At 39.1% G+C, this 72,089-nt stretch overlaps 1 long non-coding RNA gene across 1 annotated transcript; it reads right to left on the reverse strand.

The window, feature by feature from the left end:
* Window positions 1-25,183: 25,183 nt before the first annotated feature.
* Window positions 25,184-30,745, reverse strand: Gm28703 (predicted gene 28703). Its single transcript, NR_166895.1, has 3 exons — window positions 30,642-30,745; window positions 29,346-29,582; window positions 25,184-28,004 (listed from the first exon to the last, which is right to left on the reverse strand). It is a non-coding gene; the product is annotated as a predicted gene 28703 (long non-coding RNA).
* Window positions 30,746-72,089: the final 41,344 nt, after the last annotated feature.

Here is a 72,089-nt window from a genome sequence, read left to right on the forward strand (position 1 = left end):
CTAGAAAAGGAAGCATGGATTACTAGTAGCAGTGAGAATGAGAGAGGGAGGTAGATACCATTGTAAATTTATTCCTAATACCACCAATGATCGATAACCTATAAAAGAACATGAAAATAAAACATTAAAAAAAATATACTGTCCCCCTCCTCCTCTAGTCACCTGCTGCAGGAGGAAAAGCTGGCCCCAAGGTTATGAGAGAGAAAGAACTGTCCCTCCCTCTCACCCGCTGCAGCTCTATGAAGAGCAGGCTCTGCACCTCACCTGCGCGGTACATAAAGACTGGCCCTGGTGGCAGGAGTGCATTGTGGATGAACTGGCTCCTGAGGGCATGAGAGCCAAGATCTGGCCCTGTGACATTAGGTGAGCTAGCCTGGGCAGTACTGGCCTTGGTGATATGGGTACAGGAGAGATGGTGGGCTAACCAGGCCCAGATCAGGACTTTGAATTGGTCCATCTACCTAATCTATGAACTTCTTGAGCTTGTGAAAAGGTTGTTCCTGGTGATCCAAAGCTGTAGGATCTCCATGACATAGGGCAAGAGTAGAACACATGAGAGGAGGCCCAGGGATTATTCAGTATTGATAGTGCAGCAGAAGCCAGAGGCCTCATATCATACAAATGACTCATCGTAATAAACATTTGCAAGTAAAGATGTGTGGACAAAGGGGCATACTGTAGAACACATTGTGATACAAATATATATGTGTGTATACACACACATACATACATATATATATATATATATACATATACATATATGTATATGTATATATATATATACATATACATATATGTATATGTATATATATATATATATATATATATATATACTTCCAAAAGATTTTTTTATATTTTCTTATGCTTATTTATTTTTTATTTATTAGGTTTTTGGGGGAGGTTGCTATAGAAAGAGGGCAGATATGAAGGGATGGGGTGATGAGTGGGATTGTGGTACATAATGTGAAAGTCAGGAAGAATCAATAAAAAGTAAAAAAAAAATTAAGAAAAACATACATTCAAAAATATGCACAAGATGGTATTTGCCTATCAGAAAATAAATTCAAAATACTTAAGATAATTTAAAAATAAATACTACAAAATAGAAAAATAATACGTTGATATAATCAGTAACAAACAGCTGAGTGAGGTGGGAAGCTACACATCTGTAATTGAATATAATTGTAAACTCTGGGAGATTGAGGGAAGAGGATCACAAGTTTCAGGCTAGCCTGGGTTATATAGTAGCATGTTCTCCTTAACACACACACACACACACACACACACACACACACACACACACACACACACACACACAGAAACACACACACACACACACACACACACACAGAAACACACAAACACACACACACACAGACAGAGAGACAAAGAAAGACAGAGAGAGACAGAGATACAGAGAGACAGACACAGAGACAAAAAGAGACACACACACAAGGATAGAGACAGAGACAGACAGAAAGACACACACATACAGAGAGAGACAGAGGCAGAGAAAGAGAGAGAGGAGAGAGAGAGAGGGGGGGAGAATTTGAAAAAGAAAAAAGAAAAGCATGTAGTTCATTGCAAAAGTTGCTAAAGAGACCAAAGATCATGGCAATTAGTGAATCAGGGCAACTAATGTCTTACTCTCTCTCACAGTCATGTTGATGCCCAACACACAATGCACACATCCATAAATGCTACATAAATTCACACATACAGACACATAGGCACACATACATACAAACGCACACATGTAGAATCAAGAGGTACATTTATCTGGTTGTTCCAGTCCAGAGAGCTATTAATTCACACACACAAACACACACACACACACACACACATGCATATGTATGTATGTATGTGTGTGTATATATATATATATTTAATATTTAATATTTTTTATTACATATTTTCCTTAATTACATTTCCAATGCTATCCCAAAAGTCCCCCATACCCTCCCCCATCTTCCCTACCCACCCATTCCCTTTTTTTTTTTTTTTTTGGCCCTGGCATTCCCCTGTACTGGTGCATATACAGTTTGCATATCCAATGGGCCTCTCTTTCCAGTGATGGCCGACTAGGCCATCTTTTGATACATATGCAGCTAGAGTCAAGAGCTCCAGGGTACTGATTAGTTCATAATGTTGTTCCACCTATAGGGTTGCAGATCCCTTTAGCTCCTTGGGTACTTTCTCTAGCTCCTCCATTGGGAGCCCTGTGATCCATCCAATAGCTGACTGTGAGCATCCACTTCTGTGTTTGCTAGGCCCCGGCATAGTCTCACAAGAGACAGCTACATCTGGGTCCTTTCGACAAAATCTTGCTAGTGTATGCAATGGTGTCAGTGATTGGAAGCTGATTATGGGGTGGATTCCTGGATATAGCAGTCTCTAGATGGTCCATCATTTCGTCTCAGCTCCAAACTTTGTCTCTGTAACTCCTTCCATGGGTGTTTTGTTCCCAATTTTAAGGAGGGGCATAGTGTCCACACTTCAGTCTTCATTCTTCTTGAGTTTCATGTGTTTAGCAAATTGTATCTTATATCTTGGGTATCCTAGGATTTGGGCTAATATCCACTTATCAGTGAGTATATATTGTGTGAGTTCCTTTGTGAATATGTTACTTCACTCACGATTGATGCCCTCCAGGTCAATCTATTTGGCTAGGAATTTCATAAATTCATTCTTTTTAAGAGCTGAGTAGTACTCCATTGTGTAAATGTACCACATTTTCTGTATCCATTCCTCTGTTGAGGGGCATCTGGGTTCTTTCCAGCTTCTGGCTATTATAAATAAGGCTGCTATGAACATAGTGGAGCATGTGTTCTTCTTACCAGTTGGGACATCTTCTGGATATATGCCCAGGAGAGGTATTGCTCGATCCTCCGGTAGTACTATGTCCAATTTTCTGAGGAAGTGCCAGACTGACTTCCAAAGTGGTTGTACAAGCCTGCAATCCCACCAACAATGGAGGAGTGTTCCCCTTTCTGCACATCCTCGCCAGCATCCGCTGTCACCTGAATTTTAGATCTTAGCCATTCTTACTGGTGTGAGGTAGAATCTCAGGGTTGTTTTGATTTGCATTTCACTGATGATTAAGGATGTTGAACATTTTTTCAGGTGCTTCTCTGCCATTCGGTATTCCTCAGGTGAGAAGTCTTTGTTCAGTTCTGAGCCCCATTTTTAATGGGGTTATTTGATTTTCTGAAGTCCACCTTCTTGAGTTCTTTATATATGTTGGATATTAGTCCCCCATCTGATTTAGGATAGGTAAAGATCCTTTCCAATCTGTTGGTGGTCTTTTTGTCTTATTGACAGTGTCTTTTGCCTTGCAGAAGCTTTGGAGTTTCATGAGGTCCCATTTGTCGATTCTCGATCTTACAGCACAAGCCATTGCTGTTCTATTCAGGAATTTTTCCCCTGTGCCCATATCTTCAAGGCTTTTCCCCACTTTCTCCTCTATAAGTTTCAGTGTCTCTGGTTTTATGTGAAGTTCCTTGATCCACTTAGATTTGACCTTAGTACAAGGAGATAGATATGGATGGATTCGCATTCTTCTACATGATAACAACCAGTTGTGCCAGCACCATTTGTTGAAAATGCTGTCTTTCAAGATAAGTTGATTAAACTCTCTGAACTCATTTACTCACTGGTAAAACAGTGGAGCATGATAGTTACAGATCTATTTAATAAAAAAATAAAAGAATAAAAAAAAAGAAAAAGAAAATGCTGTCTTTCTTCCACTGGAAGGTTTTAGCTCCCTTGTCGAAGATCAAGTGACCATAGGTGTGTGGGTTCATTTCTGGGTCTTCAATTCTATTCCATTGTTCTACTTGTCTGTCACTATACCAGTACCATGCAGTTTTTATCACAATTGCTCTGTAGTAAAGCTTTAAGCCAGGCATGGTGATTCCACCAGAGGTTCTTTTATCCTTGAGAAGAGTTTTTGCTATCCTAGGTTTTTTGTTATTCCAGATGAATTTGCAGATTGCTCTTTCTAATTCGTTGAAGAATTGAGTTTGGATTTTGATGGGGATTGCATTGAATCTGTAGATTGCTTTTGGCAAGATAGCCATTTTTACAATGTTTATCCTGCCAATCCATGAGCATGGGAGAATTTTCCATCTTCTGAGATCTTCTTTAATTTCTTTCTTCAGAGACTTGAAGTTTTTATCATACAGATCTTTCACTTCCTTAGTTAGAGTCACACCAAGATATTTTATATTATTTGTGACTATTGAGAAGGGTGTTGTTTCCCTAATTTCTTTCTCAGCCTGTTTATTCTTTGTGTATAGAAAGGTCATTGACTTGTTTGAGTTAATTTTATATCCAACTACTTCACCGAAGCTGCTTATCAGGTTTAGGAGTTCTCTGGTGGAATTTTTAGGGTCACTTATATATACTATCATATCATCTGCAAAAAGTGATATTTTGACTTCCTCTTTTCCAATTTGTATCCCCTTGATCTCCTTTTGTTGTTGAGTTGCTCTGGCTAATACTTCAAGTACTATGTTGAAAAGGTAGGGAGAAAGTGGGCAGCCTTGTCTAGTCCCTGATTTTAGTGGGATTGCTTCCAGCTTCTCTCCATTTACTTTGATGTTGGCTACTGGTTTGCTGTAGATTGCTTTTATCATGTTTAGGTATGGGCCTTGAATTCCTGATCTTTCCAAGACTTTTATCATGAATGGGTGTTGGATCTTGTCAAATGCTTTTTTTGCATCTAATTAGATGATCATGTGGTTTTTGTCTTTGAGTTTGTTTATATAATGGACTACATTGATGGATTTTGATATATTAAACCATCCCTGCATCCCTGGAATAAAACCTACTTGGTCAGGATGGATGATTGCTTTAATGTGTTCTTGGATTCTGTTAGCGACAATTTTATTGAGTATTTTTGTATCGATATTCATAAGGAAATTGGTCTGAAGTTCTCTATCTTTGTTGGATCTTTCTGTGGTTTAGGTATCAGAGTAATTGTGGCTTCATAAAATGAGTTGGGTAGAATACGTGCTACTTATATTTTGTGAAATAGTTTGTGCAGAACTGGAATTAGGTCTTCTTTGAAGGTCTGATAGAACTCTGCATTAAATCCGTCTGGTCCTGGGCTTTTTTTGGCTGGGAGACTATTAATAACTGCTTCTATTTCTTTAGGTGATATGGGACTGTTTAGATGGTTAACTTGATCCTGATTTAACTTTGGTACCTGGTATCTGTCCAGAAATTTGTCCATTTAGTCAAGGTTTTCCAGTTTTGTTGAGTATAGCCTTTTGTAGAAGGATCTGATGGTGTTTTGGATTTCTTCAGGATCTGTTGTTATGTCTCCCTTTTCATTTCTGGTTTTGTTAATTAGGATTTTGTCCCTGTGCCCTCTAGTGAGTCTAGCTAAGGGTTTATCTATCTTGTTGAGTTTCTCAAAGAACCAACTCCTCATTTGGTTAATTCTTTGAATAGTTCTTCTTGTTTCCACTTGGTTGATTTCACCCCTGAGTTTGATTATTTCCTGCCGTCTACTCCTCTTGGGTGAATTTTCTTCCTTTTTTCTAGAGCTTTTAGATGTGTTGTCAAGCTGCTAGTATGTGCTCTCTCCAGTTTCTTCTTGGAGGCACTCAGAGCTATGAGTTTCCCTCTTAGAAATGCTTTCATTGTGTCCCATAGGTTTGGGTATGTTGTGGCTTCATTTTCATTAAACTCTAAAAAGTCTTTAATTTCTTTCTTTATTCCATCCTTGACCAAGATATCATTGAGAAGAATGTTATTCAGTTTCCACGTGAAAGTTGGCTTTCCATTATTTATGTTGTTATTGAAGATCAGCCTTAGTCCATGGTGGTCTGATAGGATGCATGGGACAATTTCAATATTTTTGTATCTGCTAAGGCCTGTTTTATGACCAATTATATGGTCAATTTTGGAGAAGGTCCCGTGAGGTGCTGAGAAGAAGGTATATCCTTTTGCTTTAGGATAAAATGTTCTGTAGATATCTGTTAAATCCATTTGTTTCATAACTTCTGCTATTTTCACTGTGTCCCTGTTTAGTTTCTGTTTCAAGATCTGTCCATTGATAAAAGTGGTGTGTTGAATTCTCCCACTATTATTGTGTGAGGTGCAATGTGTGCTTTGAGCTTTACTAAGGTGTCTTTAATGAATGTGGCTTCCCTTGCATTTGGGGCATAGATATTCAGAATTGAGAGTTCTTCTTGGAGGATTTTACCTTTGATGAGTATGAAGTGTCCCTCCTTGCCTTTTTTGATAACTTTGGTTGGAAGTCGATTTTATTCGATATCAGAATGGCTACTCCAGCTTGTTTCTTCAGGCCGTTTGCTTGGAAAATTTTTTTCCAGCCTTTCACTCTTAAGTAGTGTCTGTCTTTTTCCCTGAGATGGGTTTCCTGTAAGCAGCAGAATGTTGGGTCCTGTTTGTGTAGCCAGTCTATTAGTCTATGTCTTTTTATTGGGGAATTGAGTCCATTGATATTAAGAGATACTAAGGAAAAGTAATTGTTGCTTCCCTTTATTTTTGTTGTTAGAGTTGGCATTCTTTTCTTGTGGCAGTCTTCTTTTTGGTTCGTTGAGGGATTACTTTCTTGCTTTTTCTAGGGTGTGATTTCTGTCCTTGTATTGTTTTGTTTTTTTTTTTTTTTTCTGTTATTATCCTTTGAAGGGCTGGATTCTTGGAAAGATAATGTGTGAATTTGGTCTTGTCGTGGAATACTTTTGTTTCTCCATCTATGGTTATTGAGAGTTTGGCTGGGTATAGTAGTCTGGGCTGGCATATGTGATCTCTTAGTGTCTGTATAACATCTGTCCAGGCTCTTCTGGCTTTCATAGTCTCTGGTAAAAAGTCTGGTGTAATTCTGATAGGCCTGCCTTTATATGTTACTTGACCTTTCTCCCTTACTGCTTTTAACATTCTATCTTTATTTAGTGCATTTGTTGTTCTGATTATTATGTGTCTGGAGGAATTTCTTTTCTGGTCCAGTTTATTTGGAGTTCTGTAGGCTTCTTGTATGATCATGGGCATCTCTTTCTTTATGTTTGGGAAGTTTTCTTCTATTATTTTGTTGAAGATATTTGCTGGCCCTTTAAGTTGAAAATCTTCATTCTCATCAACTCCTATTATCTGTAGTTTTGGTCTTCTCATTGTGTCCTGGATTTCCTGGATGTTTTGAGTTAGGATGCTTTTGCATTTTGTATTTTCTTTGACTGTTGTGCCGATGTTCTCTATGGAATCTTCTGCACCTGTGCTTCTCTCTTCTATCTCTTGTATTCTGTTGCTGATGCTCGCATCAATGTTTCCAGATCTCTTTCCTAGGGTTTCTATCTCCAGCGTTGCCTCGCTTTGGTTTTTCTTTATTGTGTCTACTTCCCTTTTTAGTTCTAGTATTGTTTTGTTCATTTCCATAACCTGTTTGGTTGTGTTTTCCTGTTTTTCTTTAAGGACCTGTAACTCTTTAGCAGTGCTCTCCTTTATTTCTTTAAGTGAGTTATGAAAGTCCTTCTTGATGTCCTCTACCATCATCATGAGAAATGTTTTTAAATCTGGGTCTAGATTTTCGGTTGTGTTGGGGTGCCCAGGACTAGGTGGGGTGGGATTGCTACGTTCTGATGATGGTGAGTGGTCTTGATTTCTTTTAGTAGGATTCTTACGTTTGTCTTTCGCCATCTTGTAATCTCTGAAGCTAGCTGTTATAGTTGTCTCTGGTTAGAGCTTGTTCCTCAGGTGACTCTGTTAGCCTCTATAAGCAGACCTGGGAGGCTAGCTCTCTCCTTAGTTTCAGTATTCTCTGCAGGCAAGCTCTCTTCTTGCAGGGAAGGTGCCCAGATATCTGGTGTTCGAACCTGCCTCCTGGCAGAAGTTGTGTTCCACTCACCAGAGGTCTTAGGATCCCGTGTGGAATCCTGTGTGGGCCCTTGCGGGTGTCAGGAGACTCCACTGGCAAGGCACCCTGGTGCTCGAGTGGACCAGAAGGGATTTGTCGTGTGTGTGTTTGTATGTGTGTGTGTGTGTGTGTGTGTGTGTGTGTGTGTGTGTATGCATGTGAAGTTGATATTTCTAGGTTAAATGCTTAAGAAAACAATTATTAAGTTTCACTGTTAAGTACACGTTCAATTTTTTTATTTAAAATTTTGTGGATATATGTAAGGGGGGAGGTACACATGAACACAGGTATCTGGGGAGGTCAGAAAATGGCATCAGACCCTCAGGAGTCAGAATTACAGGAACCTGTGAGGCACCTAATAAGGAGAGTAGAAGCAAACTCAGGTCCTCTTTATAAAAGCAGTCCAGGCTCTTAGTTATCTCTGCAGTGCCCAGCTTGTTTGTTTACTTAACATGTTAAATTAGTGTTTGTAGACAATCTCAAAGTTTCACCTAAAGATTGTGGAGACTGTTTGATGAAGAAAAACTATTGCCTAATACTTTTTGACAGGATTTATTTAGCTTATAAATATAAAAATCCATTTACAAATCATCTAGATATAAGGCTTTTAAATTTATTTTTCTAAGATGAATGCTGTCTTGAGAAAAGGGATTTAAGAATGTGCATATGCAGCACCTGAACTACACATTTAGCTTAAGAAGGAATGAAATGAAAGAAGGACAACTATTTATATATACAAATAACGCCCCCAAATCCATTAAAAGATTTTCTTTTAATATAGATTTACTTATATATATTCATTTTGTGGAGAGAGGGGAGGGAGAGACAGGAAAAAGAGAGGGACAGAAACAGAGAGAGCAATAGGGAGGGAGGGAAGAAGGGAGGAAGGATGGGTGCACATGAACACTGAACCACAGAAAACATGGTGATCTGAGTATAATTGCTGGAGTCTATTCATACAGTGTATCATGTGGGATCTGCATACTGACGTTGGAGTATAAGGCTCAGTGGCAAGTGCCTTAACCCACCAAGCCTTATCATCTGCTCTGAAAAGATTTTCAACAAGTTCACTACACATGAAATGCTTGATCATCTAACCATCTTTATAAAATAAATGTAGTCATTTCATCTTTATGTGCTTTGCTCTTTTGCATGCCTCTGTACCTGTGCATGCGCGCTTGTATACCAGTTGCAAGCTTCGTGTCCATGAAAGCCAGAAGAGGAAACTGAGTCCCCTAGAACTGTAGTTACGAATGGCTGTGAGCAGCCTTGTGCATGCTGAGGGTCTTGTGGAAAAGCAGCCAGGATTTTAACCACTTTCCATCCTAATTTTCTTTCCATCCCTAATTTTCTTTCGTAGAATGATTCTTATCCCTATGCACGTACATTGAGTTCATTTATGAGGCAACCAATTGGTAAACCAACTACTTTTCTGACACTGGATATCTTTAACACAAATGCTGTTGTTTTTATAAAAATTATCTATCACAGACAATAAATCTTTACGATGTTATTGAGGATATGCACACAGTGGAAGTCATTAGGAAAATAATAAATGCTTGCAAGCTTTTGTACAAAAGAGAACATTTTTACACACTGCTAGTTGGAGTATAAACAACTCCAGCAATGATACAAGTCAATATGGAGGGCCCTCAAAATTCTGAAATGGATTTTCCATATGATTCAGCTATACCACTCCAGGGAATTTACCCAAAAGATTCAGAGGAGACACATGACATCGAAACGTGTATATCAATATTTATTGCAGCACTATTGACAGGAGCTAAATTATGGCATCAAACTGGGTTTTCAACAACAGATGACTGCATAAGGAAATGTGCTACAAACTTACAATGGAGGGTTTTCTTTTGTTTTGCCAGAAAGAATAACAGAATAAGAATAACAGAATTAGAAAATCAATGTAGCTGGAGATAATGTATTTAGTGAGTTATGGCAGTCTCAGAAATACAAATATCATGTTTTCTTTCATTTGTATAGTTCTTAGAATTATGAAGATACAGAAGTAGTAGTGAGCATGGGGTGGAGGAGGGATACTGGGGTTAAGGCACCCTCTCTGAAGGGGGAAGAACATCTGCGAGTGGGGACTGAGAGGGAGGCAACATCTGGGATGTTAATTAATTGATTAGCTAATTGTATTAGTCAGGGTTCTCTAGAGTCACAGAACTTATGGATAGTCTCTAGATAGTAAAGGAATTTATTGATGACTTACAGTCGGCAGCCCAATTCCCAACAATTGTTCAGTCGCAGCTGTGAATGGAAGTCCAAGGATCTAGCAGTTACTCAGTCTCACACGGCAAGCAGGCGAAGGAGCAGGAGCAAGAGCTAGACTCCCTTCTTCCAATGTCCTTATATTGTCTCCAGCAGAAGGTGGAGCCCAGATTAAAGGTGTGTTCCACCACACCTTTAATCCCAGATGAAAGGCGTAGCCCAGATTAAAGGTGTGTTCCTTAAACTCGGAGATTCAATCTTCTGGAATCCATAGCCACCATGGCTCAAGATCTTCAAACCAAGATCCAGATAAAGATCTCCAAGCCTCCAGATAAGGGTCACTGGTGAGCCTTCCAATTCCGGATTGTAGTTCATTCCAAATATTGTCAAGTTGACAACCAGGAATAGCCACTACAATCCACCCCTTGTCAACTTGACACAAATAATATCTCATGTTCACATGAAACAATAACAAGGTTGTAAATACGCCTAACATGATATAACTATCCCTCGTACAATCGCAAACGCATTAGTAAATTTACAATGGGCATTCATATTACTTTATAATCCTCGTTTCTGCAACTGGTTACGTGGCCTTAATTGGTATTTATAACTACCTTCCTCTACTACCCATTCTGTATTTCCTTCTCCTTCAGCCAGCACCTCAGCAGGTCTTGGCTCTTTTCCTGGAGGATTGACCCATACCTTCATTCCTGATGGGTCTGTGTCCTTTGTCATCCTGCTTGGATTAGGCTGTTGTAGTTTCCCATTGACTTTAATCACAGGACATGGTAGTACTAAGAGACGCCCTAAGGGATCTCCTACACTCCAGACATAATCTTGCTTACCACCATTGTGAAGAGGTAATCCAATTTCTCCATGGTAATCTGGATCTATCACCCCTCCTAACACTGTTATTCCTTTCTTAGCCTGTTGGTTTAAGGGCATTAGAAGCCCAAAATGACCAGGGGGAAGTCTGAGCTTCCAGTTCAATGGAATGTTTGTTGTAGCTCCTGGTAGAAGCACTCCCCTCTCTGGAGCCAAAACTTCTAGGCCAGCAGAACCTAGAGTTATGGGGACAGGAAGCAAAAATTTTCCTAGAGGGTCACTAGGAGTGATAGTAAGTGGAACTATTCCTTTTTCCACCCCTTGATTCCTGGACCCATGAATCCTGGCTATGGGTGAAACTGTACCATATATCGAGCGCTGATTCAAAGCATATACTGCCTTCTGAAGAACTCTGCCCCAGCCTTCCAAGCTGTTACCACATAATTGGCGCTGTAACTGCGTCTTCAAAAGGCCATTCCATCTTTCTATCAGCCCAGCTGCTTCAGGATGATGGGGAATGTGGTAAGACCAGTGTATTCCATGATCGTGGGCCCACTGTCGTACTTCTCTGGCTGTGAAATGAGTTCCTTGGTCAGAAGCAATACTGTGTGGAATACCATGACGATAGATGAGGCATTCTGTCAGTCCCTGAATGGTGGTTTTAGCAGAGGCTTTACGTGCAGGAAAGGCAAATCCATAACCAGAATAAGTATCTACTCCAGTAAGAACAAAACGCTGTCCTTTCCATGAAGGAAGTGGTCCAATGTAGTCAACCTGCCACCAGGTTGCTGGCTGGTCACCTCGAGGAATGGTGCCATATCTGGGGCTCAGTGTTGGTTTCTGCTGTTGGCAGATCTGGCAATCAGCAGCAGCAGTAGCCAGGTCAGCTTTGGTGAGTGGAAGCCCGTGTTGCTGAGCCCAAGCATAACCTCCATCTCGACCACCATGACCACTTTGTTCATGTGCCCATTGAGCAATGACAGGGATGGCTGGGGAGAGAGGCTGACTGTCCACAGAACGGGTCATCTTATCCACTTGATTATTGAACTCCTCCTCGGCTGAAGTCACCTTTTGGTGAGCATTTACATGGGACACAAATATCTTCACATCCTTTGCCCATTTGGAGAGATCTATCCACATACTTCTTCCCCAGATGTCTTTCTCACCAATTTTCCAATTGTGATCTTTCCAAGTCCCTGACCATCCAGCCAATCCATTGGCTACAGCCCATGAGTCAGTGTATAATCGTACATCTGGCCATTTCTTCTTGCAAACAAACTGTAATACCATGTGTACTGCCCGAAGTTCTGCCCACTGTGAAGATTTCCCTTCACCTGTGTCTTTCAAGGTTGTCCCAGAAAGGGGTTGTAATGCTGCAGCTGTCCACTTCTGGGTGGTGCCTGCATAACGTGCAGAGCCATCAGTAAACCAGGCTCTAGTCTTCTCCTCTTCGGTCAGTTGATCATAGGGAACACCCCATGAGGCTATAGGTGCATGCTTGGCAGCAGATGGCATTGTAACAGGAGTAGAAACCATAGGCATTTGAGCAACTTCTTCATGTAACTTGCTTGTGCCTTCAGGACCTGCTCTGGCCCGATCACGTATATACCACTTCCATTTGATAATAGACTGCTGCTGTGCACGTCCCACTTTATGACTTGCAGGGTCTGATAGTACCCAGCTCATGATGGGTAGTTCAGGTCGCATAGTGACTTGGTGTCCGATTGTCAGACGTTCAGTTTCCACTAAGGCCCAATAGCAGGCCAAGAGCTGTTTTTCAAAGGGAGAATAGTTGTCTGCAGATGATGGTAGAGCTTTGCTCCAAAATCCCAAAGGCCTTTTCTGTGATTCACCTACAGGGGCCTGCCAGAGGCTCCAAACAGCATCTCTATCAGCCACAGACACCTCAAGTACCATCGGATCTGCTGGGTCATATGGTCCAAGTGGTAGAGCAGCCTGCACAGCAGCCTGGACCTGTTGAAGGGCCTTCTCCTGTTCCAGGCCCCACACAAAGCTAGCAGCTTTCCGAGTCACTTGGTAAATAGGCCTAAGTAACACACCCAAGTGAGGGATGTGTTGTCTCCAGAATCCAAATAGACCCACTAAACGTTGTGCTTCTTTCTTGGTTGTAGGAGGGGCCAGGTGCAATAACTTATCTTTCACCTTAGAAGGAATATCTCTGCATGCCCCACACCACTGGACTCCTAAGAATTTCACTGAGGTAGATGGTCCTTGAATTTTGGTTGGATTTATTTCCCATCCTCTGATACGCATATGTGTTACCAATGAGTCCAAAGTGGTTGCTACTTCCTGCTCACTTGGTCCAATCAGCATAATGTCATCAATATAGTGCACCAATGTGATATTTTGTGGAAGATCCAAACGATCAAGATCCCTTCTAACTAAATTATGACACAGGGCAGGAGAGTTAATATATCCTTGAGGCAAAACTGTGAAGGTATACTGTTGGCCTTGCCAACTGAAAGCAAATTGCTTCTGGTGGTCCTTATGGACAGGTACTGAGAAGAAGGCATTTGCCAGATCAATAGCCGCATACCAGGTGCCCGGAGATGTGTTAATTTGCTCAAGTAACGAAACTACATCTGGTACAGCAGCTGCAATTGGAGTTACTACCTGATTTAGTTTTCGATAATCAACTGTCATTCTCCATGATCCATCTGTTTTCTGCACTGGCCAGATAGGAGAGTTAAACGGAGATGTGGTGGGAACCACCACCCCTGCGTCTTTCAAGTCCTTGATAGTGGCAGTAATTTCTGCAATTCCTCCAGGAATACGATACTGTTTTTGATTCACTATTTTCTTTGGCAGAGGCAACTCTAAAGGCTTCCATTTGGCCTTTCCAACCATAATAGCCCTCACTCTACAGTTCAGGGAACCAATATGAGAATTCTGCCAATTTCTGAGTATATCTATCCCAATTATACATTCTGGAACTGGGGAAATCACCACAGGATGTGTCCGGGGACCTACTGGACCTACTGTGAGTCGGACATCAGTCAAAACTCCATTAATCACCTGCCCTCCATAAGCCCCTACTTTAACTGGAGGGCCACAATGTTTCTTGGGATCCCCTGGGATCAGTGTCAACTCAGAACCAGTATCCAGCAGACCCCGAAAAGTCTGATTATTTCCTTTTCCCCAGTGTACAGTTACCCTTGTAAAAGGCCGTAGGTCCCTCTGGGGAAGAACTGGAGAAAGGGTAACAGCAAAACCTTTGGGTGTCTTATCAAGATCCTTCCTCAGCGGAACCTGGCCACCCCTTCATTCAAGGGGTTCTGGATCTGCAAACTGTCTCAAGTCTGGAAATTGATTCACTGGCCGAGATTGCTGTTTACCACGATCTAATGTAGCCTTTCTTTCATTTGTTTGAGAATTTTTCTGCTTATACAGATCAAACAAATATGCAGTAGGCTTCCTATGTATTTCATTCCTGGAAACACCATGATTGGTTAGCCAGTACCAAAGGTCCAACCGAGTCATGCCATTATAAATTTCACCTCTCCTGTGCTGACCATTACTGGGTATGTTATTATAAACATTCTTTTGTCTACGCTGTCCATTATAATAACTAGAATCACCTTGTCTCTGGCGATGCAATGCTGCCACCTGGCCCTTGTTACCTCGGAATCCAACTAAACCCAGTGAATTTAATTCATCTAATTGAGCAGAAGCATCTCCAATGCTAAGATCTGGCACAAGGAAAAGGGAAAGAACAAAACCCTTCAAATGTGCTGGTGCCCCTCTCACCAATTTGCGTCTTATAGAGCTGGTGAAAGGCATATCTTCTGGACCTTCCCATTGTGGACAATTATGCTTTACACAATATATCCACTCTAGCATTGCAATTTCCCTAAGTCTTAAAATCCCTTCATCAACACTAAGCCACAGAATATCAGGCATCTCCAAGTCATTTCCAGTAGGCCATCTTTTGATAAACACCTCAGCCAACCATTCAAACAAACTTTTGACACCTTTTTTAACTATGCGAGCTTCCGTATTAAACCTAGAATCTCTACTCAGAGGACCCATGTCAATAAACTCAGCCTGCTCTAGTTTTATGTTCCTTCCACCCTTATCCCACACCCTTAAAATCCATTCCCACACATATTCACCAGGTTTCTGCTTGAATGAATTAGCAAACTCATTAAGCTCCTTCGTAGTGTAGCGAATTTCCTCATGGACTACACTTTCTACCTCTCCTCTAGGAGCCTGTTTTGCTTTGAGTCTGGTTACAGGTCTAGAAGAAACTATTGGTGGGCCTTGAGAAACATCAGTAGTGAAAGTCATTGCTGGTTTATCAGACTCTGCAAAATTAATATCCTCATGTGGGGAAGGCATTATTTCAAGGGGTGGGGCTGTGGGTACTACTTCCTCAGGTGGGGCAAACCCTTGAGAATCTGAGGATTCAAAATTCTCAGCTTCAACATGGTCTTCCCACACATCCCCATCCCATGTTGTAGGATCCCATTCTTTGCCAATTAGAGCCCTTACTTTAACTGTCGACACACTCTGAGGCTGAGACTTGAATTTTCGCTGTAGTTCAGCCAACCTTACAATGAGAGTTTCTGTTTGATTTTCTGCAACTTGAGCTCTATTGCTACAAGAGAGAAGATTCTCCTCAAGGACACACTTAGCAACTTTTAGATCGTTTACTTGTGTCTGGAGACTTTCGATTTTATCACACAACTCCTTCCTTTCATTCATCATTCTTTCCACAGATACTAAGAGCAGCCAGCCAGTAAAATCATTTTCCGATTTTTTCCCCATCTTGTAGAAAGCTTTGTGCACTGAATCACCTAATTCATTAAGAAAATCAAGGGCATTAGCTTCTTTAAGTTCGGAATATAGTTTCAACCATGGGTCTTCAAAATTCTCTGAGCTCCCAGGAGGGAGAGAATCTGGAGAGGTTTCAATAGTTGAAAGTGCTGGTGGATCAACAAGCCAATTCCAGTATTTTAAAAGATTCATCCTTGTACTTCTGTTACTCTAGAACCACTCCTGGTACCAACTTCTGTATTAGTCAGGGTTCTCTAGAGTCACAGAACTTATGGATAGTCTCTAGATAGTAAAGGAATTTATTGATGACTTACAGTCGGCAGCCCAATTCCCAACAATTGTTCAGTCGCAGCTGTGAATGGAAGTCCAAGGATCTAGCAGTTACTCAGTCTCACACGGCAAGCAGGCGAAGGAGCAGGAGCAAGAGCTAGACTCCCTTCTTCCAATGTCCTTATATTGTCTCCAGCAGAAGGTGGAGCCCAGATTAAAGGTGTGTTCCACCACACCTTTAATCCCAGATGAAAGGCGTAGCCCAGATTAAAGGTGTGTTCCTTAAACTCGGAGATTCAATCTTCTGGAATCCATAGCCACCATGGCTCAAGATCTTCAAACCAAGATCCAGATAAAGATCTCCAAGCCTCCAGATAAGGGTCACTGGTGAGCCTTCCAATTCCGGATTGTAGTTCATTCCAAATATTGTCAAGTTGACAACCAGGAATAGCCACTACACTAATCAATTAGTTAATAAAAATAAAATGCATAAAAAGTAGTAGTGAAATGGCCTAGGTGAACATAGGGCATAATGAGGTGGGGAAGGTCTGAGAACGGGGAAACATTCAACATGTAATATATATGTATATGAAAGTTTAAAATATAATAAGCTATATTTTGGTAAAATACTGGTGATCTGAAGGGGAAGTGAGGGATAATGGGGGGAGGGAGGTTTCAGTGGGGATAGGAACTTGAGTATAGAGGCCGAAGAGGGTGGTGGTGGTGGGGGATAACTAACTCTAAAAATGTTTGAAGCCCCCAGTGGTGGTATATGCCTTTAATTCCAGCACTCAGGAAGCAGAGGCAGGCAGATCTCTGTGACTTTGGTGCCTGGTTTACACAGCAAATTCCAGGACAGCCAATGCTACACAGTTAAACTCGAGCTCACAGAAACAAAACAGCAACTAAAAAGTTTGAAAACCTGTATGGAAAACTACTATTTTACAAGCTTCCAGTTGTTGATAAGATGTTTCCTAGGGCCCTGAAAACAATACAAGCTATTGCAATTTCTCTTACTTGATCCATCAGAACTTGATAGTAAGCCCTTATGGCTGAAGACACCATCCATATTGGTCACAGGACATGAAAAATCAAGTCTTTTGCCTGCCTTTTCCTGGCAGACTTTTTCCCTGCTGATCAGCTTTCAGAGACCTAGTAAGTACTATGTAGGCTGCTGGGGGTGGGAAAGCATCAGCAGTCTTTTCCTGGCGACACCATTGTGAGCTGCAATAATGACCATCATGGAAAATATGCCTATAGTGGCAACTGATGTTGGAACAGTAACAACTGCTGCCTTCTCACTGATTTTAATGTTACAGCATGAAAGAAAAAAAATGGACCTGATATTACAGTTCTTGTCAAGATCCCATGCTTGGGGTGCTGCCAGTTTCCAGGAGTAAACCTGCTATTGTTATTTTGCAAATGGACAGCATACCAAAATGTTCTCTAAATTTGTATCTCTGTAATTGTACATTAGCGTAGTTCTCAGACCTCGTCAGAGAAGTTTCTTCCTATAGCGGATGGTGGTTTTGCAGAAACTCACAACAGAGGAAACTACAGACAATAATCGAATGTGGAGGGCTCGTTCCACAAGTAAGACACCTGTTTCAAACACTCCCTCTCAAAGCTCAGGGACCACTGCAGAAAAGGGCATGAGAAGACTGTAAGGGCCATAGGTTGGAAAGAACGAGAGCCAAACGGTCTCCTCTCGGTGACAGGACTGCTGCACTCATGAATATGAACACACAGCAGCTGTGTCTTCCTGGACAAGACTGCCACGTGATCAACCCGGGAAACATTGTAGTGTGGAGTAGAAGGAGACTCATGAGCCCTCACCCTGAGCCGAGGAGCTACGAGGGTGGCTTCTGGGGAAAGGAAAGTCAGTTTTCTTTAAGTGTGTGGATCCCGGTAGGATGATCACGCTTCTTTAGTGAGTGGATCCCGGTAGGTTGAGCATGCTTCTTCAGTGGCTAAGTTACATCGAGAAGTGTGTGGGCAATACAGAATGAAGTCAATGGTCCATTAAACAAATAAGAAAAACAATAGAGAACATTTAAGTTGTGACAATAGGGAGCTGAGGGTGGGTCTGAGAGGAGTTAATGGGAGAAACAGAGGGTTAACCTGATCAATATACATTGTAGAAAAACCTAAAAGGCATAATTAAAATATTTTAAGAAAATAACAAAAAAGAAAATATTGCAGAGTTAATTTAGTGTCAAAAGTTGGAAATAAGCTGAATCTCAAGAAGAAAATGAATTTTTAAAAATAAAAATATACATAGTTTATTTATATAAGTCTATATTATATAAGTATAATTAAAACAGAGATTTGTGGAAAATACTACAAGTCATAATTTTGAATATAGAAGCAAGCCTCAAATGTTATTATTCTTTATATATTAACATTAGAGAAGCATTATTTAATAGTGCTCTTTTGTGTTAACTTAGGAATGGATGACAAAGAATATATCACACAATAGAAATAAGCAAAAAATATTCTAAGCGATTAAATTTTAATTTTATTATTTACATTAAGTTATAAACACAAAGTAATTGTTATTTATCAAGCCCTCAAGAGAATAAATCTATTGAACAAATGTGGTTCAACTCAATATTTAGAATTTAGAATTATATATTTTAATCATTTTGCAATATTTTCCTTGAGAATTGACTCATACAAAATCATTTGTTTTATTTCTTCTCTTAAACACTATTAAAACCAAGAACAAGAATTCTTAAAAACAATAACAGCATGTAAGGGAAAGGCATAAAAAATATTAAAACAAAAGCTGAATAACAGGCACCCGATGAAGTGTTTACAAATTAACTGGAACGGAACAAAACACAATCTGGAATGCATGTGTTTGGAGTTGTCACCAAGATAAAACAGGCTGCTTGACTCAATGCCAAAAGACGAGCTAACCAAATATCAATACTTGGTAAGAAGAGAAAGGGAGCCTGGGAGCAGGGAAGGCTCATGCTGACGGGGCTGTCCTCTTCAGCCACCAACTCCTAATTCCAAAGAGAACAAATCTGGGCTGGTCTGTAAAGAAAGAGCATTACTCTCCACAAAGTAGAGCTCATTGCAGGCAGATCTTACAATCTCTCAGCCTGACTTTCTCTTGCCTTGTTCTTAAATATAAACCAATAACTGTCGGTAATCTGACATCTAAAGGAAAACATGCTAGATAAACAGAAAAACACGAATAGATACTTTGGCATGAAGCAAAGAAATAATTCAAAGTAAGTACTGTGCTAACTGGTTTCTTCATTAAGATGGATTGAAAAGGGATTTAAAAATGGAAGAATATGCCGGGCGTGGTGGGGCACGCCTTTAATCCCAGCACTTGGGAGGCAGAGGCAGGTGGAGTGAGTTGTCTACAGAGTGAGTTTCAGGACAGCCAGGGCTATACAGAGAAACCCTGTCTTGAAAAAGAAAAAAACAAAAAACAAACAAAAAAAAAGGAAGAATATGCTTTTCATCTATAGTAGGAGCTAGTTGCAAGTTTTATTTGGTCTCTCTTTGGTACACTAAACTTTACTCTTCTATTTTTTTATTAAATATTTTCTTTATTTACATTTCAAATGCTATCCTGTTTCATGGTTTTCCTTCTGAAAACACCCTATCACTCCTCTTTCCCTGCTCACCAACCCATCCACTCATGCTTCCTGGCCCTGGCATTCCGCTATCCTGGGACATAGAACCTTCACAGAACCAAGGGCCTCTCCTCCCATTTATGTCTGACTAGACCATCCTCTGCTACATATGCAGCTAGAGCCATGAGATCCACCATGTGTTTTCTTTGATTGGTGGTTTAGTCCCAGGGAGCTCTGGGGGTAGTGGTTAGTTCATGTTGTTTTTCCCCCTATGGGGCTGCAAACCCTTTCAGCTCCTTGGGTCCTTTCTCTAGCTCCTTCCTTGGGGACCCTGTGCTCAGTCCAATGGATAGCTGTGAGCATCCACTTTTGTATTTGTCAGGCACTGGAAGAACCTCTCAGGAGACAGCTATATCAGACTCCTGTCAGCAAGCTTTTGTTGGCATCCACAATAGTGTCTGGGTTTGCTGGCTGTATATGGGATGGGTCCCCAGGTGGGGCAGTCTCTGGATGATCATTCCTTCAGTCTCTGCTCTGAATTTTGTCTCTGTAACTCCTTTCATGTGTATTTTGTTCCCCCTTCTAAGAAGGATCGAAGTATCAACACTTTGGTCTTCCTTTTTGAGTTTCATGTGTTTTGCAAACAGTATCTTGGGTATTCCCAACTTCTGGGCTAATATCCACTTATCAGTGAGTGCATATCATGTGTGTGCTCTTGTGATTGGGTTACCTCACTCAGTAGATATTTAATAAATGTTTTACCTCTGCCTAAAATTAGTAAAATTGATGAGTAATCTCCTCTCCTGTACATAGTAGATATATTTTAATCATTAGTCATTTCAGTGTGAAATTTTACTATTTGATTTCAAATACAAGGAATACTGACATCATTTCTGATCTCTCTGTCTCTCTGTCTGTGTGTCTCTCTGCTTCTCCCTCTTTCAGCTTTTTAAAATGTGTATGTGCATGAGGCTACATGGGTTTAGGTGCACTACATGCAGGCTGAAGCCCATGGAAAACAGAAGATGGCATCAGACCCATTCGAACTAGAGTTGCAGGAATTGCAAGCTGCCTTATTTGGTCATTTGGAATCCAATATGAATGTCCTGGATTAGTGGTTCTGAACCTGTGGGTTGCCCCTTTCACAGGGGTTGCCTAAGATCATCAGAAAACACAGATACTGAGGTGAGAGTGTGGACTACAGAAGCTAACAGTTTCTGGGACAGGCGGAAGCCACACAGATTCTGGGGCAGACCCCATATCGGTTCCACACAACTGGGCACCTTCCCTGCCAGAGGAGAGGTGTCCACCCTGCCCAGGAGGATTTTGCCAGAGCACTTGGGGGAGCCATCTCTGGTAAGGGATCTCTCAGAGATTAGACTGTGTAGGTGAGAGTGCCAACTACAGAAACTACACAGCTTCTGGGGCAGGCAGAAGTGACACAGCTTCTGGGACAGGCCCTGTTTCGGGGCCTTCATCTTCTGCCAGGGGCAGATCTGAAAGCCAGATATCTGTGCACCTTCCTTGCAAAAGGAGAACTTGCCTGCAGAGAGTACTCTGACCACTGAAACTCAGTAGAGATCTAGTCTTCCAGGTCTACTGATAGAGGCTAACAGAATCACGGGAGGAACAACCTCTAACCAGAGACAACTATAACAACTAACTCCAGAGATTACCAGATGGCGAAAGGCAAATGTAAGAATCTTACTAACAGAAACAATGACCACTCTTCATCATCAGAAACCAGCACTCCCACCTCAGCCAGTCCTAGATACCCCAACACACCCAAAAAGCTAGACCCAGATTTAAAAGCATATCTCATGATGATGATAGAGGACATCAAGAAGGACTTTAATAACTCACTTAAAGAAATACAGGAGAACACTGCTAAAGAGGCATAAGTCCTTAAAGAAAAACAGGAAGACACAATCAAACAGGTGATGGTATTGACCCTAAAAATTCAACCAGAGAACTCCTAAACCTGATAAACCTGATAAACCTGATAAACAGCTTCGGTGAAGGGGCTGGATATAAAATTAACTGAAGCAAGTCAATGGCCTTTCTCTACACAAAGAATAAACAGGCTGAGAAAGAAATTGGGGATACAACACCCTTCTCAATAGTAAAAATAATATAAAATACCTTGGTGTGACTCTAACTAAGGAAGTGAAAGATCTGTATGAAAAGAACTCCAAGTCTCTGAAGAAAGAAATTAAAGAAGATCTCAGAAAATGGAAAGATCTCCCATGCTCATGGATTGGCAGGATCAATATAGTAAAAATGGCTATTTTGCCAAAAGCAATCTACAGATTCAATGCAATCCCCATCAAAATTCCAACTCAATTCTTCAACGAATTAGAAAGGGCAATTTGCAAATTCATCTGGATTAACAAAAAACCTAGGAGAGCAAAAACTCTTCTTGATGGTAAAAGAACCACTAGTGGAATCACCATGCCTGACCTAAAGTTGTACTACAGAGCAATTGTGATAAAAACTGCATGGTAGTGTTATAGCGACAGACAAGTAGACCAATGGAATAGAATTGAAGATCCAGAGATGAATCCACACACCTATGGTCACTTGATCTTTGACAAGGGAGCTAAAACCATCCAGTGGAAAAAAGACAGCATTTTCAACAAATGGTGCTGGCACATCTGGCGGTTATCATGTAGAAGAATGCGAATTGATCCATTCCTATCTCCTTGTACTAAGGTCAAATCTAAGTGGATCAAGGAACTCCATATAAAACCAGAGACAGTGAAACTTATAGAGGAGAAAGTAGGGAAAAGCCTTGAAGATATGGGCACAGGGGAAAAATTCCTGAATAGAACAGCAATGGCTTGTGCTGTAAAATCGAGAATTGACAAATGGGACCTCATAAAATTTCAAAGCTTCTGTAAGGCAAAAGACACCTTCAATAAGACAAAAGGGTCACCAACAGATTGGGAAAGGATCTTTACCAATCCTAAATCAGATAGGGGAATCTTATCCAATATATATAAAAACTCAAGAGGGTGGACTCCAGAAAATCAAATAACCCCATTAAAAATGGGGCTCAGAGCTAAACAAAGAATTCTCACCTGAGGAATACCAAATGGCTGAGAAGCACCTGAAAAAAATGTTCAACATCCTTAATCATCAGGGAAATGCAAATCAAAACAACCCTGAGATTCCATCTCACACCAGTCAGAATGGCTAAGATCAATCACTCAGGTGACAGCAGATGCTGGTGAGGATTTGGAGAAAGAGGAACACTCCTCCATTGTTGGTGGGATTGCAAGCTTGTACAACCACTCTGGAAGTCAGTCTGACCGTTCCTCAGAAAAATGGACATAGTACTACTAAAGGATCCTGCAATACCTCTCCTGGGCATATATTCAGAAGATGTTCCAACTGGTAAGAAGGGCACATGGTCCACTATGTTCATAGCAGCCTTATTTATAATAGCCAGAAGCTGGAAAGAACCCAGATGCCCCTCAACAGAGGAATGGATACAGAAAATGTGGTACATTTACACAATGGAGTACTACTCAGCTATTAAAAAGAATGAATTTATGAAATTCCTAGCCAAATGGATGGACCTGGAGGGCATCATCCTGAATGAGATAACCCAATCACAAAAGAACTCACATGATATGTACTCACTAATAAGTGGATATTAGCCCAGAAACTTAGAACACCCAAGATACAAGATACAATTTGCAAAACACATGGAACTCAAGAAGAACGAAGACCAAAGTGTGGACACTTTGCCCCTTCTTAGAATTGGGAACAAAACACCCACGGAAGGAGACAAAGTTAGGAGATGAGACGAAAGGATGGACCATCTAGAGACTGCCATACCAGGGGATCCATCAGCCTCCAAACGCTGACACCATTGCATACACCAGCAAGATTTTGCTGAAAGGACCCTGATATAGCTGTCTCTTGTGAGGCTATTCTGGGGCCTGGCAAACACAGAAGTGGATGCTCACAGTCAGCTACTGGATGGATCACAGGGCCCCCAATGGAGGAGCTAGAGAAAGTATCCAAGGAGCTAAAGGGGTCTGCAACCCTATCGGTGGAATATCAATATAACCAGTACCCCGGAGATCGTGTCTCTAGCTGCATATGTATCAGAAGATGGCCTAGTTGGCCATCATTGGGAAGAGAGGCCCCTTGGTTTTGCAAACTTTATATGCCTCAGTATGGGGGAATGCCAGGGCTAAGAAGTGGGAGTGAGTGCGTAGGGGAGTGGGGAGGAGTGTCTGGGGGACCTTTGGGACAGATTTTGAAATGTAAATGAAGAAAATACCTAATTTAAAATAAATAAATTTTTAAAAACCAGATACTTACATTAGAAGAAGATAATAATATCACAACAGATGCAAAATTAGAGCTAGGAGGTAGCAATGAAAATGGCTCAGCATGAGGAACTGTATTAAAGGGTCACAGCATTAGGAAGGTTGAGAAGCAATGAATAGAAAATAATATGTGTATATGATAGAGATTCAATGTTCACTCATAACCACTGAGCAACCTCTTCAGTTCCCTTTCAGATACTTTCAAACTAAAATATACACATTTCTTGTCTTCGTAATTTTCTGGCTTGGGGGTATATGATATAACTACTTGATTCCTGCAATTTTTCATATACTTTAATATGTACCTTTTTAAAAGTATTTTGAATTTTTGGGGGGAGAGTGAAGGATTTTTTATTTAATTTATAATATATCTGAAAATTTAAAGTTACACTAAAAAAGTTAAATAATAAAACAAAGCATATTTGCCCCCACCTAATGTGGGATATAGTGTTGAATTTTTTGTAGCATCATAAATTGTGGCTAATCCATTTCCTTCCACTATTACACCGTGTCTTCATCTATAGATATTCAGATATACATACAGCTCATAGAAATGCTGGAGAGTTTACAGGGTGAAAGAAGGGGAAAATGAAATAAATGGAATTTGAGGACTTTGAAAACATATTTGTTTTACAATGAATAGAGAATTTTCTATGAGCACAGTCTTCACGAACGATCTCATTTCTACCCTAATTGTATATCTAACATCTCATAAAAGAAGTTTCATTATAAAAATTAGATTATTATCAAAAACTATTAATTTTATACTTGGATCTGCTATTGGATGTGAGAATGAAGTGTACTAGCTGAGTTTTATTCTAGATTGCATGCATTCCTCCAATCTAGATTAATAAAGCATCATGAGTTTAAAAATGAAGATTATATAGGAGGATTCTATGAGCCTCATCAGGGACAGATCCACAAAATGAATTAAAGGACTTTGTTGACATTTTCATACATTTCCTGTGAGCAGTCCCCTTTAACCATCGTTGTTTCCCTCCCATACACTTAGCTAGGAGAAACTTTGACTGGAACTCAGTACAGGCATCTTTTTCCAGTTCTAGAGCCCAGAACCTTTGTTTGTCTTCCTGGAGTCCACTAAGCTTCTTGTCGCATGTCCCATCAGTCTTGGATTCCAGTGCCTTCTGAAAATTCTGTTCTTTCTAAGCTATAACTTGGCTTTGCCTGCTATTACTTGTATTAGTCATCAATAGTAAATGATTGCTTTACAGTCATTATCCACGAAAAGATCCTTTTATTTCAAAAGGAGTATCATGCCATGATGCAAATAAAATGGCCTTTAACAAGGACACTTTGAGCTGTAAGTCAGTGAGGCTTTCTTTGGGCTGCTTAGGAAAGATTTGGGGGCTACATACAAAAAGAAGAACTTGCCTTTATCTAGAGTCTATCCAGCTGTAAGAAAACATCAATTTTTCAGTCAGTGACTATTCATTGCAAAACTGAAAATCCTGATTGAGCTTTTCATTAATACACTCAGCCTATTAACTTTGCAGCATTGTTATTGTCATTTATACTCTGGGATTTGCTGTTTGATTTAGAGTTTTTCTTTTTGGGGGAGGGGGACTGGGTGGGGGTGGGTGCCTAAGTGAGTAGAAGAAAAGTTAGCTGTCAGAAGGCATGACTGAGCTTCAGAATGGTGTCTGTGACAGGAGGGAGAATATGCTTGAAGGTATTTCAGTCCATAGCTCTCTGAAAGATCTTCCCACAGGGCTGCCTTTAGCTTTTACTTTCATTTTGTACTAAGCAAAAACTCATTTGAGGGCTATTCAATGTGCTGGTTTGTGCTTTCTAATACCAGATAAAAGTTAAACAGATGAACCATTTGGGGGGTAAGAACTGGGAAATTCACGGCTGCTAAAATGCTTTAAAGTTCCAAAATGGTTTTGTTTTTTTAAACCCATTTTCCATGTTCTAGCAGCTGTGGGTTTTCCCAGGGCTCCCCCTGTGGCTCAAAAGGGAGCTGCTTAATGCTTAACAGATGAGCCAATTGAGTTTTTAAATGCAAAATTAAACTTAAAGTGCACAAGGAGCACAGGGGAATCCACAACCAAGAATAGACTGGAGGATGATGGCGAGCCGCAAGCACTGGACTGTGGGGGACACAGCCGTTGAGAGGATGCTAGGAGCACATTTATTTTTTAATCATCACTTGAACTGGTTGCAATTATATTCCACATTACCAGTAGTTTTTTTTTCCCCCAGCTATTGGCTTTTGATTGATTTATATGTGTCTTTTTTTTTTTTTTTTAAGAACAAAAAGGGGAAATAAATGGTTAGCTTTTGTAGACGTAAGAACAATAAGTTCTGACCTCCATTATGTTGGCCTTAGCAGCGATGAGCTAAGGGTAAAGTTCAGTTGACAAACTGGTTCTGTAAAAACAAGAGGACCAGAATTTGAAACTCTAACATGAATAAAACCCACAGACACATCTACAATCTAGCACTGGGAAAACAGAGACAGGAAGATTCTTGGGGTTTGCTGGTATCTTCTTGGTTCAATGAAAGAACCATTCCTAAAGATACAGTGGAGAAAGCACTTGAATATAAGACACTATCCTAACCATCCAAAGCCTACAGGTATACATACATGCACACATACATACACACTCACGCACACACAAACACAGACAGACACACAAAGAGACAGAGATGAAGATGGAGAGACAAACAGAGAGAGCAGACACAGAGATAGAGAGACAGAGATGGAGTTGGAGATGGAGAGAGAGAGAAAAGAAAGCAACAGAGAGAGAGACAGACAGAAACAGAGAGACAGAGACAGAGATGGAGAGAGGAATACACACACACACAGGCAGACAGACAGACACACAGAGGAGACAGAGAGACATAGACAGACACAGAGAGACATAGAGAGTCACAGAGAGACACAGATAGTTGTTGTGAGACAATTTGGTTGCTTCGGTAAATTTGTGTTTCCCTCGTGTCATTGGGCATCTTCCCTCTTGTGTCTGAGACACTCCTAACATATCGAGGTTCTTAGATCATTTTGTGTTAAAAGGAGGAATGAGGCCAGCTGTGAACTTGGTTCTGAGCACTGGTGTGGGACACTTCACAGCCAGCTGTGACTCTAGCTCCAGGGTATCAGAAACCTTCTAGCTTCTGTGGGCACCTGCACCCATAAGCCTATGTTCCCTCCCCCAGCCTCACAGTATTAAAAAGAAAATAAATCTTAAAAGAAAAAAAAATAAGATCCAGAGAAAAGTTTTGGCCAAAATTGTTCCAAAATTGTTAATAGCTTCCTATGGTTCAAAGCAAACCTCTGGATACATTTGAGGAGAAAACAGTCATTGTAAACAGCTGAGTGCTGTTATCCTCATGGGCTTCCAAAATCAAGTGTAAAATGTCACAGTATCGTTTACTTTACAGTGGATGATAACATGAACTGTTATTTTCTAAATCAAGAGACTCTTGTGGGGAGCCAATGTCCTTATTTCAACAGGTGTACAACTCAGCCAGCACAGCTTCCTAGGCTCATAAACACCACCAAGTTTATGGAAACTCTTAGACATGAAGCTCAGGTTTCTTAGTATTTTGGAATGATCTACACACCCCTTATCTGTTGCATTTCAGTTGTTTTGAGGAACACTTTGCATGGTAAGAAACAAAAATCCTGGAAAAAAAAAGTCCAAACAATACTTCCACTGAAAAACTTCCATTGTTCAGATGCTACATTTCTTAGATGTTTGATTTCGAAAAACTCTAAAAATCGTAAGTTTACACCTGAAGGAATCATTCCGGAAAGCACTGAAGTAGAAATTCTTGCTAAGATACTAAGAGAAGGAGGAGAAATTTTCACATTCACACATTTGCTATGGTATAAAGTCCAATGGGAAACAGTGAAATCTCAAAGGTGAGGTTCCAAACCTGCATGTGTGTGTGTGTATACACACCTGTATCTTTACACAACATTCTAAATATGTATATTCAATTAAACATATCACTCCTTAGACAGTTCCATATCTCTCAGGCTCTCTACGTCAATCATTTCAAGCTTGAGAATGATCATGATCCAGTCCCAATCTGAAAGAATCAAATAAGTTATTAATTCCTAAACAAATAAATAAGCTATTAGACAAATATTACTAAGTTGTGATCTCCATTCTTATTCTGACATCTGTCAACTCTTCATTTTTAATGCTTATTTCATTGAATAACTACTTTAAAAATGGGTAACAGATTAAAATTCCTGGCCTGCATTTGTAGATGTGTAGTGTAAATTGTATACCGCCCAGATAATTGAAGCTACTTGAGGCTCTGACTAAATTTTGAGTTGTCAGATTGTCTGAAGAAAAGGCAATGATGAGTCTGGGGTGCTGTGAAAGGTATTAGATATGGTTGATTGTTTTCATATCAACCTAGCTACCATGGTTAAAGACTATGTTCCAGCCAAACGAATATCTCTGCTTCAAGACACACCTTGCAAATTCAGTTCTCTCTGTGTGTTCAGAAAATGTGCTGAGCCTTGGCCATATTTCCCCATGGAGTTACATTGTTGAGGATCAGTCAGTCATTATGTCATGTTTTCAAGAAACTAGGCTCACTTGAAAAAGTAACCCTTGGGTCGTATATTCATTCACATGTGACCTCCTTGAAAGGATGAACATCTGAATATAGGTGTAAGTATCAAGACCTTAGTCTAAGTTTGGCATATTCTGTGCTTGAATCTAATTCTAATCTATGCTTACTCCCAAAGGAATTTATACCTGTTACATAACAGTGGACCTGTTCTCTTGGTGGGCTTTTCATGGACAAAAGGCAATCTGTTCTGTTTCTGGATAAAATGTGTGGCTATCTTCCCATAGCTTCACTTTTGGTTATTTCTCATAGGATTTGGTTAGACATTTTTATAACACATTGACCTATACAGGCAAACACATGTATGTATATACCTGTAAAATTTTATTCCTAAGCTGAATTTAATACATGAAACCTTTTAAACCCTTTGTTTAATCATTTGTCTCATATTGTAGAGAATCAAAATAATTATATTTTCTTCTGTGGTGAAATGTCAGCTTAATTCAGTACTTACTAGAAGATTCTAAATCACTAATCAAGTAGAGTGCTATCATTTTTTTTTAAATTGCTCAACATAGGTTTGGGGCTTTCATAGTGAAGGCTAACATACATTGGTGCAAAAAGACACAGTTCTCCATGTTCCAGTAATTCAAATCCAACACTGTTTTGATGAGATTTTTAATATACTCATGGGAGCAACAGAACAGTCACTCATGATGAGTTCAAATTGCTTGCATCTTATTTATCTAAAAAAATCTGTCCCAGAATGTATTATTACATCATAAGCAATAACATATTTTGTCAATTATAGAAAAAATGGAATTTTATTAATTTTATTATACTTACTGTTTCACTATAACCCTGTTAAAAAATGACTCCTGTGTTTGTAAACCATTTTCGAAACCTTGGTGAGAAGCAGATGTAGTTAGTCAGATATATCATTTTAAAAAATATTAACAAAACAGGGTTCCTATGTCAGTTTATTCCTCATGGCTTCGCACTTGTCTTTAGGGTGGATCTCCAAATGTCAACAGCAGGTGCTCATATTGGGAGTTTGCAAGCCATGTCTGGCACATACATTCTCTGTGGGGGAAAATATCACAAAAAGCATGTTGTATAAAATGCTTAACTTCAGAAACAGAAGCCATTCTCTACTAGATGTGTTTGTTTCAATCATCTTTACCACTGTACATTTTTTTTCCAAAAAAAAGTTAAAAACAGAATGGGAAGCAATTGCCAAACACAAGCTCTACTCCCCCGTGCAAAAATAAAATATGCAAATATTAAAATTAGGGGACTCTGCTTCTTTTCTCTCTTACACAATTGATTAAATTGTCACTGCTGGAGATTACATGGGGTTTTATTCCCTTTATGGCCATATTCAATTGGTCAGACAGAAAAATATATTGCCACAGACGAGACCCACCACCTGGGTACACTTTGTTTCCAGTTGTCAGTAGAGATCTTGTCCAAAATTTTTCAGCTATCTTCTTTTAAAAAATATTAGAAGTGATCATTTAGAACAGATGTGCTGCATAGCCCTTTCCAATGTCGAGTTTCAAGAAAGATAAAAAGGCTACCTTCTACTTCTGACTACTCCTTAATTCCCGTGCAATCTTTACCAGCATAGCCTTTTTTGTTTATCATAAACATATTTCATTTTGCACGAAACTTTCATTTTTAAAATATGGACTGGACTAGAATGATTGTAAAAAAATACTTATTTCACAAAACTGACAACCTATGTTTGATCCTCTAAACTCAAGCAAAAGTGCTAAAGTTTTCCTCTGATCCACATGTCCACATGCACACTATACACGTAAAAATAATACATTTAAGAATTAAGCAATAAAATAAATAGAAACACATGGACTACCTACCTATCATTATCTGTTAGTTAACTATTTACATCTATGTTAGCCACATCTTTTTAAACCTTTTTTCTTAGCTTGTAAATTATTTTATTTCCTGACTTACCAATTTGAATGCAGAAACATCCACCCACACAACCCCTCCCCACCCCCCACCCCCCCACACACACTGGGTGGGCATAACTAAGCTCCTTGGTCAGCTATCTTTCCCATATGGACATATTCGTTTCTTGTAAAAAGGGAAACAAAGCAAAGCAACAGAAATATTTACCTTTGCTTCTTCTTGGCTTGCCATGGTTCTGAAAAGGTTTTCTCTGTCTGTCTCATAAGAAGTTCGTGCTCCGTGGTAATATCGCCAGCCTGTGTCACTGCACTGCCAGTTGAGCAGGGAGCTGGCTCAGCTGCAGGTGCAGCAGCTTGGTGTTAAGGGTGCATGACAAGTTTACTCATGGGATATTTCTCCAATATAAGGGCATACAGACACAAACTCAGGGACATGTAACGGCTAAGAAAAGTGGTTGGGTGAAGATGGATTTAGAAAAGGAGAAAAGGAGTAAGGAAACTTAGTGAGAAGCAGTTGTTCCTTTGCAGTCTTTAGTGGGAACAAGTATGCTTGCCTTGCGAGTTGCGGTCACTGTACAGGCGTCGCTTTCTTATAGAAGGGGAAGAATTTTAGATGTTTTCCTGGGTGGCTGGGAACAGTTTGTCTGGCTGTCAGAAAAAGACACACGTGAAGACAGCTATTCTAACTGTGGATTTCGTTCTTCTCTTCTCTGACTGGGTGGATGAGTAAGCAAACATCGAGTTGCTCATTTCTATACCAAAGATAAAGAAATTTCAAAGGAAATGAAGTAGTTTCACCACGCCCAACCTCCAAATTCTTTGCATTTGAAAACAAAGACTCATGCATGTTTTCACACACACACACACACACACACACACACACACACAAACACACACACAAACACACACACACACATTCTTTACCATTTATTGCTTAAATAAGTATACTGTCTTAACTGGAGAATTTTAAAGTGCTTTCTAACTTGTGTGTCCTTTTCTCCATCCAGGAATCTCTTTTTGCTGTCAACATGGAGAATGCTATGGTGTGTGTTCAACTGACTTAAACAATCATCTTTTAAAATTGTTCATTTGTCTATTCGTGCTGTTGATTTTTTTATGTCTTTCCCCATTTGTTTGTTTTGTTTTATCTTGTATTATCTTTTGGTTTTGTTTTATCTTCTTCTCAAGACTTGTTCTCTATGCATAATTCAATTGCTTTTTGACAAAAGTTTCTTATTTGATTTAGTTTATTTGACTTTTCTGCTTCATTTCCATATAGTTTTATAATGTAGCTTTTTAAAAACAATTTTTTGATTCACTAGGACATTTTGTTCTTATATGAACCATTCAAAAGTAAGAATAGTATTGCATGCACATATTTGGCTGCTAAGTCTTCCTTTCTTTATTTTAACATTTTATCTTTCTGTTTGTTTACTCTCTTTCCCAACTCTGTCATTTTTAATTATCCTCTCAACTATTGCATAGCCTTTCCCATTACAAACAGCCCCCGGTGTCTCACTGTCTTAGGCATCTCATTATACTAAAGTGTAACCACCATTTATTCAACCTTTTGAATAAGCACTGAATTCAAAATGTCCTTTATATCCTACTGAGCTCTTACAGCATGCAGTGCTAAAAGGTAGATATTCTTATTCTAGTCTGAAACACAGGTGACGGAGTCCCAGTGACTTAGGTCTCTACTGAAAACCATAATGACTGGGATACCAAGAATTTGCTCACAGAGTTACTAAACTCCAAATCACCCAATCTTTCAATGAAACTACCTTAAGCCAAATGAACAAACAAACAAACAACTGGACAACTTGGAATTTGGTAAGGACTGTGAGTGTATTTCCGTGGTAAAGTGCTTGTTTAGCACACACAGGGTCCAGGGGTTGATTCTCAATAGAGGAAAGGAAAAAAAGAAGAAAAGAAAGAATCATTTTGTTCTGTATAGAAGAAAATATGTTCACTTGGTACTTATTAGGTGTCACAAATATAAACTCATTTCATTATTTGAATGCATTTAAACCAGAAATGATCAAATACAGATTACTCTTTACAGCTTTTTCATGGTTCATTTGATATAATTTAGCAGTGCTCATTTGTGATTTAAAATTAAACTCTGAATCACTTTACTAACTTCAACAAAATTTGACTAAAAGTAGACCCAGCCTTTCTTTGTATAGTACCAATCTGGGGCTGTGGCTGTAAACACATGCGAACTGTAAAGTAAAATCTTTACTTGTACCATATAGAAGCAATAGCCATCTTGGAGCCTCAGGGGCTTCCCTGTCGTCAAGTCCCAGAGCATTTATAAGGCTTCCCAGCAATGACATCAGTGACCAAATATGTTTTTACAGTTGTCAAATAGTGGATCAGCATCTAATCCCAGACTACTTGCAGCTGCTTTCCCCCATCCTTCCTGCTAGTATTATATTTGCCTCCTGGGAGAAAGAGAAAAGAATGTATGCGGTCCCTTCTGTTCCTCCTTCCCACTTCTTGCTATCGTGATGACATGCAGGTGTAATTATTTAAACAGACCTCTTTGTAAGTTCCATGTATTAATATTTTATCCACTACTGCTTTCTTGGTTTTATTTTTGAAATATCTTTTTAATTTCCAAATAACATCTACTTATTTATTTGTGTGTATGTGCATGTGTATGTGCATGTGTGTGTGCGTGCATGTGTGTGTGTGTGTGTGTGTGTGTGTGTATGTGTGTGTGTGTGTGTGTGCTTATGTATCTGGCAGAGGATATTTGTGCCTTTGCTATGGGCATATATGAGGACCAGAGAACAACTTATGAGAGACAGTTTTCTCATTATATCACATGGGTCCCAGGTGAGCCATCCTGCTAGCCCTTATTAACACACACACACACACACACTTTTAAGAATCATACAGTTATATACTCACTAGAAGTCTTAAAAATTACCACAGCTATTGCTATGAAAAAGGTATTTCTAGACTTTGAACAGGAGCTTAGCAGAGTTCCTTTTGACAGACAGTGCTGAAAAGCTTCACTAGTTACATTGTAAATAATGCTTTTTTTCCCACTCTCCTAAAAGAAGTGCAAACAGCAGAAGAGCAAAGTTAGCCACTAGCATCTAAGAAGCAGCTAGAGAGACCCATCACAGGATAGAATAACAATGTAGCCATTAAGAGAAGAAATTTGAAAATAAAGAAAACTTGACCTCAAATTTTAGTTCTATCCTTTACCAGTTGTGTATCTTGAACAAATGTCCCTTCCTTCTAAATCTGCTTGTCTCTCAGATGGAGATAGTGGTGCCACTTCAATGGTCCATCCTGAATACTTAATCAAGTAATAATATAAAGCATTCTGTACTGTTGTAGGGAGTTCAGGAGAGAAGGCTATTGTCAACTGTATGATCACTATCACTACTATCAGCTATGCGTTTGGTAGTAACCAGTTTTTGTTTCCTTCTTTTTTTCTTTTTCTTTTTTTTTTTTTTTAACACAGTGTACTGAGCTAGGGAAACCTGTGTGAACTTTGTGAAGAACATTTGAAGTCCTAGCATTTTATTGTGATGATAGTGCGGCCATCTCCACATTATTGACAACTCCTGTAACAACTGCAAGAATCAAGGCCAAAGCTGTCCTCAGTGAAGTGTGCATGAGCCAGCTCTTCAACACACAGCAGTTGGACTCTATTTAAAAGTATTTATTACATTAAACATAGAACAGCTTTTTCAGTGCCTAATCCATGTTTTCCAGTATTTCATTACTCTCATAAAGATGACCAAGGTCAAGAGTTGTACTAGGTACATAAACCTTATTAATAAATTACCCCTGAAAATTAGTTAAACTGAAGTCATTTATCTTGCCTGCTTAGTAAAAGCCATATCCACTAAAGATATACTTTATGCTTGCGTTCATGTACATAGTCATGACTTTATCCATTCTATAAGCATTTATTACTTGCCAATACAATGAGAAATCCTGCCCCCCCAAATAAACTGCATAAAGAGGCAGGGGCCATCTCTTACACACACACACACACACACACACACACACATTTAAAACTTTATGTGTACGCACTATACATCTGTATATATATCTTGCAGTACCATTGTACATGGTGGCTGAGAAATATTTGCTAAGGTGTGAATCACAGGACATTATTACTTATAGATGTGAAATCAACCCATGGATTTATCTTTACAGGCCAAAAAGTAAGACCTATAAAAAGGATCAAGAGACCAATCTGAGCTTGGTGGGAGCTCTGGACTCTGATGTCTATAAAAATGAAGTTGTGTCCCAACAATATCACAAGGCCTGGAAAATAGGAAAGCCAATATTGCAATATATAAAATAACAACCAAATGCAGAAAATATGCAATAAAATGTTTAGCTTGCTTTTGGTGTTCTGTTCTTTTGCAAACGTTTCCAGATTAGAAGCTTCTGTTGTTCAAACATCATGACATCAGATACTTCTGCTTGAGGATGCTCCCTCATCCAGATTAGGGTCAGAATTGGTTCCAGTGATTCCTCCCCCACTGACTCTACAATTCTGAACGAATAGAAACGAAGGAATGAGACTAGGCGTGGTTACAGAATAAAAACTTCTGAATGGAAGTTCACAATTCCATTCCTCTTGGAGGATAAGACTTTTGAAGATTTGCATGTCCAAAGCATTACATAAAGTTATTTGCAAATAACAATTTAGAGACTCTTCTTTGAGACCCACAATTGGAAAATTAAAATTTAACCTCTGAACAGAAATTAAACAGTCAAAAGAGAAAGTGATGAACAGTTCTCTAGATCTCTTCATCTGAAGAAGGCACAGGTATTTGGGAGGCCATGCCTATTGCTGTATAGAATTAAAAAGGGGTAATTATGTTCATTTCATAGGAAGTTACCACTTCTGGATAGGCTATAATTAAATGTTCATTACAAATGATGCTTTCATTCTTCTTGTGGCTGTTTAGCTAAGTGGTACAAATATTCTTCAGAAATCAACTTCACTGTTTAATCTTATAAAGTCATAACTGTGAAGGGTGACCCTGTTTTGTTTTGTTTTGTTTTGTTTTGTTTTAACCAGGATCTAGACTTTAGGATGAATGGTTGTAAATGTGTAATTTTTTTTCAAATTAATAACATCCTTACTCTTAACAAGTATAACTGTAACATTGACCAGGAAATAAGAGTCTGCAGACAGAAATAAACAAGCCTAGGATGTAGTTTAATCTAAGTAAACACTGAAGTTGTAAACCTTCAAACTCAAATATCAAGAGCCCTGCAAATTAATGCTGCACACAATAGACTCTTAAAGCTAACTTAATCCACCCCCCTGAAATCTACATGAGGGCCATGCATAACAATGCAGGAGCTAGGTCTCCATTAAGACTTTCCTCTGCAGGCTGTCGGCTGTTTGAAGAAATAACAATTTCCTAGGCATGAAAGCTTTTCAGAAGGTTCCCACTGATGTGTAATAAAAGTGACTTTCCTTTTTTTTCCCTCTCTCTCCTCTGCTTCTTCCTTTTCCCCCTCAGATGTAACATTGTAGGGAGAAAAGGGGTAGACTAAGGCCATAGGCCCCCTACTAGCTTACCTTCCACGGATTATCAGTGCAGGTGTTAATATAATTGAAGGTGTGGTAGCAGATAGAGCCCCCTGATAGCTTTTCATATACAGAGATTGCCTAGGTAGAGAATGCAGAGTACCTGAAGAATAGGCAAGTGTGTGCCTCATTAACATATCACCATTCAGAGGCAGCTGCATATCTGGAAGAAGAAGAAGGAAAAAAAAAGAACCTTTAAAGAGCCTATTCATCTAAGTTAATGGGCCCATTGCACAGTACATTGTGTGAGAAATTAAGTCTCTGGCTGTGAACTTCCTGTGCTGTGCAAGCTGCCATTGAATCTTTTTTATTGCTTTGGTGTTATTATCTCCTCCTGGAAATAAAAACAATCATGTTCTCACATTTGAGAAACCAAAACATTCCAAGATAACAAACTGGAGACGCTGGTTGAAAGTTTCTTTTGTTTCCCTTATTAAGTGAAAAAATATGTTTTGAAATTAACACGATCTCCCAATTTATATCAAGGTACATAAGATTGACTGGGGCTTCCCTCTGAATAATGAAAATTTTGCTTCTCTCTTATAATATACAAAATTGAAATTGCTTTCTTAGTTATGGTTTCTTTTTAAGAATTAATTTTTGAAGGTAAATATGTTAATGTATTCAAATTAGACATGATTTTTTAAAATAATATACAGCTGGCAAAAGAACTGCTTTTCTTCTGAAAGATAAATATAATGAGCTCTTACAAAAATAATTGTATTTGTGTTCTTAAGCTATTTTCCACTTCAGCACAGTTTCTGTAGCATTTAAAATATGTCAACTAGAAAGGTAATTCAAGATTAAATTTCCCCTCTTTTATTAGTTGCAAGTTCAAGATATTAGCTCTTGCTTTTTTCTTGGTGGGTATTATAAGACCACCATGTATACTTGCATGCACTGGGTACACAATGAATCTTCTTCATATCAGTAGGATACATTTCAATTATTTTGTACACATTATATAATTGTCATTATCAGGATCACAAACATCTTCATCATAAGGAAGGGGTTAGCAGATCAATGCTAACTGGTTAAAACTCAATTAACAAGATTCAGAACAGATGTCTTTTCTTTGCCTTTTCTCTTCTCTTCTCTTCTCTTCTCTTCTCTTCTCTTCCCCTCCCCTCCCCTCCCCTCCCCTCCCCTCCCCTCCCCTCCCCTCCCCTCCCCTCCCCTCCCCTCCCCTCCCCTCCCCTCCCCTCCCCTCCCCTCCCCTCCTTTTCTTTTTTTTTCCTGATCTGGTTTTCTTCCAGACTTGATGCATTTGCAAGTTAACCTAGTGATTTTTTTCTATTTAACAAGTTAATGAGTATAGGAGACCAGGAAAAGGGTAACACAATTCAAACACGCTGTTTTATTACCTAATGGACAATCTAGCATTAAAAGAGCCAAAATGTGTGTAAAGACAAGAATGTTTATTTTTTAAGCAATCATAATAACAATGACCAGTACTGTAGCACAAGGCTGTGCATGTTCAGGACGGGAACAGTAGGTTGTCCAAGCAATTCTCAGAGTGGTAAAGACTTTAAACCATACAAAAGCTTTATTTAAGTTTTTGAATAACTATATAAGAGTACATAAAAGTAGGAAATAATAGGCAAACAATGCTTCTGTGAGTGATGGGACTGAAAGAATGCTGTGCACATACAGTGAAACAGCTTTCACCATTTGCTAAAAGTCCTCATTAAAGTTTCCTCAAGTACACATAGGCACATTTTATAAATTACTCATACTAATACCCTTCACGTATATTTACTTATTGATTTACATGTGATTAATATGGACCATTGAAAGAGATGGTAATATGTTCTCAGACATCACTTGTCTATAAGTGCCAGGCGTTCACTGACTTGGGATGAGAATGCCAACTTTTTAATACTTTAAAACAAGACTTGAAAATAAGACACAGTTAAATTGTAGCTGGATTCAAGCTTGGTTTTCCAAGTTGGTTAACCTTAGCTTTCCAGTGTTGTCCAGTTGCTTTATAAAGACTACTAAATAATTATAGAGCTTTCTAGATTAACTATTTGGCTTTTCAAGGTTTGATTTACACACCTCATTGTTACAGGATAGTCTTCACAAAAGAATGTTTTGAAACTGTTGTCAAATATATCCTCTGGGGATGGGATGAAATACAGAAAGTTCAACTTTCCAGTTTTCTACCGGTAGTGGGTACTTTAAAAATAATTGTAACCAGTAATTATGAAAGTTTTCTAAAACAAAGCAACACACCATCCCTTCAAATAGCGTTCTTAAACTAAGTCAGGCTAATGGACCACTCACTGTCTCATGAGCACATAACTACTGTGCGCTCTAGGTAATGGGATGACATTGTTGCCTGCACAAAAGTGACATCAGAACTTTCTTCACCGGCATCAAAAATGCGGGCACACTACCTCTGACTGTGTGGCCCCACATCTATTAACCTTATTGATTTGGAACCTGCTGGGCCTCCCTGGAAAACTGCTTCTTGCTGAAAGGCTGAAGTGGATCAATCCTGAACCGTGAACAAGAATCCAATAAAACAACAGAGTAAGGACCTTTAATGGTTAAGTATTCCCTAAAGTAAATCAAATTAAGGACTGGCCATAATGAAGCTTATTTTAAGATTTTGAGATGTCAATTGATTCCAGGTCTGCTGAACTCATCCATTGTCTAGTGGGGCATCAGGCCCTGGCCAGAGACATCTTTTATCTGCTGTGAAGTAATTAGCTGAATATAATGAGGAAGGCTAGGTTTCTGGAACCAAGATGTTTGTCATATGTAAATAACTGCTTTTAAATTCAAATCTTAAAATGTCACGATTATTTTCATTCAAAATTGAACCTTCTTCGTATGTTTGTGGTAGTCAACACTGTAGTGGGACCAAAAATGTCACAAACACACACACACACACACACACACACACACACACACACACACTAGCTACTGAAGCCAAAGAATTTCAAGTTACTTAGCTGCCTTCTGTAACTTGCTAATCATTTTCTGAAGTTTTTAGGAAGCTTATAAGGTTTTTCAAATTGAAAGTTAAAAGTAATGACTAGAGAATTCCAGAGATCCTTATCGTTCTGCAAGGACAGAAGTGCGCTACATATCCAAACGGAGCTCTGGGGATTCAGCCCCACTTCTCCAGATCTCACATTCTTCTGCCTTGTTTAAAGCCAACCTCTGCAGCAGAACCTCAGACCCCCAGACAGACAACTCTTCTTACCAACTGCAAAAGTAGAAACTCTCCCAAAACTTATTTTTAAAAGTCTTGTAATTTGTCAATTTCTAAAGAATATGTGAATTTATGATATTTACAATGTATTACCTTTATATAATATATGATAGTTATATGCATGTTTATAGTATATATGTGTGTGTGTTTCTATAATACCAAATATTTCTACTTTTTCCTACTTATTTATTTTTTGGTGCTCATTTTTCTGCATCTAACAGGTCTAATGTCTCATCAATGCAGAACAAGAGCTCTATCACCAAACTGCATATTCAGACTCCAAATTACTTTTGAAATGACAGTTTCTAAATTATCTCTCTTTCAATTAATGTCTATACTAAAAAGTTGTAAATAAACAATATGTAGTTAAAAATGCAACCTACAATCTCTGATTGAAAACAGTGCTAGATGGCTAATAGTCTTGGTTTTTAAAAGATGTTTTTATACAGTAGTTTTGAGAACGAATTGTGGAGTTTTTATTTCTTACTGAGAAATAAGTAATATAGCATATTTTTCAGTGAAAAATAGCCTGGTCAATTGATCTGAAATTCCTTTATGAAACTACAATAATGAAAATTCATGTCTCCTTATAATTTGTATTTATATTTGGTCAGTAATTCACAGTAGCCTATGTAAAATATCTAAAGTAAGAAATACCACATATTATCCCTAAGACTTTTTTTTCTTCGTCTTTATTGACAGCTCTCTAAGGAATACACTGGAATGAGTTCTGTCTGCCCCACTAATTGATAATTATTTAATTAGCAATTTATAATGACAATGGGATTTTACCCCATCCCCCACTTTCCACCCCCCACCTCACTTCCCGCCCAGGAGTCCATCTCTCTTCTAAGACAGAAGTAGACAACCTTGCCTATTTTTACACCAGCCTAGAGTTAACATGGGTTAAAGTGTGCCCTTGCTGAGGTAAACTAAAGGCTATGTATGCAACTACCTCTTTTAAACTGCAGCACTTCCTTCCTATTATTGGGGTGACTGGCATGCTAACAATGTATGTGGGTGGAAAGCCTTGTTGTGTCACTGTGGACAGTTCTAACAGCGGCTTCATTAGTTCTTTGTACAACAAAAGATGGGGTTTCCCCCTGTTCTTTCTTTCTTTCTTTCCATTAGTTGGCATGGGGGTTGAGTATTCCTTGGACCCCCTGCTTGACTTTTTTTTTTTTTTTTTTAAATTTCAGAACTTCTTTAGAATGGTGCAGCTATTTGAACAGTAGGAATTGTAACTGATAGACTATTTGCAGTAGGACTCATGAAAGTTCTCTTTGTTCTACCATCTTTAGCCAGGTTTATGCGCCCTTCCATCCCTCCAACCATAGAGGAAAAGGAAATCCACTTTTAATTATACATTGATGGAGAGCACTGGGAGGAGGGGCTCGTTCACTTTAGAATGCCCATTTTAGACTTTATTACAAACAAAGAAGAGTTGCTTGTAGCAGAGCGGCTCTGCTCAAGCCTGAGCAAAAGCTCAAGTTAAAACTGATCCTTCCCGCGAACATTTCAGTTCCATTTGTTAGCTGGCAGCTACCAAAAGAATTCTGAGAAATACAATTGTATAAATTGACTGGGCATATGTATATACTCTTTAGAAGAGGGCTTTATGGAGGTAAAACATAGCAAGATTAAATTGATGAACTTCTAACGCTGTTTAAAAATAGGTATTCACAAGGCTGAAGGTTTTGAAATTTTGTTTTTCTTTTATCTTACACGTAAAGAACAGATGTGAAAAAAAATTTAAAAGAAAGAAAGTGGAGTGGTGTGATATGGTCAGAAATATTGTAGAAATGGAGGATTTCAAGTGAATTAGTTGTTTTTTTTTGTTTGTTTGTTTGGGGTTTTTTGTTTTTGCTTTTGTTTTTTGTTGCTTTTTTTTTTTCCAAATTATTCTTTCTAGGAATAAAAAGAAATACTAAAAGTTAAGGCTAAAAATGGCAAAATTGTAAGAGTTAATATCCTAATCAGTTTCTTTTACACCTTTAGGATGTGTGTTCATTTTCTTAGGAAAATTAATGAGTTTGTGTTTCATGGTTTGATTGTATATAAAAAAAGAGTCGTTAAAGCTTTGTGTCCCTGAAGGAAAGGCTTCTCAAGGGTCACTGCCGCTGGTGGAGTACGATACCACCATTCAGATAGTGCTGTGTGCTTTTCCACCATCCTTAGACACTCAGTGCATCTGTGTGAAGCTTTAGTGAAAAATTAGATTTATCCAACGGAGTTTTACTGTGTATATAAACTACACCTAAGGACAGGCCCATGCCCATCAGCAGATGACCAATAGAACTCAATGGACTTTAGTAGATGTGTGTGTGTGTGTGTGTGTGTGTGTGTGTGTGTGTGTGTGTGTGTGTGATGGTTTGGTTTTCAAGACAGTGTTTCTCTGTGTTTGAGTGTTGACCAGTTCTTTTGGTCAGGGAAACAAGATGAAAGAGAATATCAGGACTTACTACCTAGTGTCCATTAAGCAAATAAAGGTAATACTGCTACTTTTTAGTTAAGAAAGTCTTATAACCTGAATTCAATTCCTATGGTGGAGAGAACCAATTCCCAAAGGCTGACTTTTGGCTTCCATGTGTGTTCTGTGCCACATATGTGCCACATTCAAACACATGTGTGTGCGCGCACACACACACACACACACACACACACACACACACACGTCCCCCTCACATGCTAATAACAACAATAAAAGTAATAAAATAAATAAAATGCAGTAAAAAGAGGTCGGTTTTAGTGATGAGAAGTGAGTGATATGTAAGAAGTCCTTAGCAAGGGCAGGCTTTTCAGATGGTTCTTGGTGTTCCAGCTTAGTTTCTGTTGTTGTGACAAATACTCTGACCAAAAGTATCTTAAGAGAACAAAGAAAACAAAACCCACTTATTTGGCTTACAATTCCCGGTTACAAACTATTACTGCAGAGAGGGTAGACAGGAACTAAGAGCATTCACAGCCAGGAGCAAAGAGTTAATAAATTCATGGATCCTTGCTTGCTGATATGTTTGGCTAGTTTTCTTTACTCTTATAGATCAGGGCTCAGCCTGGGGAATGGTGCTATCACACAGTGAACTAATTCTTTCTATGCCAATTAGCAATAATAATAATAATAATAATAAATAATAACAACTCACATATCCTCTACTATACAGAGAAACCCTGTCTTAAACAGTCAAACAGACAGGAAACCTTTTTTCCCCAAACGATGCTAGGGTATATACATTTGATAGTTAAAAGTAATCAATATAGATTATAGAACACAACACCACTGGAATGATCTCATGATCTACTTACATGTGAAAAATGTTGGAAAATTTATTAAAGGCCATTTTGGACAGGCAGAAGAAAATTTGGTCTATGGTTTTCTCAGTTGCCAAAGCATCATATTTCAGAATCACGTGTTTCGAACCCTTCAGTTTTGTCTTAGTAATGTCAAGCACATAAGAGGATAACCTTTAAAATGTAAATAAATAAAATACCCAAAAAAATAAAAATAAAAGAGGACTTGGTACTGTAGCTGGTCTTCAGGGCCAGCTGTCAGAAAGACAGGCAGAACCTGGAACAGAAAATAAGGTGATTAGAGTGTGAGACCCCGCAAGAATCTTTGTTCTTTGCTGTATTGGATTTCTATGGTTTTCTCCAAATGATACCTTCATCACCATTCTACCTTCCAAATGTATAAGAACTTATTTCTTGAGTGATTATAATATGCATGGTTAGGGTTTCTAGAAAATGTAACTCTTGTTCTATTTACTTTTTTTTTTATTTTTATTTTTTTGGGTATTTTATTTATTTACATTTTAAAGGTTATCCCCTTTCCCTGTTTTCTCTCCAGAAACCCCCTTTCCCCTCCCCTCCCCCTGCTTCTATGAGGGTGTTTTCCCACCCACTCCTGCCTCCCTGCCCAGGCATTCCCCTACACTGGGGCATCAAGCCTTTACAGGACCAAGGGCTTCTCCTCCCACTGATGCCTGACAAGGCCATCTTCTGCTGCATATGTGACTGGAGCCATGGGCTGCTCCATGTGTACTATTTAGCTGGTGGTTTAGTCCCTGGGTGCTCTGGGGGGCGAGGGGAGGTGGGGGAGGTGTCTGGTTGGTTGATATTGTTGTTCTTCCTATGGGGTTGCAAACCCCTTCAGCTCCTTCAGTTCTTCATCTAACTCCTCCATTGGGGACCCCATGCTCAGTCCAATGGTTGGCTTTGAACAACCACCTCTGTATTTGACAGACTCTGGAAGAGCCCCTCAGGAGACAGCTATATCAGACTTCTGTCAGCAAGCACTTGTTGGCATCCACAATACTGTCTGGGTTTGGTATCTGTAAATGGGATGGATCCCCAGGTGAGGCAGTCTCAGGGTGGCCTTCTATTTTAAATGGGGATGATACTGCCTAGTGAGGACACACAACCCAGCACATGGGGAGGGTTGACCAAAGAACAAAAATATTCAGTTAGACAGGAGAAATAAATTTAGAGATCTATCACTATATTGTATGGTGGCTATGGCTAGTAGTACAGTAGAAAATATTTTTAAATATCCAAGACAGCATATATATGAAGTGTTTTCACACACACACACACACACACACACACAGTAATAGAGGGGCTGGTGAGATGGCTCAGAAGGTAGGAGCACTGACTGCTCTCTTAAAGATCTTGAGTTCAAATCCCAACAACCACATGGTGAGTCACAACCATCCATAATGATATTTTTCAGCCTCTTCTGGTGTGTCTAAGGACAGCTGCAATGTACTTACATATAATAAATATATTTCTAAAAAACCCAAGGTAATAGAGATGTTAGTTAGCTTAACATAATCCCTCTATAATGAATGCATATATCAAAGCATCTCATTGCACTGTATTTGTAAATTAATAATTCAAATTAAAATAACAAGAAGCCAAAGGGTAGAAAGTACCATTCCTACTTACATGGAAAAAAGGAGGGTTTGCTGTGATCAAGAATATAGAGTATTTGTCAATAACACCTTTATAATTTCTAACTTGAATGTTCCCTATCCAGACATTTTTTTCTTAATTCATTTACCTAAATGTCACCTGTTTATATTCTTTATATTTCTTGAGTTATCCATGGCATCTTCCCTGATTACCTCATTCAGAATAAATGAAACATATTTGTGCTGGCTAGTTTTATTTAACTTGACATAGGCCAATAATTTAAAAGGTGGGGACCTATATTGAGAAAATACCTCTATAAGACCCACCTGTAGAGCATTTTTTAAATTAGTGATTGATAGTGGAGGGTTCAGCCCATTGTGGATGGTGCTATACCTGGGCTAGTGGTCCTGGGAAGTGTAAGAAAATAGGCTGAGAAAGCCATGATGAGCAAGCCAGTAAGCAGCATTCTTCCACTGCCTCTGCATCAGCTTCTGCCTCCAAGTTCTTGCCCTATTTAGGTTCCTGCCCTTATTTCTTTCAGTGATGGATTATGGTATGGATGGATAATCCAAATAAGCCCTTTTCTACCAAAGCTGCTTTGGTCATAATATCACAGCAACAGTAACACCCACTAAAGCAATATCTCATACTATATCACTTTTATGTCATTCATGATGTCTGGTGGTCACTTCCCAACTCTGTTAACCTTGAGAATGAAAATGATCTATCCAAATAAAGTTTCTTGTTTCTAAAAAAGACTATGTTAGATCTATAATGCTTTCTATTCAATTTTGCCTGAATGAAATTTTGTGGTATATTCTAATTTTTAAACCTTAGATACTTTCATTTGTAGGCTGAATCTATCTTTCCGTCATAGATCTTTACTTAGTCCTCTTTGTTCTTGTGCCAGCTGGACTTAGAAAATGAGACAGCAGTAGGCACGTATAATAATATTATAGAGTGTTGAGTTTCCATTTTCTTACTACTAGATTCTATGTGGAAAGCCCAGTCTCATAAACTGAATGATTAGAGACGATAGAAAGTGAACACATCTTGCTGCCACTTGACCCAACAACTGAAAATAGTGAATATTTCCAAATAAACAAAGATTAATAGGCTGTGGAGAAGGCTCAGTGGTTGCAACAATTGTCATATAAGCATAAAGAGACTGCAGAGATAGTATTTCTGGGGTAAGATGGCTACCTAGATTATTTGAAATTGGTGAGCTTTGTTTTCAGCAGAGCCAGCTTCAGTAAGTAAAATAAAGAAGCATTAAAAGAGAGAAAGGCACATTAACTTCTGGCCTTCACATGCATATTCATGCACACACACACACACACACACACACACACACACATGCCTGATTCATATAAACACACATAGCACATTCATGATAGCCTTTCTGATTAGAGTGAGATAGAATATCCAAGTAGTTTTAATTTGTATTTTTCTGATGGTTTATTATGTTAAACATTTGTTCTAATATTTAATGGATTTGTGTTTCAAGGTATGTTTAGCTTTACTTATTTTATTTTATGTATATGAGTGTTTTGCCTATATACATATATGTGTTCCATATGTGTGCCCTGTGCCCCCAAATGTCAGATAAAATTATTTGTGTTTGTTAGTCCATTTATTGATTACACAACTTATTTGATTAGTATTAGTCTTAGTGTTCTATTGCTTGAAGAGACACTGTGACCAAAGCAACTCTTATAAACAACAATAAAAAAAATTAACTGGGGCAAAGGCTTAGTCTATTATATTCATCTGGTGTAGTGTTGGAAACCCTTTTTCAGTTCTATACACTGTGTTTTACCCAGGCGATTGTTTCTTTTGCTGTGTTTTCTAGTCCCATTTGCCAGTTCCTTGAGTAATTTCCTACATTAATAAAACCCTTTTTATAAAGGTTTTGCTTGTACCTGCATAATGAAGAGGTTCTTTATGTTTTATTCTAGTTGTTTCAAACTTTTAGATTTACGTTGAAGTATTTAATCAAATTTGAATAGATTTTGTGACTCAATTTTGAAATTATTTTTATTTATTCTTTATTTTTGACAATTTCATAGAGAGAGATATAATGCTTTCTATTTATTTTATTACCTGACCCTCTCTGACCTCCTTTTCATACCTATCTATTCTTATTACTTTCCCAAGTAGTTCCTTTTTCAGATTTACAAGTTCTTGTTTTGTGACACAATGAATTTAACTTGGGTCATCTATGAGACCTGAGTTTGGAGTAGCATATTGGTGAGTTTATTGGTGGGTGCACAACTTAAACAGTAAATCTCTATCTCCCAAGATCTAATGGTACCAATAGCTGAGCTGGGAGAGACAGGGCCATAAGTACCTTTCTTATCCATGACTGACTGCTGACTGTGGCAGTCTTGTGGAGGCCCAGTTACAGCCCCCACCCTCTCTTGGCTCCTCTACTGCTTCATGGTCTCTCAAGACACTCCAACTTAAATTCGAAAATTTTAAAACTCAAATATAGGACCCACATATGAGAAGGAACACAGGTATGCTATCTTTCTGAGTTTAAGTTATTTCACTCAGCATACTTTCCAATTTGACATATCCCACTCAGATTCAATTGTTATTTACTGAGAAACAAAATTTTCATTGTATATATGCTTACCACATTTCTACTATCTACTCATCAGTTGATAGGTTATCAGGCTGATTTTATTTTATTCTGTAAGCATTTCTATAGCAGGCAATAGAGTACTTTGATGATACCTCCAGGAGTATTATACAGAGGTCATGCTATAGTTCTCAGAAAGGGCCACATTCTGAATCTCAGACTGGCTTGGAAATTCTGTATAGTTCAGATTGGCCTCAAAATCACAACAATCCCCCTGACTCAGCTTCCTGAGAGAACTACCAATGTGAGTAAACAAACCATGCTTAAAAATGTGCTTATTCTCGGTTCCTGTTTGTTTGTTTTCTCTCTTTTTTTTTAATTAATCATTTTATTCATGTACATTTCAAATGATATCCCTCTTCCTGGCTACCCCTCACAAAACCCCATACCTTTCCCCCTCTCCCCACTCTCCTCTTCCTCTATGAGGATGCTCCACGTCCACCCAACATTTTCTACTCCACCGCTCCAGCACCTTATGCTGGGGCATCAAGCCTCCACAGGACCAAGGGCCTCCTCTGCCATTGATGTTAGACAAGGCCATCCTCTGCTACATCTGTGTCTGGAGCCATGCATTCCTCCATGTATACTCTTTGGTTGGTGGTTTATAGTCTCTGGGAGCTCTAGGTGGTCCAGTTAGTTGATATTGTTCTTATGAGGTTGCAATCCTCTTCAGCTCCCTCAGTTTTTCCCCTAGCTCTTTCATTGGTGTCACCAGACTCTGTCCACTGGTTGGGTGTGAGCATTTGCATCTGTATTGGTCTGGCAGAACCTCTCAGGGGACAGCTATACCACGCTCCTGTCTTCAAGTGCTTCTTGGCATCAGCAACAATGTCAGGGCCTGATGATTTTTGTTATTAAATTTTTTAATAAGAAATTTTCTGTTGTATGTAATAATTTTATTGGTATTATTTTGTTTTTAATGGATTAAAGAGAACTTGCTTTTGAATAAACAAATACAGACACATGCTTAATTTTTAAGCACTCAATACAATGTTCTAGTTGAACGCTCATATTTGAGCATTTTGTTTCAAAGTATTTCATTGTGAATCACTGTAAACTGCATGTTCCGGGTGCTCTGTGAAACTTATCAAAGCTTTAGTTAGATAAACTAGCTTACATTCACTAATCCCCACAGATGTTGACTGTCAGTACCAAAGTGGGGGAAATCTATGGTCAAGTAATTTTCAGTCTGTTTTCATTCATTGCAAACTCCAAGCATGCACATAACTTTGGCAGCTATCTGGATCCGTAGTTTCTGTGAATGGTTTCCTGACTTGAGAATGGTCATCTGTCCAGCAACAGAGGAAAAACATCTCTGTTCTTCTGTTGCTTTCTGTAGCTAACACTTTCACATAAGATCAGATTAACATTCTATCATATGTCTGCCAGTGGTGATGATGGACAGCTTCAGTTCAGCTTAGTAGTCTTGTTACTTCTTGATATTTTTTTTCCATCACAGTATATTTGAACATTCACATTAAAACAGAACAGCAGTGAGAACATTTACTAAGTCCCATTTCCTAACATGGTACATAGAACTGTTATGTTCTCAGAGATCAATGAGTGCGTTCTTAATTGTTTGTACAAAGCTGCTTAGAAAGCATGAATGGAAGTAATTGTGCCATAAACATCCTGCTTGTGTTATAAGATTATTAAAAACACATAAATGTTTTAAAATATTTAAAATACAAAGTTATCATTTAAATACATGTTTAAAGTTAGTAAAGTAGAGATTGCCCATTTGAAAAACAACCCTCTGTCCCAGAGGCCAAGGTTACAGAGACAATATGACCATAATTACTAAGAACAAATGAAGGAGAGAAAATGTCTTGATTAAATCTACTTCCGATAGAATGGTGCAGAAAGTCTCCCCTTGCAACTAAAGTGAAGTTCTTGGTGTTCTCATGCAAATAGAACCAATTTGCTTCTTTCTTTCTTTTTAATTATTTTTTTAACTTTCCACAAGATGACACACTTCTTTTGGATTCTTGGTATCCCAAATTATCACTAAGCCAGAGGCCTGAAAATATCTGGTGCTAAGATTTTGAGCTAGCACATACTTATGTGCCTGATTTCTCTACTCAATCACCTCCTGACTCCTTCTCTGACACTTCTTAAGTAAGGAAAACTGGTAAGGATAGAATCAACCATGCAAAGCAATAAATAACAATGAGAGAAAAAAAAGAAAAACAGAGGTAGACAAAATGGATAAAAAGTAAATAATAGAAAGGATGTCAATACATAAAGATAAGCACTAAAATCTCTGAATCAAGATAATTATAGTAGAAAACATGACATACTCATGATTCGTAGGTTGCTTCTACTTGTAGAGATGAATGTGGGGACGATGCTTAAGGTGATTCATACAGATTCGCCAATAAACAAAGGAGGTGTTATTTAGCAGGAACTCATCAGCACTCACCCCCAACCATACACACTCTACACGTGATAGTCAATGTGATAGTTGTTAGTATACAATGATGACACGTCCCTGACCTTAGAAAATTACATCTGTGTGGTCAAGGCATGCTACAAACATGAAGAGAACATGGCCAGTACCATGTGAGGAAGATAGATGTGCCATTGATGGAAGCATTTATACAAGGTCAAACAAGAAAAATGATTTCTTTCAGGAAATTTTATCTTAGCTAAAAGTTGATGCAGAAGAGCTAATCAGAAAAGTCAGAAAATGGAAACAGCATGTATGCATATGAGGAATTTTGGTTATGAAGTGGCATAATAAATTTAAGGCTACGCTACAAAAGTATTGTGGGATAATAATGCAATACAATAATAAAGCAATAGTAATGATTACCTTATTTAAAATCTTAAAATCTTTCAAGTATTGTTAATATGAGCAGAAATGCCTTTAGAAAATACTGTGTGTGGAAAGATAGATGAAATATTTTTAAATGAGTAAAATGAACCCCAATTTTTCTCATCATGATAATTGTAATAGCAAGGAAAAGTAAGAAAAATACACTCAATATAATTTAAGAATTTATTTAAAGTAACATTGATAGATGTGTATGTTAAATTATTTTAAAATTATTGGGATGGTACTAAAGAGACATATATGTTGTTATGTAGAATAGTCATTTACATACTAATTAAAGAAATCATAGGAAAATGAAATTTGTTGGTTTTGTTTCATATAGATATGGGTCTTCTGATGGGATATATTCACATAACATATTGGCTAGATACAAGACTTGCTAGATTAAAAATAAATAAATTTTTCACTAATCAAACTAATTTGTGTCTTTTTAAAGAGAGTAAAGTAGAAAAAATTATAGTAGGTCCTATATCCTTGATATATTATCTGGCCCATTTAGGAAGTTTTATTTTCAGTGCTCCACAGATAACAAAGAAGTTCAGGAAATTATGAACTATCAATAAAAAATTACTTGACTGAATAAATAAAATATGAGTTTTGTTGTGATGTATTCGTTTCCCTTTATAAAGTTGTCCTATCCACCCTCCCCACCCCGCCCCCCAGTAGGAAGTAAAAGGAAATGCAATCACATAGTTTCAGGACAATAATGGAAGAAGTCTTGAACATAATGAGACATTGCTTTGAAAATATACAATCTTCTTTTAATTGCAAATTGTGCAGAAATGGGGACCAGTTTCTTTCCTGAGTTTTTCTCAACACTTGGAAGAAGTAGATAGAAAATATAAAACAAGCTTTTCTCCAGGGTTACAGTGAATCCTAGTGGCAAGAAAACAAGAAATACCTGAAAAACTGATAAAGAATTTATGCATATAGGTGTCGAGTTCAGTGTTTATTTTATACAAAAAAATGAAATTAAAATGTATATTTATTCTGATAAAATAATTCACTTTATATGTAACAGTATATAAGTACAGTATGTTTTTGAATATTCTCAATATGGCAAGGTTTTGATTGTCCATAAATTTTGTTGTATGTTCCTGTTTCATAAATTTCAGAGTCAAAATATGCTACTGTGACAGAACAGACTCATTTACTTAAAACATAAGCTTTGATTCAAGTCCACACTTCACTTTGAGTTTAGAAGTTGACTTGGGTAATATGAGAAGTGAATCAATGTTCTTACTGCTTCTTACGAGCTCAGTCTGTGACAGGGAACAGATCCCAGATCACAGCTTTATCAGGTTTAAAACCTTTCATTTACTCTTCCTTACAATGAAAGCAAAGTTAGGATTAATTAGACTTCCACAGTATCTAATAGTTTGTGCATATTCACAGTGCTGATGATCTACTCAGGGATTCATAAGGCCAATCAGGTGCCCAACCACTGAGCTAAATGTTCATCAGTCATATGACCTGGCTCTTGAACAACTCCCTCCTTTCACCTGTCCCCTGTCTTCCCCTTGAGAACTGACACATGTTACTGTTTGATTCTAATTTCTCCACTTTCCAGTGACAGTCCAACACATCTAGACATTTTAATACATTAACTTCTAAACACTGTTAACATTTCCCGGTAACATCTAAAAATAACATCAAGTGTGTAAGAAAATGTGTTTTTAAAACACACTTAAAGTGATAAATTATATACTGGGATATTTCCAATAGTATATTGTGAAGGGGACAGTATATTGAGTGTGTTTAGTGTATTTTTATTCTCAATAAATCCATTCCTCAAGCCGGGCGTGGTGGCACACGCCTTTAATCCCAGCACTCCGGAGGCAGAGGCAGGCGGATTTCTGAGTTCGAGGCCACCCTGGTCTACAGAGTGAGTTCCAGGACAGCCAGGGCTATACAGAGAAACCCTGTCTCAAAAAACCAAAAATAAAATGAAATAAAATAAAATAAAATAAATCCATTCCTCAAACTTCCCATTTTTGAATAAGTAATGCATTTGGGTATTTAATTAAAATGATCTTATCTAGTATACATCAGTAGTTTTGCCATGTTTAATAAGTTTTGTTTTATTTATAATTGTGCAGCAGTGTATTTGTTTTGTTATTAACTAGTCAATAGTTGAACATTTTTTTAACACATAAATTAACTAGGGATGGAGATATAGCTCATTAGTAGAGTACTTCACTAGCTTGTGTGTGGCCTATGTTTAATTGCCAGTAACATAGTAAGTGAATTAATGAACGAATGCCTAAGTGAATAAGAACTGTTGTAGTTATCTTTCAACCATGAAGGAAAGGACACTAAAATTTCCAGATACAGCAGCTTTGATATCTACTGATGCTTTAAACCAAGGCTTATCATTTTATATCTACAGAATTTGTATTATTAGTGTCTCAACCTCTTAGACATCATTACAAGCATTGTAAACTGGGTAACTTATTCTGTACCGTTGTGCAATTTGGAAAGTCCAAGATCAAAGAACTTAAAAGTTTGACAAGGACTCATTTTATGTTTCAAGACAGTAATTTCTGTTTGTTTCTTCACTTGACAGCAAGACAAAGGTAGAGTTTGTCGGGTATTTTGTTACAGTAGGGAGAAAAGGAAGTGATATACAACACATTGAAAATTAGGTTTCAGTGGTGACTTTAAAGAGATCATTGAGATCATAACAAGAAATAAAAGGAAAACTATTGCTTATTGATTTGTTCATAGCTTTATCTGCTCTTATATGAATTTGGAATCATAGGGTAGTACAATTAGTAATTCAATTTCATCAAATTGAAATATTCATCATCACAATTAACACATTATAGCAACTTCTATATTTGTTTTGAAGTATGGATCACATTTGATTGGTATATTAGTTTTTTGGGTAAAACTGAACTTGGAAGGTAAGAAACCTTTAAATTATCATAAAAACATTCTATATTAGTGAAACATAGTGTCCAATTCCATAGAATTAATCTATGAACAGAGATGAACCTTTCTCCACTAAGCAGAACATGGATCACTATGTAGACTGTAACAACCCAAAACCCAACTTCATTAATATCCACTCTGAGGCTTAAGGACATCAGCCTCCATATCTACAGGGCTTGCTCATAATATGGGAAATATAAATTACAGAAGACTATATAGGTTATAGAATACCAAGGTATGAGACAAAGAAGATCTTCCATGTTATCATGTTATATCATTGTTATCCATGGATGCTTATTCTGTGTATGTTTTGTAAAGTAGCATTCAGTATTAGTGATAGAGTAATATACAAGAATATTTTGATGTCTGTGTTCAAAACATGTTTACTGATACAAGAGTGTGATGTGAAAAATGTGAGATAGGAGTTGAGCCAACTCTCTAATCTTTCAATTTTTTCAGTGCTCTAAACAGGAGTTATGTGGGAATGTCTCTTCCTTCCACAGCGACAATGTATAAATGTAGTGTGTGTATACGTGTATATATGTGTGTGTGCACGTGCATGTGTGTGTCTGTTTGTGTGTGTGTGTGTGCATGTGTGTTTGTGTGTGTATGCACATGTGCATGCACATATGTGTGTAGGGTAAGCTAGGTGGTCAGAGGTATCTTACATTCTTTTGATATTATCAAAATAGTCAGTGGGCAGTCGGGCGTGGTGACACACACTTTTAATCCCAGCACTTAGGAGGCAGAGGCAGGCAGATTTCTGAGTTTGAGGCCAGCCTGGTCTACAGAGTGAGTTCCAGGACAGCCAGGGCTATACAGAGAAACCCTGTCTTGGAAAAAAAAAAAAAAGCAAAAAAAAAATTTAATTAATTAAAAAAAAATAAAAATAGTCAGTGAGCAAGTGCCTAAAATTTTGGTAAGAAATAACATTGCTGAAATGTGTTCATTTAATAGATGACTTTATTTCCAACAATATTTAAATACTCCCACAGTATTTCTCTCTTTTGTAGTCTCTGTAGGGCTTATCATATGAAAAGTTTCTGGAATTTATTCAACTTTCAGAGGTCTTATACTCAAATGTGGGCATACTTCATAGATGATTACAATTTAAAGCAGGCATTCTGCATTTTGTTTCAGAATTAGATGTCTTCCTAAGTTTACAAACTCACTAAGAGTGGTTATGTATCTGCTTTTTAAATATTCTTGCCTATTAATGGACCTCGTACAAAGATCCAGGAAACAAGACAGAGAATTTGTGTGGTCACAGAGGATACTTAAGATGTTCCTGAATCACTCCTTTTCACTTCCAGGACACTTGCCAAGTCAAAGGCCTTTGAAAGTAGTTTGACACTAGGACATTCTGATAAGTGCTCTCTGAAGGGCCACTAACTGTTTCCCTGCATATGGGGAACTGGAGCAAGATTCTTTTCTGTAGTCGAACCTATCCCTTACCTTCCTGCTGGGTTAGCCATGTTGGAATGCTGGATGTACAAGGACAAAGAAGGCTAAGTTAGTGATATGACTGATTATGAGCTCAAACTTTTAAAATTCCCCTCTGTGCATAATGGAATGTGCCTGTGCATAATAAAATATGCTGAAGGAGTTCCACAGAGAAGACAGGAGCTCTTGATGTAGCCAACTGACACTGAACCTCCAGCTGATGCTGTGTAGCTGATAAATGTTGTGACACAGTAAGAACTAGAGTCTCTACTCATTCAGGCTGTCAGGGCTGGTTTATAGCATCACTGTGAAGTAATCTCTGCTACATACAGCTGTTAACAGAGAGAAAGAAAAAATATATACCCTTATATATCTATATCTGTATCTCTCTCTCTCTCTCTCTCTCTCTCTCTCTCTCTCTCTCTCTCTCTCTCTCTCTCGATTTATCTGTTTAGCCTGTTACCATTAGACATGTATGGTGAGCTATTTCTTCCTTATAAACTGATTTCCTCTGCTAGTAACTTTTAATAGTAAACTCTGCTACATAGAACTGTTAACAGACAGAAAGAAAAGGAATGTGTGTATATATATATATATATATATATATATATATATATATATACACATTTATATATATAAATCTATATCTATATCTATATCTATCTGCATCTACCTATGTATATCGAGAGAGAGAGAGAGAGAGAGAGAGAGAGAGAGAGAGAGAGATTTATCTGTTTAGCCTGTCACCGTTAGACATGTATGGTGAGCTATTTTTTTCCGTATGAACTGCTTTCCTCTGCTAGTAACTTTTAATGAGTTTTGGGTTTTATAAGCTGTCTCCAGGCATTTTCTTGTCTTTGGGAAACATACTTCCACTACCTAAAGATAGTTAGGCTGTGTATGCTGCAGAGCCAGAGAAGGAATTAGAAGAACTAGTATTGCCTGGTCACAAGAGTGCTGTCACTTAGTATGTACTTGATTTGTTCTTCCTGTAAAGGGGGGTAGTTTCTGCTTCGTTCCCAGTATATGAATATTTCTATATGCTATTCAGACTCCTTGATAATGATGAAAGTGAATGCAAATGAGAGAGAAGAAGCCCTCCAGCATCTACAGCATTCTATTAGTGTTAGGACAAAGTTAGCATAACCATACAGTTTCATCCAAGTAATCTTTGCCTAAGAAGATTGTTACAACAGATGGAATGTATTGGGCATGCATCCTTCATGGGAAACCAGACACAGGTACAGTGGTGAGTCTTCTGTGTTATCCAAGTGAATAACAGGTTAAGGTGATAGCCTATCAGATCATATGATTGACCCAAGGCACACTATAGCAGAATGATCAAATAGTTTTTGTTGTTGTTTTGGATAATAATCCAATGTTCAGAAGACATGAGATAAAAAAAATTCAGTTCTTTTAAGTAGTGCCTTGAGCTGTCATTTTGGAGGCTACAAGTCTGGCATACCAGTATGGGATGGCTGGTATTGCAGTCAATTAAATTATTTAATAAAGTGTTTTTATTTTCTAATCTCCCTCTCGATCTATCTATCTATCTATCTATCTATCTATCTATCTATCCATCTATCTATCTATCTGAAAATGACAGATGTTTTTGGTAGAAAGAACAGCAGAGTTAGGGGTCCGCCCGGCCCGGGAGCACATTGCCTGAGCATTGGCAGCAGACATCTTGGTTCTGGGACCCTGCTGAGAGTATTCTGCACAGGTGAGTGTGCGGAATACAGAAGCTAACAGCTTCTGGGACGGGGGGAGCCACAGAGCTTCTAAGGCAGCCCCCTTTTCGGGCCCCAGACATCCGGCCACTTCCCGGCCAGAGGATAGTAGTCCGCCCGGCCCAGGAGCATTTGCCTGAGCACGGCAGCAGACATCTTGGTTCCAGGACCCCACCTACAGTATTCTGCACAGGTGAAAGTGTAGAATACAGAAGCTAACAGCTTCTGGGACAGGCCAAAGCAACGTAGCCGAGGGACAGGTCCTGTTTTGGGCCTTCATCTTCGGCCAGGAGGGAGGTCCTAATGCCAAATATCTGTGCACCTTCCCTGTAAGAGGAGAGCTTGCCTGCAGAGAGTGCTCTAACCACTGAAACTCAGAGGAGAGATTTAGTCTCCAAGGTCTGCTGATAGAGGCTAACAGAATCACCTGAGGAACAAGCTCTAACCAGAGACAACTAAATCAACTAACTCCAGAGATTATCAGATGGAGAAAGGTAAACATAAGAATCTTACTAAAAGAAACCAAGACCACTCACCATCACCAGAACCCAGTACTCCCACCTCGCCCAGTCCAGGGCACACCAACACACCAGAAAAGCTAGACCTGGATCTAAAAGAATATCTCATGATGATGGTAGAGGACATCAAGAAGGACATTAATAACTCATTCAAAGAAATACAGGAGAACACTGCTAAAATGGTAGAAGATCTTAAAGAGGAAGAACAAAAATCCCTTAAAGAATTACAGGAAAACACAACCAAACAGGTGATGGAATTGAATAAAACCATCCAAGACCTAAAAAGGGAAGTAGACACAATAAAGAAAACCCAAAGTGAGGCAATGCTGGAGATAGAAACCCTAGGAAAGAAATCTGGAACCATAGATGCAAGCATCAGCAACAGAATACAAGAAATGGAAGAGAGAATGTCAGGTGCAGAAGATTCCATAGAGAACATCAGCACAACAATAAAAGAAAATACAAAACGCAAAAAGATCCTAACTCAAAACATCCAGGAAATCCAGGACACAATGAGAAGACCAAACCTATGGATAATAGGAGTAGATGAGAATGAAGATTTTTCAACTCAAAGGACCAACAAATATCTTCAACAAAATTATAGAAGAAAACTTCCCAAAACTAAATAAAGAGATGGCCATGAATATACAAGAAGCCTACAGAACTCCAAATAGACTGGACCAGAAAAGGAATGCCTCCTAACACATAATAATCAGAACAACAAGTGCACTAAATAAAGATAGAATATAAAAAGCAGTAAGGGAAAAGGGTTAAGTAACATATAAAGGCAAGCCTATCAGAATTACACCAAATTTTTCACCAGAGACTATGAAGCAAGAAGAGCTTGGACAGATGTTATACAGACACTAAGAGAACACAAATGCCAACCCAGGATACTATACCCAGCCAAACTTTCAATAACCTTAGATGGAGAAACAAAAGTATTCCATGACAGAAACAAATTCACACATTATCTTTCCACGAATCCAACCCTTCAAAGGATAATAACAGAAAAAAAACCAATACAAGGATGGAAACCACGTTCTAGAAAAAGCAAGAAGGTAATCCCTCAACAAACCTAAAACAAGACAGCAACAAGAACAGAATGCCAACTTTAACAACAAAAATAACAGGAAGCAACAATTACTTTTCCTTAATATGTCTTAATATCAATGGACTCAACTCCCCAATAAAAAGACATAGACTAATAGACTGGCTACACAAACAGGACCCAACATTTTGCTGCTTACAGGAAACCCATCTCAGGGAAAAAGATAGACACTACCTCAGAATGAAAGGCTGGGAAACAATTTTCCAAGCGAATGGTCTGAAGAAACAAGCTGGAGTAGCCATTCTAATATCTAATAAAATCGACTTCCAACCCAAAGTCATCAAAAAAGACAAGGAGGGGCACGTCATACTCATCAAAGGTAAAATCCTCCAAGGGGAAATATCAATTCTGAATATCTATGCTCCGAATACAAGGGCAGTCACATTCATTAAAGAAACTTTAGTGAAGCTCAAAGCACACATTGCACCTCACACAATAGTAGTGGGAGACTTCAACACACAACGTTCACCAACAGACAGATCATGGAAACAAAAACTAAGCAGGGACTCAGTGAAACTAACAGAAGGTATGAAACAAATGGATCTAACAGATATCTACAGAACATTTTATCCTAAAGCAAAAGGATATATCTTCTTCTCAGCACCCCATGGTACCTTCTCCAAAATTGATCACATAATTGGTCACAAAACAAGCCTCAACAGATACAAAAATATTGAAAATGTCCCATGCATCCTATCAGATAACCATGGACTAAGGCTGATCTTCAATAACAAAATAAATAATAGAAAGCCAACATTCATGTGGAAACTGAACAACACACTTCTCAATGATACCTTGGTCAAGGAAGGAATAAAGAAAGAAATTAAGGACATTTTGGGGTTTAATGAAAATGAAGCCAAGTTACCCAAACTTATGGGACAGAATGAAAGCATTTCTAAGAGGAAAACTCATAGCTCTGAGTGCCTCCAAAAAGAAACTAGAGAGAGCACACATTAGCAGCTTGACAACACACCTAAAAGCTCTAGAACAAAAGGAAGCAAATTCACCCAAGAGGAGTAGAAGGCAGGAAATAATCAAACTCAGGGGCAAAATAAACCAAGTGGAAACAAGAAGAAATATTCAAAGAATCAACCAAATGAGGAGCTGGTTCTTTGAGAAAATCAACAAGATAGACAAACACTTAGCCAGACTCACTAAGGGCACAGGGAAAGCATTCTAATTAACAAAATCAGAAATGAAAATGGAGACATAACAACAGATCCTGAAGAAATCCAAAACACCATCAGATCCTTCTACAAAAGGCTATACTCAAAAAAACTGGAGTACCTGGATGAAATAGACAAGTTTCTAGACAGATACCAGGTACCAAAGTTAAATCAAGATCAGGTTAGTGATCTAAACAGTACTATATCCCCTAAAGAAATAGAAGCAGTCATTAATAGACTCCCAACCAAAAAAAGCCCAGGATCAGATGGGTTTAGTGCAGAGTTCTATCAGACCTTCAAAGAAGGTCTAATTCCAGTTCTTCACAAACTATTCCACAAAATAGAAGTAGAAGTTACTTTACCCAACTCATTCTATGAAGCCACAATTACTCTGATACCTAAGCCACAAAAAGACCCAACAAAGATAGAGACCTTCAGACAATTTTCCCTTATGAATATTAATGCAAAAATCCTCAATAAACTTCTCACTGACCGAATCCAAGAACACATCAAAACAATCATCCATCCTGACCAAGTAGGTTTCATCCCAGGGTTGCAGGGATGGTTCAATATACAGAAATCCATCAACGTAATCCAGTATATAAACAAACTCAAAGACAAAACAAACATGATCATCTCGTTAGATGCAGAAAAAGCATTTGACAAGATCCAACACACATTCATGATAAAATGTTATTCGACGCGTTCTCACGACCGGCCAGGAAGAACACCACAGACCAGAATCTTCTGCGGCAAAGCTTTATTCTTACATCTTCAGGAAAAGAGAGCAAGAAGCAAGAGAGAGCGAAGCAAGAGAGAGAGAGAGAGACAAGAGAGAGAAAAAACGAAACCCCGTCCCTCTTAAGGAGCATTCTCCTTCGCCTCGGACGTGTCACTCCCTGATTGGCTGCAGCCCATCGGCCGAGTTGACGTCACGGGGAAGGCAGAGCACAAGTAGTCATAAGATACCCTTGGCACATGCGCAGATTATTTGTTTACCACTTAGAACACAGGATGTCAGCGCCATCTTGTAACGGCGAATGTGGGGGCGGCTCCCAACATCTCCCCCTTTTTCTTTTAATAAGAGCAAATAGGCCACCCATATTAATGAGAGTGGAGATAGAGGTCAAATCCCCAGTGTGTAGGTAAAGGAGCCATGTACAGGATTAGCTCTTAGGCTCACAGGCTTTTACCCAGAGCAACCCTGACCTGCTCCCGTGTCGTTTTGCCTGGGGGAAGGGAACTAGGACACTGAACCTTCATGAAAGATGACATGTCTCCCTAGAATAGGCTCATATATGCCGCAGAGCCTTTCCATTGCAGTGCTTAGCCTTGCAACTCTCTCGGGCTGCTGAAGCACACTCACTCTATCCCGTGCAATGAGTCTAGCCTCATGGGATATAAGAGCTGAGTGGCCAGCGACCTATTGCCTAAGCATAGATATATCAGGGGAAGCTCCATGTTCTAGTCCTGCAAGCGCCTGGGCAATAACCACCTTGTCTCTCCTAGTTTAGGCCTTAAGCTTACAGACCAATCAAAGAAGCAACACTAATCCACAGCAAAGTGTATCTCCAAATAATATTAATCCCACCCATTTTTTAAAGAAAGAAAATGCTGAGGAGATCCAATTGGGTAATCCTTTGGTCAGGGACAGGTCCAAGCGCGTGGAGTTGACCTGAATGATGGCAAGCCTCGAAGGGTCTGTTCAAATTCAGCCATCCAATTCTGTAACATATACTGAAAAAGACTTTTTGACAAATTAGCTGCCCTAGTAAATTTAACATACTGAATGGAAATAACACACAATCCCGGAAACTTTTGTTCACATCCCTGCTGAGTTATTTGTCATAATACATCTAGTTGTATCTGGACAAGATCTATGAGTTGATTAACCAGCATGAGACTTCTCTGTATCTTGACATTAGCTGAGGCCTGTTCATCTATGACTGTAGTCACTGAGGCTGACAAAGTGTTAATGGTGTCAGTTGTCTGGACCTGTCCAGACAGAGCCAAGGCTGTCTGAATCAAGGCTAAACCCAGTTCCTAGTTAGTGTAAAAAGGCAGGAGAATACTTGAGCATTATACATCACCGTCATTGGGAGTGGAAATGTCGACATTATCCCCCAACGCTGCTCTCTCTTTATTATTGACGCCCTGGACATCACCAAGACGAGGGACATTAGTATTCCCTTGGTCAGTCTGGATTTTTCGGGTGAGTCTTTCTGGTAACCAAAATGGGTTGTCTTCATTCTGTGGGAAAACACAGATAGCTCCCCTGGATCTTATCAAGATAGGATCCGGGCCATACCATTTATTATCAAGGACATTTTTCCATTTAACCATCTCATTGGGCCTATCTGGCTCTGAACAATGACGTTCAGCCGCAGTATGGCCATGAGCATCAATATTTAAAAAATTGAGTGTAAAGAGTGCCAAAGACACCGACACTCTTGGTGCTCGGGGTACAGTCTCCTCAAAAGTTCCCCTCTTCTGTTTTATAAGATAGGTTTTGAGGGTGCGATGCGCACGCTCAACAATACCCTGTCCTTGAGGGTTGTATGGAAGTCCAGTCAGGTGGGTTACGTCCATCTGACGGCAGAACTGCTGAAATTTTTGAGACGTATAAGCTGGTCCATTATCAGTCTTAAGGAGTCTGGGTTTCCCCCAAGCACTCCATGCCTCAAGACAATGTTGAATCACATGTGAAGCTTTTTCTCCGGTTAACGGAGAAGCAAACATGATGCCAGAACATGTGTCAATGGACACATGGAGATATTGAAGTTTTCCAAAGGAAGAAACATGTGTAACATCCATTTGCCAGACCTGTAGAGGTCGAATACCGCGTGGGTTAATTCCCACATGAGGAACTGGCAAGAACTCACAGCAGCTTTGACATTGAGTAACAATGTCACGGGCTTCTTTTCTTGTCAAGGAGAAACGACTGCGTAATGTTTCAGCCGTCACATGAAAATTATTATGAAAATTTCTTGCAGCCTCTACCGGGGATGATAGGGCAGCAGCCACCACTTTAGTGGCCTTATCTGCCAAATCATTTCCCAGAGCCATGGGGCCAGGTAGGCCTGAATGGGCTCTAACATGAGTAATATAAACAGGAGATCTTCTAGATAACAAAACTAATTGTATCTGCTGAAAAATATTGGCAACTCTACTGGAAGGCTTAATCACTCCAGCCACTTCTAAAAGATTTACTGCATTAACCACATAATAGGAATCTGACACAATATTAAGGGGTTTTAAAAAGGTTTTTAAAACTTCTAAGACCACTAAACATTCTACCACTTGAGGTGAATTTTCATTATATTGTTTGGATACCACTTTACCATTAGCCACATAGGCACCTATGCCAGTTTTTGATCCATCAGTATATACCACAATCCCATTTTTAAGTGGGTTTCTTACTGTTATTTGTGGAAACACAACAGATTGATTTTGGGCAAACTGTAAGATTGGATGTTTTGGATAATGGTTATCTATTTTTCCTGAAAAGGAGGTAACTAAAACTGCCCAATCATTAGATGCGGCTGCCAAGGTTTGAACCTGTGCAGCGGTATAAGGTACAATTAAAAGATATGGACTTTGCCCAAAGTGGGTGATTGCTGCTTTTAGGCCTTTAAGGGCAAGCTGTGCAATTGCATCAGGATACCAATCTATTATTTTAGCTGGGGATACGTTTGGATGGATCCACAACAATGGCCCATTCTGCCACAAAACTGCAGTTGGCAATTGTGCTGTCTTAAAGACACACAAACTGAAAGGCTGCGAATCCTCAATACGTTGTAATTGTGCATTCTGTAAGGCTTTTTCCACCTTTTGTAAGGCCTGGTTAGCAGCTAGAGTAAGAGTCCTAGGGGAGGAGATATGAGGATCTCCTTCTAAAATACTAAACAAAGGCCTTAACTCAGCGGAAGGAATCTTTAAAAAAGGTCTGAGCCAATTAATATCTCCCAACAGCTTTTGAAAATCATTTAAGGTATGGAGGTGATCTCTTCTTATCTCTACCTTTTGGGGCACAATCTTATCTGGGGACACCACAGAGCCCAAGAATTGTCCTGTATCAGAAATTTGGACCTTTTCTGTGGCTATCTGTAAACCCCACTGACTTAAAGTTTTAAGTAGAAAAGGATATGCCTTTTGTAGCATGGTAAGGTCTTTATGGCACAGGAGGATGTCATCCATGTAAAGGAGCAAAATTAAAGAGGGGAATTGTTCCCTCACTGGCAAAAGAGCTTCTTGCACATAAAGTTGGCACATTGTAGGACTATTGGACATTCCCTGTGGTAAGACCTTCCATTGATACCTCTTATCAGGTTCCATGTGATTAATAGAGGGGATGGTAAAGGCAAATCTGGGCCTATCTCTTGGACACAAAGGTATAGAAAAGAAACAATCTTTAATATCTATAATAATTAAATTCCAGCCACGTGGTAAGGCGGAAAGTACAGGGAGACCCCTCTGTACTGGGCCAAATAAGTTCATTTGCTCATTAATGGCTCTGAGGTCATGGAGCAGTCTCCACTTTCCTGACTTTTTCTTAATTACAAAAATTGGAGTATTCCAAGGTGAGGTAGAGGGTTCAATATGGCCTAGTTTTAATTGTTCCTCTACCAGTTGAATCACAGCTTCTAGTTTTTCAGAGGATAGGTGCCATTGAGGAACCCACACTGGGTCCCCTGTTTTCCATGGTATGGGTCGTGCTGCCCCAATGGCCGCTATGGAAAACCCAGACCCTGTCTGTCTTGGTTTCCATTAGGTGAGATGGGCTCTATCCTTCCCTGTTCTTGATGTCCTAACCCTTTTCCTTCTTTATAACCCATCTTTGCCATGATATTTTTTGCTTTAGCTGAATACCCTCCTGATGGGGCGTTTTCATTGGACAAAATAAGGCCCAAATGCTGCATAATATCCCTTCCCCAGAGGTTAACCGGGAGTGGGAGCACATAAGGTATGAATTTCCCTTGCTGCCCTTCAGAGGATTCCCACGTCAAGGCAACGGAGCTTATAGTGGGACATGATTGATATCCTAGGCCCTGTAATGAATGAGATGACTCTGTGGTGGGCCATGCTTTGGGCCACCAATGTGTAGAAATTATACTTTTATCTGCTCCGGTATCAAGGATGCCTTCAAACTCTTTTCCATTAATCTTAAGGCGGAGCTTAGGTCTATCATTTAAAGATACAACTAAATAGGCAGAATCATTTCCTGAGGAGCCCATTTTCTTTATCTCAGGTCCTGCAGATTTCTCCCTGGTATTATCAGGGAGGAGCAGCAGCTGAGCTATCCTATCTCCTTTACTAATAGAAAAAACGCCTTTAGGGCTTGAGCACAGGACCTGTATTTCAGGGGAATGTTGACAATCCATAACTCCAGGGTGGACTACTAAGCCCTGCAAGGTGAGTGAACCTCGGCCGAGAATAAGGCCCATGGTTCCCGGGGGCAAGGATGGTATAGGCTCCACCGGCACCGGCTGAATACTCATTTGAGGCATTAATAGGAAGTCGGAGGCGGCACGCAGGTCCACCCTTGTGGGTCTTCCTGGGTCGCCTCTCTGACTGCTTCCTGGGTCCTGACAAACCGGTTCCCATATCTTTGAGGGCCCTGGGACCGAGGGCCCGATGACCCGTTTTTTGGCACATCAGTTGATTGACTATCAGGTGGGGGAAGAATTCTGCCCTTTATATCCCTCACAGAGCGACACTGGTCAGCTCTATGATAACCCTTGCCACACTTAGAGCAAAGAGTGAGAGTCCCTCCCTGTTTATCTGGAGCTCTGCAATCTTTCTTAAAATGCCCAGGCTTTCCGCAGTTAAAACATGTCCTCTGATCATTTCTGCCCATGGAGCGGTTTTGGGATTGAAGGATGGCAGCCGCTAAACCTGCATTGCTGAGGGGTCCCCCAAGCTCTCGACAGACCCTGAGCCAGTCTTGTAAGCCTTTGTTCTTTCTTGGGGCTATGGCCGCTCGGCACTCCTTTGTGGCTTGCTCGTAGATTAGCTGTTCTATGAGAGGCGCAGCTTGCTCTGACTCTCCAAAAATACGCTCTGCTGCCTCTGTCATTCTGGCCACAAAATCTGAGAAGGATTCCTGAGGTCCCTGGATTATCTTTGTTAACTGACCAGTGGTTTCACCTGCTCGAGAGAGCGCCTTCCAGGCCCTAATAACCGTGGAAGAAATCTGGGCATAAGCTCCCCAATGGTAGTTTGTCTGATCAGCAGAATAAGCTCCCTGACCCGTTAACAAGTCAAAAGTCCAATCTCTCTGCTCTGGAGTCAAAGCAGCTGCGTTTGCTCGGGCCTGCGCCTGTGCAGCTTCGTGCCAAAGCGCTTTCCATTCCATATATTTGCCCATACTAGGGAGAGCGGCTTTTACAACCGTCTGCCAATCGGCAGGAGTTAGTGCCATGCCAGCGAGCCTGTCTAACTGCGCCAAGGTAAAATTAGCATTGGTTCCGTATTTACGAACCGACTCGGCAATTTCCTTAATCTGTACGTATTCTACCGGAGCGTGGACACGCCCACCCTCGGCTCCTTCAAAGACTGGAAATGCCTGTTCTATTTTCCTTTGTTCCTCTCGGGGAATGAATGAGTCTGCGCACTGCCTCTCTGCGCATTGCTGACGCACTACGGGCTGACGCACTACGCAGGGCGGGGACTCCGCATAGGGCGGGAGTGCACCTGGTAGCCGATTGCCCTGAGGCCAATTAGCAAACTGGCCTTCGCCAGCCGCTTTTGGCTTTTTTCTTGACCGATTAGCTGGCTGGTAATGGGCTGCTTCTTCCTCCCAGTCTGTTTCCTCAGAGGAGGATTCTTCATCTGCTTCAGAACTACTAAGAGCTGGCTTCCTGAGCTCATCTAGTGACGAGTATCTCCTAGAGACCTCCGCTAATCGATCTTTTTTCTTCTCCCTTTTTCCTCTTTTTCTTCTAATCTCTCTCCAGGTATTCCTACCTAACCTTAACTTTTCCTCGGGTTCAAGACCCTTGGAAAGGCCTGTATACTTACCGTTTCTCCTTGCTCCTACTCTCTCTCCCCGCTTTACTTCTGATAGACTGTCCTGAATTTCCTCTAGAATTTTTAGCCCTGCCTTAAGCACTATATAACATGTGAAAAGGAACAAAAGGGCTCCTAACACTAGAAAAAGTTCAAGGCCAAACATACCTGGTAAAGCCATTTCTCACTTCCGTTCCCCAGCTGATGAGTTCTGAATTCGGCAGTTGAATCCTTCTCAACAGTCTGCTTTACGGGAACCTTTATCACCGTCGTTCCCCAGCTGATGAGTTCTGAATTCGGCAGTTGAATCCTTCTCAACAGTCTGTGTTACGGGAACCTTATAACCTTGATTCGCAGTTCTGGTTCTGGAATGAAGTATCCCTCCTGCGCCAGTCCGGAGTTTTTTCTCGTCCCGGATTTTCTCTTCCCGGAATTCGGCACCAATTGTTATTCGACGCGTTCTCACGACCGGCCAGGAAGAACACCACAGACCAGAATCTTCTGCGGCAAAGCTTTATTCTTACATCTTCAGGAAAAGAGAGCAAGAAGCAAGAGAGAGCGAAGCAAGAGAGAGAGAGAGAGACAAGAGAGAGAAAAAACGAAACCCCGTCCCTCTTAAGGAGCATTCTCCTTCGCCTCGGACGTGTCACTCCCTGATTGGCTGCAGCCCATCGGCCGAGTTGACGTCACGGGGAAGGCAGAGCACAAGTAGTCATAAGATACCCTTGGCACATGCGCAGATTATTTGTTTACCACTTAGAACACAGGATGTCAGCGCCATCTTGTAACGGCGAATGTGGGGGCGGCTCCCAACAATAAAAGTCTTGGAAAGATCAGGAATTCAAGGCCCATACCTAAACATGATGAAAGCAATCTACAGCACACTAGTAGCCAACATCAAAGTAAATGGTGAGAAGCTTGAAGCAATCCCACTATAATCAGGGACTAGACAAGACTGCCCACTTTCTCCCTACCTATTCAAAATAGTACTTGAAGTCCTAGCCAGAGCAATTCGACAACAAAAGGAGATCAAGGGGATACAAATTGGAAAAGATGAAGTCAAAATATCACTTTTTGCAGATGATATGTTAGTATATATAAGTGACCCTAAAAATTTCACCAGAGAACTCCTAAACCTGATAAACAGCTTTGGTGAAGTAGCTGGATATAAAATTAACTCAAACAAGTCAATGGACTTTCTCTACACAAAGAATAAACAGGCTGAGAAAGAAATTAGGGAAACAACACCCTTCTCAATAGTCAGAAATAATATAACTTACCTTGGTGTGACTCTAACTAAGGAAGTGAAAGATCTGTATGATAAGAACTTCAAGTCTCTGAAGAAAGAAATTAAAGAAGATCTCAGAAGATGGAAAGATCTCCCATGCTCATGGTTTGGCAGGATCAATACAGTTAAAATGGCTATCTTGCCAAAAGCAATCTACAGATTCAATGCAATCCCCATCAAAATTCCAATTCAATTCTTCAACGAATTAGAAAGGTCAATCGGCAGATTCATCTGGAATAACAAAAAACCTAGGATAGCAAAAACTCTTCTGAAGGATAAAAGAACCTCTGGTGGAATCACCTTGCCGGACCTAAAGCTGTACTACAGAGCAATTGTGATAAAAACTGCATGGTACTGGTATAGTGACAGACAAGTAGACCAATGGAATAGAATTGAAGACCCAGAAATGAACCCACACACCTATGGTCACTTGATCTTTGAGAAGGAAGCAAAAACCATCCAGTGGAAAAAAAGACAGCATCTTCAACAAATGGTGCTGGCACAAATGGCAGTTATCATGTAGAAGAATGCGAATCGATCCATTCCTGTCTCCTTGTACTAAGGTCAAATCTAAGTGGATTAAGGAACTCCACATAAAACCAGAGACACTAAAACTTATTGAGGAGAAAGTAGGGAAAACCCTCGAAGATATGGGTACAGGGAAAAAAAATTCCTGAATAGAACAGCAATGGCTTGTGCTGTAAGATCGAGAATTGACAAATGGGACCTAATGAAACTGCAAAGCTTCTGCAAAGCAAAAGACACCGTCAATAAGACAAAAAGGCCAACAAAAGATTGGGAAAGGATCTTTACCTATCATAAATCAGATAGGGACTAATATCCAATATATATATATAAAGAACTCAAGAAGGTGGACTCCAGAAAATCAAATAACCCCATTAAAAAATGGGGCTCAGAGCTACACAAAGCATTCTTACCTGAGGAATACTGAATGGCCGAGAAGCACCAGAAAAAATGTTCAGCATCCTTAATTATCAGAGAAATGCAAATCAAAACAACCCTGAGATTTCCCCTCACACCAGTCAGAATGGCTAAGATCAAAAATTCAGGTGATAGTAGATGCTGGCGAGGATGTGCAGAAAAAGGAACACTCCTCCATTGTTGGTGGGATTGCAAGCTTGTACAAACACTCTGGAAATCAGTCTGGCGTTTCCTCAGAAAACTGGATATAGTACTACAGGAGGATCCTGCAATACCTCTCCTGGGCATATATCCAGAAGATATTCCAACCGGTAAGAAGGACACATGCTTCACTATGTTCATAGCAGCCTTATTTATAGTAGCCAGAAGCTGGAAAGAACCCAGATGCCCCTCAACAGAGTAATGGATACAGAAAATGTGGTACATTTACACAATGGAGTACTACTCAGCTATTAAAAAGAATGAATTTATGAAATTCCTAGGCAAATGGATGGACCTGGAGGGCATCATCCTGAGTGAGGTAACCCAATCACAAAAGAACTCACACAATATGTACTCACTGATAAGTGGATATTAGCCTAGAAACTTAGGATACCCAAGGTATAAGACACAATTTGCCAAACGCATGAATCTCAAGAAGAACGAAGACCAAAATGTGGACACTTTGCCCCTTCTTAGAATTGGGAACAAAACATCCATGGAAGGAGTTACAAAGTTTGGAGCTGTGTCAAAAGAATGGACCATCTAGAGCCTGCCATATCCAGGGTTCCATCCCAAAATCAGCTTCCAAACGCTGACACCATTGCAAATATTAGCAAGATTTTGCTGAAAGGACTCAAATATAGCTGTTGCTTGTGAGCCTAGGCCGGGGCCTAGCAAACACAGAAGTGGATGCTCACAGTCAGCTATTGGATGGATCACAGGGCCCTCAATGGAGGAGCTAGAGAAAGTACCCAAGGAGCTAAAGGGATTTGCAACCCTATAGGTAGAACAACATTATGAACTAACCAGTATCCCGGAGCTCTTGACTCTAGCTGCATATGTATCAAAAGATGGCCTAGTTGGCCATCACTGGAAAGAGAGGCCCATTGGACTTGCACACTTTATATGCTCCAGTACAGGGCAACGCCAGGGCCAAAAAGTGGGAATGGGTCGGTAGGGGAGTGGGTGGGAGGGTATGGGGGATTTTTGGGATAGCATTGGAAATGTAAATGAGGAAAATACCTAATAAAAATTATAAAAGAAAGAACAGCAGAAAACTATATGCTATAGGCTCTGGTAGCATTCTGTTATGTGTCTTTTCTTTTACACTAAAATATTGGAAGGTTAGTTCTATTGCTATAAAATCTGATCCCTAAAATTAATTTTTAAAGGACCTAGGAATACGTATTTTTTCTGAAGGGGTCTCTTCAGTAGCACTGCAGACAAATGAACCATAAAGAAGTGAGAATGAAAACTCTGAAGAAAAAAATAAAAGAAAACTCTGTTCAGCTTGGCTTCACTAACCTGGATTGAGCTTCAGGGATCCTTATGCCAGACCCTTTATATCTAGCATATTTAAACACAGTAGAATTGGGGGAAAAAAACAGTTTTCTGGTGTAAAACAAACCCTGGTGCACAAGGAAGCATAATTACATTGAAACACTTAATTACTTTTCTTATAAAAGATGGTTTCTGAGGATAGATTATCTGTATTAGATTAAGGGCCTAAGGAATGGACTGGTCTGATCTTGGCCATACAGATAGTATAAAGGTCATTTGTAGTATTAGCCACTTTTGGTTCTGGTTGTGGGTACTTGGGGGATTCCAAGCCATGCCAATAATTTAATGATCATTAAGATTTTTGGCTGTCTCTGGTCATGGTTTTGGGAGCCAGGGCAAGCCCTTGCCTATACAGATAATGTAAGGATCATTTAGACTACTTGTCACTTCTAGTCCTAATTGTAGAAGCTTAGTATTACTTGGTATGTATGTATATGGTATGTATATATGCATTAAGAAAATATATGTTCATAAGTATATCAAACTTATTAGTAATAGGTATAAAAGAGGAAGAGACCAAAGACAGAGGCATAGCAAATATATCCAACAAAATCATAAAAGAAAATTTTTCTAATATAAAATTAAATCCAAAATAAATATAGAACAACAAATCACCTGCATCATAAAAAAAAATCTCCCCATGTCACATAACTGTTAAAGCACAAAATATATAGAACGAAGAAAGAATATTGAAAGTGACAAGAGATAACTCACATAAAAACTGAGGCACACAATCAGAATGACAGCAGATTTTTTTAATGGAAAAAACAAAAGTCAATAGGGATTGGACTGATTTTCTAAAAATTATGAAATATTACATATTCTAGCCTAGACTATTATGCTCAGAAAAACCATTGGTTATATTCAAAGGAAAAAGGAAAAATTTCCATGATCAATACAAATTCTTCTGTCTACTAAGCTAGAAGATGCTGGAAAACACAAGGATCAAAAACAACAACAACAACAACAACAGCAACAACAACCTCCAGATCATCAAATCAAAAGAGGCCTCATAGAGCACCACAAAAGAACAAATTGATATAAGTTAATGCACATTATTCAATGATACCTCTTAATATAAAATCAGCTTAAGGAAACAGAGACTAATAGATTGTCTCAGAAAACATGATTCATGTTTTTTTTTTCTTAATCCAGGAAACATATATATTGAGGATATATATCCATGTCATGGTCAAAGGACGGGATGAAGTATTCCCAAGAAAAATGGAACCAAGGAACAATTTGATATAGCTGTCCTAATAACTGACAAAATCAATTTCAAACTTAAACTTATCAGGGGTAAGAAGGAAGAAATACTTCGTTATCTACATCAAGGCAAAAATAGAAAATAATATTAAAAATATAAATACATTTACACCTAATGAAGGAACACTCAATTGCATAAAAGAAATACTATGTGACGTAAAGCCACAGATTGACACAAGTATGGTGATAGTGGATGATTTCAGTACCCCATTCTCAACAACAGACAGTTCATCTAGAACAAAACAAGAGAAAAAGAAACAACAAAACAAAACAAAAAAACCCTAAAACCACATCTAAATATAGAAACCCTTGAGCTAAATGGTATTATAAATTAAAATGGACGTAGCATATATCTAAAGAACAACTCATAAAAACACTAGATGATATATATTACTTTTAGCATCTCATGAAACCTTCTTCAAAATAGACCACAAAAGTCTTAAGAACATAAAGTAAATATTAACAAATAAAGGAGAATTGAAATTGTTAACCACATTTCTCATAACCACTACAGACTAAAGCCGGATATTAATAACCAAGTAGAAACAAAGAGAGTTATACAAAGAGTCAACAAAACCAGGAGTTAGTTCTTTGAGAAAATCAACAAGTTAGGTAAATCCTTAGTCAGACTAACCAGAGGGCACAGAGACAGTATCCAAATTAAAAAAAAAAAAAATGCTGGAGCCTGGCAAACACAGAAGTGGATGCTCACAGTCAGCTATTGGTTGGAACACAGGGCACCCAATGGAGAAACTAGAGAAAGTACCCAAGGAGCTAAAGGGATCTGCAACCCTATAGGTCGAACAATATGAACTAACCAGTACCCCGGGAGCTCATGTCTCTAGCTGCATATGTATCAGAAGATGGCCTAGTCGGCCATCATTGGGAAGAGAGGCCCCTTGGTCTTGCAACTTTATATGCCTCAGTACAGGGGAACACCAGGGCCAAGAAGTGGGAGTGGGTGGGTAGGGTGGGAGGAGGGTATGGAGGACTTTTGGGATAGCATTGGAAATGTAAATGAAGAAAATACCTAATTAATAAATAAATAAAAATATAAAAAAAATCAGAAATGAAAGGGAAGACATAACATCAGAAACTGAAGAAATTCAAAATATCATCAGATTCTACTAAAAAAGTCTATACTCAACAAAACTGGAAAGTATGGATGAGATGGATAATTTTCTAGACAGATTCCAGGCACCACAGTTATATCAGAATCAGGTAAACCATCTAAATAGTCCCATAACCCTTAAAGAAATAGAAGCAGTCATTAAGTCTCCCAATCAAAAAAGCCAAGGACCAGATGGGTTTAGTGCAGAATTCTATCAGACCTTCTAAGAAGACTTAATACCAATATTCTTTAAACTATTCCACAAAATGGAAACAGAAGGAACACTACCTAATTTGTTCTATGAAACCACAGTTACACTGATACATAAACCACACAAAGACCCAACAAAGAAAAAGAACTTCAAACCTATTTACTTTATGAACATCTATACAAAACTACTCA

This window comes from Mus musculus, chromosome 9, assembly GCF_000001635.26.
Source record: "Mus musculus strain C57BL/6J chromosome 9, GRCm38.p6 C57BL/6J".
Taxonomy (NCBI): Eukaryota; Metazoa; Chordata; class Mammalia; order Rodentia; family Muridae; genus Mus; species Mus musculus.